We start from the raw sequence: 72089 nt of genomic DNA on the forward strand, positions 1-72089 counted from the left end.
AAGGAGATTCCACCACCTCCCTAGGTAACATTTTCCAGTGCTTCACCACCCTCCTAGTGAAGAAATTTTTCCTAATATCCAACCTAAACCTCCCCCACTGCAACTTGAGACCATTACTCCTTGTTCTGTCATCTGCTACCACTGAGAACAGTCTAGATCCATCCTCTTTGGAACCCCCTTTCAGGTACTTGAAAGCAGCTATCAAATCCCCCCTCATTCTTCTCTTCCACAGACTAAACAATCCCAGTTCCCTCAGCCTCTCCTCATAAGTCATGTGTTCCAGTCCCCTAATCATTTGTGTTGCCCTCTGCTGGACGTTTTCCACTTTTTTCACATCCTTCTTGTAGTGTGGGGCCCAAAACTGGACACAGTACTCCAGATGAGGCCTCACCAATGTCGAATAGAGGGGAACGATCACGTCCCTCGATCTGCTGGCAATGCCCCTACTTATACATCCCAAAATGCCATTGGCCTTCTTGGCAACAAGGGCACACTGTTGACTCAGATCCAGCTTCTCGTCCACTGTCACCCCTAGGTCCTTTTCCGCAGAACTGCTGCCTAGCCATTCGGTCCCTAGTCTGTAGCGATGCATTGGATTCTTCCGTCCTAAGTGGAGGACCCTGCACTTATCCTTGTTGAACCTCATCAGATTTCTTTTGGCCCAATCCTCCAATTTGTCTAGGTCCCTCTGTATCCTATCCCTACCTGCCACCGTATCTACCACTCCTTCTAGTTTAGTATCATCCGCAAATTTGCTGAGAGTGCAATCCACACCATCCTCCAGATCATTTATGAAGATATTGAACAAAACTGGCCCCAGGACCGACCGCTTGATGCTGCATTTTACTTTATTTTTGCAGTTTCATGGCAACCAAAAGAACCATCTTGATTCTTTTCTGGATTTCCCCTCCTCCCACTGTCCTGTCTACACTGTAGAGTCTCTTGCTGCTGCACTCCAGTTAGTTGGCACTAGAAGAACTGCTGCCTTTCTAAAAGATGTAACAGCGGATGACTAGCCATTACAGAACATGCTGGCAGGACAGCAAGTTGGGTGATGTCTGAACCAGCATAAATCGTAGGGTCTTGATGCAAGCTATGCAGAATATTAGTATCTCCCCATTATCATGTGGTGGCAGAATAGAGCCCTCAGAGCTTGGATGCTGAGATATTCATAATAAACTCTGTTAGCCCGGGCTCCCCTTGTCTGATGTATCCACATGTTGTCTCATTGTATACCTAGATTGTATGCTCTTAGAAGCAGCATTTGTGTGCGTACAGTGCCTAATAGAATAAAAATAAACAGTTTTTTTCCCATCAACACACCTCAAAGCACTTTACCAAGGAGGTCAGTAGAATTATCTCCATCTTACAGATGGGGAAACTGAGGCACACAGCAGGGACATGACTTACCTACGGTTATCCAGCAGGCTAACGGTAGGGCTGGGAATAGAACCCAGGTCTCCTGAGTACTAGCCCAATATGCTACCCACTAGGCAACACTGTCTTCATAGTGGGTTTGGGTATTCCCAATAGTATTGATCTGAATTTTCCATATGCGGCAGAAGTGCTCAGAACCCAGAGCTCACTTTGTTAAGACCATTGGGAGCTCTAGGTGAAAACAGGCCACACTTCAATTGAAGAAGAGGGGGGAATCGGAACTCAAGTCCCAAGCTCCCTGGAACAGAGCGGCTGGGAGTGCTGCAAAAACTGCTCCACGGGAAAGGGAAGAAAAGGTGCACAGCAAGCGCTTCAGAACCAGCCCCTGTCAAAGCTAAGGTTACCTTCTGAATGCCGTCCCTTTTACTGATGCCAACAGCTTGCATGTGCACAGTGAAGTGCTGTTTGAACTTCCTCCACTGGCCTTCCACATTTCCAGAGAGTTTCAACTCTGGGGGAGAATTTAACTGCTCTATTGTGGCACCCAGGGTATTTTCTTAATTGCTTCTTACCCTTGATACCATGTGGTATTCAGTGATCACTCAGGCCTAGCGCCTCAAAGGTATTTGAGCTCCTAACTCCCCTGAAACCTAAAGGAAGTTAGGTGCCTAAATACCTTGGAGGATCTGGGCCTTACTGCTTAAGTGATCTCTTTATTTTGTGTCTAGTTCCACCTGGCTGCACAGGACAGCCAAAGCTTCTGTGGGCCGGTGGAGTCTCACCAGCCCCAGGGAGATTGGTAGATGATCCCTGAGGTGACATGGTCTTCTGGCTAAACCCCATATCCCACAGTTTCAAATGTCCCCACAGAAAGTGGGGCGGGGGAGGGGAGAAAGGACTCCAGAAAGAATGCAGGAATACTGACAAAAGGGATGTATCCATATTTAGCTTATCATAATCTACACCCAGAATCTTTAGGTCCATTCTGCAATAAGTTCTCTTAGCTCTCAGGCAAGAGCAAAATTTGGTAGGAAGACAGGTCCCAGTTGGAGGCCAAGTGTTCCCAAACTCAGTACCTTTTTCCCCATCAAAATGATCCCCTCTTCTCCAGCCTCTTTCTGGAGCTGCTTTTTCTCCTTAGCACTCCTTTGGCTTCCCAGTCTTCGCAGTCATTACCTCTCATCTTTCTGGAATGAGCTGGTTCTGACTTGTATAGACCCCAGGCTCCTTCCACTCCCAGCAGCCTCAGAGCACACTGGCTAATTGGAATCAGATGCTTGTTGTTTCCCCCATCCTCATTGTTGTAACTTCATAGGGCTCCTCCAAGTCTCTCTGTCTGGGAAGTTCAGCCCTTAAAGGGACAGCCCTTAATACCACAGTTCCTTTGCCATAAACTCAGCTGACTAGTTTCTCAACAGGGGTAAATCAACATGGCTCCACTGATTTCATTTACACCAGATGAAAATCTATCCCAAAGACTGCAGTTGGAAATGCAGTGTCTGATACCTGATTAGATTTACAAATAACTGCAGCTGATGAGTCCTATTTTCACCCACTTTACAATAATTAAAGTTCTAATCAAAGGTGCTGCATTCCTTCTGTGGGCATCTGCTTTTAAGCACTCAAGGATACCCGGGGGCACGACCAGAAATTCAGTCTGAAATCCCGCAGAAATAGATTACAGCATCAAGTTGAATGATTCAGCACCTCTGATGCTAATGATTTACAGTACTGATTCTCAACTTTTAACTGCCACAGAGCCACTTGCTCATTGAAAAGAGTTGCAGGGAGCAGCGAAGTGAATGAGATAATATCTTTAGCATGTAAAAATGCAATCACCCACACAACAAAATAGAGGGCATAATATGAACAAAAGTATTAAGGTAGAAGTTTCCACTAACCTTTATTGGCTACTAACACAAACACAGAGCTAACACACCTGTATGTCAATGTGTTTGTGTCTTTCTTTATGTATATTTAGATCGTAATGTAATAAGAATACATATTCATATACTTAATTTATATCTTTGAGGATAAGACTTTTTTAGACAACAGGACACATGTAATATTTTATCATGAGCTCTCCAAGAAAAGAAATCTACATGTTCGGCTATGAAAAGCTACACACAGCATTTTCAATACCTGAACCCATGTCTGACTCACCAACACCCAAACACTTGAATCTCTCAGCATCTGAATCCCCACAAACCTAACCCACAGTTCAGCCCCTATCTGAGTTTTTAAACACCCAAACACCATGCAGGACATGTGAAAGCCAAACATCTAAATCTGAACCTGAGTCTGCAATACCGTGACTCTCCAGCAGGGGTGTGCACAGGAATTTAAATGTCATTGCTTTCGGAGGGGCACGGCCTGTGACCCCACCCAGGCCCAAGGATCACTGTGCTGCCAATTATTTGGGAGACCCATGCTCCTGGTTGCCCCACCTTGTGCACACCCCTGCTCTCCTGTGACCAAGTCTGATGTGAATCTCCAACAGCTAACGTGAAACCTTGGTCTCCAGCCTCTGAAACTCACAACTCTCTTCAGAGTCCCAGATCTGATGACTTTGCATCAGAAATGTTCCTTGAGTCATTTGAATGCAATCTCATTCTTTTACACCTAAGGGATCAGAATGTATAAGGCCATCCCCCTATCCCTTTCAATACCAATCTGGCTTTGTTAAAATAAAATAAATGTTTCCTTTGTTCAGCTGTAGCTAGACTTGATCCCTGACCCTTGCCATAAAATCTCTAGCATGTCCCCGATTCCAAGGTTCTTTTGTTCCCTGTTCTCTGTCAGCACCACTCTCCCTGATTTAACTGATGAGATTTGAGAGGGATGTTCCAGCAGCCCACATCCCAGAGTCTCTTTGACCTGAAACATCCCAGGCCACCATCAAGGTGGAAACCATGAACTGATGCAGCCAGCAGCCAATTCCCCTGGAAGGTTCAGAGAGCCAAGTCATCTGCACCTTATGCAGAAAAAAAAAAAAAAAAAGAGAGCAAGAGAGGGGCAGGTATCTTCTCAACAAAAGAGAAATTCTTTTGCAAGGGAGAGAAAGAGCAAGGCAGAAAAAAAAACAAAAGGGTTCCAGAGAGAGATGAACTCTGCCACTTGGCTCCCGTCTGCAGGTGATAAGATTGATGGCCCTGTAGAGAAAAGCGGGCTGAGTGATAGATAATTTCAGATCAGCAGTAAACATTGCTTGGGACTCATTGCTTTTCTAACAAGTGTGACACTGGTGCAGAGGAGAGATGCTGTATAGATTAGGCAACAGATACAGGAAACAGGCCTTTGCACAGAGAAATTTTGAAATATATGTATGTATGATTAGGGAACTTGAAAGCAAAGCTTGTCAAAAGGGAACTGGAGGTGTTGGAGAGGGCTGAGGGAGGGGGGTGGATACTAGTCCGTTGTCAGATCACATTCAGAGATTCATTTCCTTCTCCCTTTCACCTCCTCATTTCTATTCCTGATTTTCTGGTACCTTGAGCACTGGAGGCCAGTGTGGCATTTTCAAAAGCCCCTTGGTAATTTAGGGCCATGAGTCCCCTTGACTTTCTGTGTAGTCCAAAATCATTTAGGCACTTTCCCAGATTCCTACTTGCTCTGTGGCCCCTTTGGGACAATTAGTCAGCAGGCAAAGGGACCACAGAGTAGGTGTAAGCCCTCCCCCCTGGGGACACCCCACAATGCTTAGGGCTTCTAGGACAGGCCCAGAGCCAGATCTGCTAGCTCTGCCTACCCAGAAGCCCTTGCTGGAGGGCATGCCGATGTCCTGACATGGGTGTGGGGTGGAGCATGCCAGGGAAGGGAGAAGGCATGGTGAGGGTGGTCTCTCAAGGGCTGTGGCAGTAGGGAGTGCAAGTTACATCAGCCTTCAGTATGCCCTAGTCTGTGCCAGGGGCCAAAACAGTCCATATAGCCCTGGCACAACTTTCCTCCCTCCAGCCCCTGTATCAGGCCCTGCACTGGCCCATGGATGAAATTGTGGAGCAGAGAGTGTGTGGGAGAGGTGTACAATAATCCCAAATCAAAGACTAGCTGCAGGGCTTCTTCTCTTGAGGTGTTGGAGGGAAGGGACATACCTTTCACCCATACCTTGCCCCAAGTTACTGCCCTGGTGACCATGCCATGACCTGGAACCTGATGCTTTATTAGTCCAGCCCACAGTGCTGGGGCAGCAGCAGTAATGGGTAAGCAAGCGAGAGGCCGTTTGTCCTCAGCGATGTGTACAGGCAAACATGGAACTCCTTAGTCTTTCACAAGCACAGGCTCCTGCTCCTTCACTTTGACCTGCTGACCCACCCTCAGACCTTGGAAAGCCAAATGGGCAAGGAGGAAAAAGAACAGAGAGAAGGAGAGATGGGGCAAGCAAGGATGGGCTTCTCCTCAGACTGCTCTCCCTCAGTATGGGACAAAGACTAGGGAGATTGTAGGTATGGGGATGACCGCTGCATCTCAGGGTGGAGCTGAGGGAGCTCTGGGGGGTGTCACAGGACAGATACACCCCACTGTAGGGTGTTAGGTCAAGGCGGACAATTAAAGGGGTAGTTGCAGCTCAAGTGGCAAGAGACACTAGGGTGTCCCCTATCTTCAGGGCCACATGGCCTAGCGGCCCAAGCGAAGGTGGCAGCCCTTGCCTTCAGGGCCTTGGGGAACCAATACTCCCGCATTCAGGTTCAGTCTCTCACTGCAACAGTCCTGTTCCCTGGGTCACTTCCTACCCTCATGTCCAGTGGCAGTAGTCTCCCAGCATCAGCAATCTCTTCTTTGCTGTCCTCGGAAGTCGACTGGGTGTCCGCAGGGGTCTCGGGGTGGCTGGCCCCTGCAGTCTGGGGCTCCAGTAGCTTCCTGACAGGAGCCTGCAACACACAACTGCTCTCCTCCTCAGTCAGCCCAGCCTGAGCTGAGCTGCGCTACTTCCTCTTACACTCTGTCTCCAGTCGGAGCACGCCCAGCAAGGGGGCATGGCCTCTTCAGCCAACAGGTTGTGGTTAACCCTACCTGGGCCAGTGCGGGATAGATACACCTTGTCACAGGGGGCAAGAGTTATGAAGAGAACTCCTCCTCTGTAGAGTGGAAAGGGCCCTGGGGGTTGGAGGTGTGGAGTCAGAATGCAGTTACCTGAGCTGGGGTTTAGCCAAGTTGTTGCTCTCGCAGAACATGCCCCGGGATCTTTTTAATAACCACGAGTGAGATTTTCTAGAGCACTCAGCATTGGCCTAACTCTGTTCCCACTGAAGTCAGCACGAACGCACCCATCCTCTTTGATGGCAGCACAGTTAAGCCAATGCCGAGCCCCTTTTGGAAATCTGCACCCTCTCCATGAATGCTGAGCCCTCTATTTGATGTTCCATCTGAAAGAAGAAAGCAGATCCCCTACAAGTCCATAATTCTCCATCGTCTGGGACCTAAACATGGGAACAAGGCCCCAAACAAGACACATAACAAAAGCAAAGAGGCCCAGAGTAAATAGTTATTTCCTTTAACACAGTTGTTCTCAATCTTCAGGGTACAGCCTTTGAGGCTGTCCCCAATGCTCATCTAGGGGACATGATTTTAAGTGTGCGGGCCTGTCATTGTCTTGTGACGGGATCCTATTAGTTCATAACAAGATCTTAGTGCTGGTTTAACTCCATCTCCAGTGGGGTTGTTGCCTCCTTTGAGGGAAGAGTTTTGGGGACCAGGGGAAGAGTAGCTGGGTACCAAGGTACAATCATGCGCATTAGCCACTGGGGTAGCGATGCCTGATTGCAGCATTGTCTGGGCCAGATCCAGAGGCGAGTCTCAGTAAATCATAGGAGTCTAAGCCACCATCACTCGCATTTTCTTTTGTCCCCTGGACACATAGGCAATTGTAACGTAGACGTACATACAGATGGAAATAAGCGTATGTGCATTTCAGAGGAAGAATGGTGGCACAGTGATTTGCCTAAGGTCATGCTGGAGGCTGGTAATAGAGTGGAGAACTGAATCCTCATTTTCTGAATGCCAGCCTAGTACCTTGCCCACAAGCCCATCCTTCCTCTACCAGTGGAGGCTGCTACCTATTTATCTGGGTATGCTTCGCCTAGCTCATAGTGATTGTCGGGGGCTTAATTAGTGTGGGTTACACACTCAGTTCATCATCATTATGTTTTATAGTGGGGAGAAAACTGTGACGCTAAATAAATGAACAAATAAAACCAGAAGAAAAAATATAAATAAGCTTACAATGGCTAAAACAGGGGTGAACTTCTGATAAAAAAAAAACCAACATTCAAAACTTTGGAAAGTTCCCCTCTCTTCTCTCCAGGCCCCCGCTTCCCCCCCATTCAACAGGGCTTTCCATTATAGCCCAAGATTAATTACCTGCCTCACAGCCTTTTGGGCTTTCCCCATCTGATAAAGTGTGAATAAGGCTGACAGAACCTGCTAAGGGTTTCACAGCTCCTCTGGTTCCCTGCCTCAGAGGGACGGAATGGCTTTCAAGTGGCACCTTTGCTTGACTTATTACCTCTTCCATGTGCCCCAGTCTGAGGCCTGCTGTCAGTTACCACAGCAACCAGCCTCGGCCTAAGTTTCTTCCTAAAAGGGAAAAAAAATACTACCACCCATTCTTGGACCTGGGTTAAAAAAAAACTTCCCCAAAGCCCAATTATGACTCACCTAGGATGGGCCTGGGTTATTAACCCTTGGCTAAAGCTGAATTGGGCCAGTGCCTTGACACAAGACTTAGACCATTGACATTGTACTGGCTACTAGAGCAATCAAAGTTTGGTGTGTGGGGAGGTGTGTGTGCATTTATATCTGCAGCAGTTAAAATGTGCACCTGCTATGGTGGTCGGTGTGCTCAGTTGCAAGTCTACCTGCCCAGGTTCCCTTACCTACCATAAATAGACGGGTGATTTACTTGTTGGTGCCAACTCACTACATCTGTTCTTGCCTACCATAGGCTCTTTTTAACTGCTCCTTTGGTTGTGTCATGATGGACATGCACACAGGCTGGAGAGCCAGTGGAGATGTCTTGAGGCCCTCTGGCTCACTTTCTTGTTCTGCCATTGTTAGCCAGTCCCAATGGCAGATGTTCTCTGCAGCCACCCCCAGGATCTTTGCTTCTTTCATATGTGCATTGTGCAAAATGGGCCAGATCCCAAGGCTGTTCCTATCCTTTATTCCTACTTAACCTCTGGGCCAAATCCTAAAGTCATCACTCATTTTTATCCTGTCCTTATGCAAAAACTCCCCAAAAATTCAATGGGACTTGAGTAAGTTCTGGGCAGGCACCATTGGGTCTTCAGAATTTGGCCCAATGAGGGTTGCAGCCTCTCAAAATTTGGCCTATATAGTGTAGCCCTTTGCATCTTCAAAGAAGATTATGAGCATTAATTAGTTAATGATTCCAGTGGGGTGCACTAGAGGGGTGATCCTGTGCCCATTAAAGTCAATGGCAAAATTCCCTCTGAGTTGCATGGCTCAGGATCAGGCCCTAAAAGAGCTGATCCCCAAAGGAGCACCAGAGAGGCTGAAGGTCCAAAGGAAGTGCAGAGGATGCGAACATGGGTCCTTTACCTGGTGAAAGAGCAGTGGACTGGAGTGCTGGGACTTTAAACCCTGGCATTGTGGCACATTTGCAAAGCTCTGCTACAGGATCCTCAGTCCCTGCTTCAACCAGTCTGATGGGCCATGCAAATCCACTGCAGGCTGGCTGCCGGCCAACACCCCGGGGATTTGGGGAGCTGGAGCTAGAAGTGTCTAGTCATGTCTGCAATGCTCTTCCAAGAGTGAGGTGGCCGGAGGCTCGGGACAGCGTCTGAGCTGCTATCCCCAACCGAGAGAGGAACAGCCTGGCATCCAATGGCACGCCACACACCTGCTTTCAAAATGCACCAGGAGGTCCAGGACCTGAAGAAAGAGCGTGAGAGAGAAAATGAAACAGAAAGGCGGGACAGAGAAGAGAATATTTCCCTCCTGTTTTTTTCTCTCTTGGCTCCAGCTGCTGTGCCCTTCACGCGTCCTTGACCCCTTTGCAGGGGGGTCAGTATCTCATCTGTATTGCTCACCACAGAAAGCAAGTGACGGCTCCTCATGCATCAGCCCAGCAGTCACGCTGGAGCTCGCATGTCATTTCAATTCATCTTTCTCCAAACACGCCTTGTCACAGGCAGCACCACAGACTGGAGGAGGGAGCGGGAGGCAGAGGCACACGGAGCCAGTCAGTCAGGAGGAGATGGACAAACTATAGAGGGGAGAGATGGAAGGAGGGATAGGGAGCCATTTAGGCTGTTTATTTACTAAGTGGCATCTCTTCCCTCTACCCCTAGCCCTGACCCCCCCCAACTGTATGGCTGCTCTCTGGTTTCAGGAGCATGTCCCAGCTGCGTCCCTCTGTGAGACGACAGAGCCTTCACATTCCCTTTGTGCCTTAGTATTTAATAGAAAACATTAAATCTACACGGGAAAACACACCCAAGGATGAGCGCACCAGCTGCCTGTGTAACTCTGGCCAGGTAAAGGCAACCAGGGACCAAGCCTTTCCAAAGGCTCAGAGGAAAGTCTCATTGTTGTACCCTGCAAGGCTAAAGGCAAGCTTCCATCCTAATGGGTGTAGGGATGACTGGAAAGGGTGCCGTGAGGAGCAAGTGGCTGGTCAGAGATGAAGCACATCAGAGAATCAAAGTGAGGCTGCCCCCATAGTTGAAGAACAAGGCGCCATCTCTTTACGCAACACTAATACGATAACAGATTGGGCTAGACTCCTGCACTTGGCCCACCACTCCCATCCTCCAGCTTGTTACAACTTGGGTGGGTTTTGCCTCGAGACCCAGGACCAAAGCAAGGAGCAGGGTAGGCAGTGTTGTCTAGCAGATAGATCGGGCCCTCACCTGGGAGTAAGGAGAGCAGAGTTCTACTCCCAGCTTTGTGACCTTGGCTAAGGCTCCACCTCACAGCACGTGTTCCCCTCCCACCCTTTCCCTAGAATAGAAGCTCTTGAAGGCGGGGACCTTTTCTTACTCTGGGTTTGTATTATGCCTAGCACCATGAGGCCCTGATCTCAGCTGGAGCGTCTCAGTATTATCACAATACAAATTAATAATAATAAAAAAATCAGTGTTCCAAAACTCGGACACATTCCTGCTCCTTATCAGGTCCTAACGAAGATATCACATGCTCAGGAGACTGGCTGGAACACAAGAATTCTGTTTCATGAAAAATGTGAGGTTTTAATTTTTTTTTCTTCGTTCTGCATTGGAATGAAAATGGGATCGTTCAAAAGTTTTCATAGAAAACCATGATGGAGACTGTGTCCCCTCCATCCAGAATAGCCAATAGCGCCATGGTTAGGGATGTGAGCTGGGATGTGGAAGGGGCAGGCTGAAACCCTTGCTCTGACCTGGGCAACACAGGGATTTGATCCTGGGTTTCCCTAATCCCAGAGAAGTGCTGTAACCACTGAACTATTGAATATTCTAGACTGGGTCTTTCTATTTCTAGGACCAGAAATTCCATTCTGGACCTGAGCAACTTCCCCAACAACAGTTTCATTGAAACGGATACAGTGGCATTTTCTAACGAAAACTCATTACATTGAAATATTCCCAATGAGCGCTAGCTCCATCTCCTGACAAAGCAGTTTCGCTAGGGTGGATGGGGTCCTCTCTTACTTGTTAGTGAATTAAGACGCACAACACAGAGGCAGGTCAATGTTATTATCCCTGTTTTACAGATGGGGAAACTGAGGCACACAGCGAGGCAGGCCAAATGCTTCAAGAGTGGCCTCTGATTTTGGTTGCCTCCTGGTTTTGAAGACACCGTGGCTTGATTTTTAGAAAATGCTGAGCACCCTGCCCTCCAGATGAAGCCAGTGGGTGCTCAGCACCTCTGAAAAGCAGGCCCAAGGGGTCTCAAGTTGGAAGCCCAAAATGAGTGTGTTGGGATCTACAGGCCCCACACTGAACCAGAGTGGGGAACAGAGCAATACTGGGCTAGGGAGGCCCTGCTGCTCAGCAGGTGGAAGGTACGTTTCCTGTGGAAGGATAGCTTAAAAGGACACTGGAAGGCCAGGATAAGGGGGTGGGAACGACCTGTACATGGCACCAGGAAGCCAGGCTGAGGCTGAGAGCTGTGCAGGGAGTAGTCACAGTTCTGAGAAGGCCACTCTAGCAGCAGGGGCTTGGGCTCCCCCTCTTTGGAAGTTGAAAACCCCAAGAGAATGACTCACTGAATTAGACGCTGAGAAACTGAGAAGAGTCTGCTCAACCCATGCCCATGCTCCACACTGAGGCGTTCCAGACTGGTAGGATGTGGCTCAGGGGGTAATGTAATTTGGAGTAGCTTGGTAGCTGGGCTGAACACTTTGAGCGAGCCTTAGGGCCCAAGGTTGGGACCTGGAGGAATGAGTGGATCTGGGTCTGTCTCTTCCCTCTCCCCCTGCTCCTTTGTAGCCATGAGCTCTGACGGAAGCAATCAGAGCATGAGAGGAAGATTGAGGCCACCTCCCTCAGGGATGACTCTCCCAGAAGAACCTGTAAGGCCAGGAGCTGATCACGAGGTCGGCTGATCACCAGACCTTCCCGCTACATGGAGGCACCCTGAATCCTTAGGTACTTTTGAAAACTGACAGTGTGGGCCTTGCCAAGGTCAAAAGAAAGTCAGTGGCAGCAGGAAATGAAACCCAGTTCTTCGTGGCTCTCGCTCCTGTGCCTGGACCCAGACAATGCTGCCTCCCTGAAGACAGAGAATGGATTGCCCTCTGCCAACACTTGAATGCAATTCATACAGCAGGAACATTTTGGGTGGGAGGAAGAGGGCTCTGTCATAAGCCCCATTCAACCACACTAGATTGGATTCACTTTAGAAACTGGTAGCGTTGTTTGCTACAAAGAAGGGGCCATTATCGGGTTTCTCTTACCGAAACTTGGCAAGTCCCCTCACAGCAGGAGGGGATGGGCTAGCCCCTGTGTCTCTGAGCTGGGCATGTTGGCAGAATCCCTTGTGCAATTTGTCTCTTTTGTCCCCACTGTACAAGTGTCCTGTGGTGAAAGAAAAATTTAATCTTCTGGTTTTCAACTCCATTTACTCTTTGCGGTCCTGGCCTCTGTTCAACGGGATGCTTTGCCATGGCAAAGGCATCTCTGGGTCATGTTTGTTTGTTTTGTTTCCATGTACCCTTTCTAGAAAAAACAACAACCACCCAAACCCCGAGGTTTAGCATCTGCTAAAATAAAAATGAACCAACGACTTCAGAGCCTAAAGCTAATTAGTTTCTTGCTATTTCATGGGGACAACATTCTATGCAGTGATGTATCAGCATTACAAAGGTATTGAGTCTTAGTCTTTGAGTCGGCTCCGCTCAGAAAAAGAAATGGCAAAAGGAAAAAAACCAAAAACCAAAACCCCCACCCCCAACCAACCAAAATAAACAAACTAACAGCAGTAAAGGAGCATGTACACCAAAGGGAAAAAACAAACCAAACCATCAAGTTACTTGTACCGGAGAAAAGTCTTAGGGAATAAAGGAAAAAAACGTGTGTCTGTGAAAATGCAGCATTAGAAAGCAACCATCTGAAGGTGGGAAGGTGCTGAGCCATCACAGTGATGAGTGCAGTATAAATGCATAGAAAGAAAAAGAAAGAAAACACTAGATAGATGAAGGGAGGGAGGGAGAGAAGTGCTCAGATACACAATGATAGGTGCAGTATATATGCATAGTTAGAGAAAAAAAAAAGAAAAGAGAGAAAGCTGTTTGCAGCACGCTTTTGGAAGGGAAACTAACTTCCCTCTAAAAGAAAAGGAGTACTTGTGGCACCTTAGAGACTAACCAATTTATTTGAGCATGAGCTTTCGTGAGCTACAGCTCACTTCATCGGATGAAGTGAGCTGTAGCTCACGAAAGCTCATGCTCAAATAAATTGGTTAGTCTCTAAGGTGCCACAAGTACTCCTTTTCTTTTTGCGGCTGTTACTCTGAAACCTAACTTCCGTCTGATTCAATGGGAAGCCCCCTGCTCTCTGGCACCAGTAGGAATGCAGGCTGTAGGTCATTGTGAGGGACAGAGGGATTTGCATGGCTGGCTGACACTCCGATATTCACCTTGACATTTTGTTTTTGCTGGTGGGGGCAGCCTTCTATGGCTGGTTGAGTGGATTAGAAAGCACACAGCTCACACCCACTCTGCCCAACCTTTGGTCAGTACAGGACATTTCAATGGGCTTGTATTCCAAAATCCTGTCTTCAGAACTTTGGCTAAAGCTGCTGGGGCCTTCTTATTTGTGTTTCACCCTATTGGATGTGGTGGGGGTGGGGGTGTCACAAAATAGCCTCCAGGGTCCTTCTTGGCCTTGTTTTGTCTTCCACGAACACTGAATTGTTAGCCCACATGCCAAGGCATCTCTTCTTCCTCTTCTCTTCCCACTCCCCTGTCCAGGTTTGTTTGTTTGTTTCCATAGGGCCAAGTCCTGAGGCCTTTACTGAATCTTTTTGATTCAGTGGAAGGTTTATCAGAGAAACATTTGGCTCTGGTGATGTCAACACTAGGTCTTCTCAGGGATGGGCGCATGGGTCCGTCTTCACCATGTCTGGCTCTCAGAGACATCACCCATCTATCTCCTCTTTGGTGGTGTCGCCATTTTTCTTCTGACTTGGTGCCTCCAGGAAAATGGGAAGTAGCAAGCTCTATAGCCTCAGGTCAGGGTTATTGTGAACCCAAACGTGACACCCCATCTGAATCATCCAGCTGAGGTCTTCTGGCCTGAGAGACAAGCAGCAGGAGTGGGAATCGTTTCACAGACAAGAACAGAATCGACTATTCGCTGCAAACTTGAAATGACACTTATGTTTAGAGCTGGTCAAAAATGTTTTCTTCTCCCCAGAAAACTGGACAAAAATTGATTTTATTTGGTTTTGACTGAAAAATTTCTTGGATTTTTTGTTTTGTTTTTGGCAACTGGAAACTAAAAATGTTTAGTTTTTGGATGCCAAGACCCATTGGGTTTTGACGTTTTACTTGAATTTTTTTTTTAAAAAAAGGTGAAATTGTTTTAATAAAAATGTTAATCTCATTGAAAAAAAAATTCACCAATAAACCCCAACTGAAACAACAATATTTCAATGGACAGTTTCTAACTAGCTCTACTGGTGGTTCAGAAATGTTAACTTCCCTTCTTCCTGATTCCATAGGAAAGTGGGTGCCCTCAGTAATGGGACGGGTTATTATTCCATAACTGCCTACTGCAAATTTTCTTGCACTTTTCTCTGAAGCAGCTAGAACTTGCCAGTTCTGAAGGCAGATTTCTGGATGAGATGGACCACTAGTCTGAACCAATCTGTGTTCAGCATAGCCATCATTTTGATAAACAGCCACATTCTTGGTGTTGATCTGAACTGATCCATGTTGATCCTTCTGAGGTTACTCCACCACTAACCCCTAGAGCTGATCAGAGGATGATAATTCTGTTTCATGAGAACTTTCCAGGTTTCGAGATTTGTTTTCTTTCCACATTGGAACAAAAATGAAACCCATCCACATACTTTTGTTTCAAAAATATATTTGAAAACATCTGTTATTGGATCGACAAGTTTAGGTTTCCAACTTGTGTCTATGGGCTTATCTACATGGTGCAACGCTGTGAACCAGTGGGGTATGAATTCTAATGTGCCCCATGTAGACCTGGCTGGTGCACACTATAAGTTTCCTAGTGTGCATTAATGTACTACTGTTTACACCCCTCTGGTGTGCATTGCTGTACTGTGTAGACAAACTTTATGTCTCTCTCTCTCTGGTCATAAATGTAAACTTTGTTGAAATTGATACATCTACGCAAAATGTTTTGGCTTCAATGAAACAACATATTTCGACCCACTTTTCTAACAACCACCCCAGATGCACCAAAACCCGGATTCACAGTTGCCGTAGCTCAGTAGTCGTCACCACACAACAATCTGCCCACTGATTTTTTTCTGATCATGGTGCTAATTCTAAACCCCTGGACATTTTGGTTCCTGGACATTTCAGTTCCTCCCATCTTTAAACGGAGTTCAGGCAAAGAATCCTTCCTGCTGGGCAATACCACACCCCATCTGCCAAATTATAAATAAATAATCTGCAATCTCAACATATTTTCACCCCACAGGGCTGGGGTAGTGATGAATACACCAGCCATGCTATTGTTCCACCACTAGATAATAACAAATCTTCGATTTCTGGCTGGCCATTACAGCTTTCGCTGACACTGGGCTATATTTAGACCTGTTAAGAATGTCCCTCTTGAAAGCCTCATGGTGCACTGGAGCGGAAGAATGAAGCTGCCCCGTGCATTCTGATGCCATGAACAGGAGCCGTCAGCCCCCTTAGCTAAGTTGTCAATATCACTGATCAGCTCCAGCATTGATTTTTCTCTCTCTCTCCCTATTTTTCTTTTTCTTGGCTGGGCAAAAGAAATACTGTCTTTATTTGCTGAAAGGGCTGCATGGCCCAGATTTTGCCCTGGGTAAAATTTCCACGTGTGCTCTTTCTGGATTGCCTTGCGACCCTTTATTCTGCAGCCAGCACTTGCCGCAACACATCCATGGTGATGTGTGCTGGGAGAGGCTGGGACGGGGTGGCTCCCACAGTCAGTGCTCCTGCACTGTTACCGACACAGTCTGCAGCTAGCATTGGATCTGGGAGCTCCCATGCTGCTAGAGCTCCCATCTACATAATTTCTCCTAGTGATTCTGGCTGGGAAAAGCTGGGGCCATAATACGTGAGCTCACCCAGCCCAGCCATTGATCTTGTGCTATTCCCTACAGGGTCTCCTGCTGGAGGAACCTAAGAGCAGTGTAGCTGGGAGTCCACCGCAGTCACAGCTGGTTCGCGGCTGATCTAATCTCAGCTGTTTCCAAGTGGAGCTAGTGTAGGGAGCAATGCAGGAGCAGTAGCTATAATGGAGCTCACTGACACTTCTCCCAGCAACAATCACTGTAGGAAATGATGTAGGCATTCAGGCCACCCAAATCTGTTACAAACAGCCATCTCCGCAAGTGATGATGCAGGAGTGTTGGCTGTGGGAGAACTCAGGGCGACCCCAGGTCCATCCTATCCCAGCAGGAATCACTGTGGGGAATATTGGAGGAGCACTGGTTGAGGCATAAAGCAATTCACAGAAAACACACAATGAAATTTTGCCCACAGTGAAATCTGGGATAGATTGGGACCAGAATAGCTGACTAGGCCTTGTATATTATCCCCTGTAGAGCCTTCTGCTGGCATAGACTGGGACTGAGATAGCTAATCCGTTCTTGCACAATACCTCATAGCAATTCCAATCAGATATGGACTGAACTGAACCACTGAGTCCAAACCCTTCCTCTGAGCTACAGATTGGGATCCAAACTCCCTATCTCTCTGAGGGGATTAACTAAAACCCTGGACTTGACACTTCAAAACTTGAGTGCTGGCGCCCCCCCTGCACCACCACCACCACAAAAAAAAGTTACTTCCAAATTTGGGGGCTGTTTGGAAGGGATATTTGGATCTGGTCCTTTATAAAGATCTGAAGATGGGTTTTAGTTGAAGTCTCTCTCTTTCATTGCAGCTCAAGGAGCTGTGATCCCCCTAGGGTGGCTGTGGAAAAGATAAGGCTGAAGAGGAGAAGACGTGTTTAAATTTTGGAAATGTTACCTGCGTATACTCTTTCAGCATCATCCTTCCCCCCACCCACCCCCAGTGTGAAATCCAGCTTGAATATTCAGCTGGTACAAAGGAAAAACAACCAAGAAACAAAACCCTGCTGTAAGGAAACCTCAAGTGAGTAATCTCTCCTTCATATGTATCCCAGCATCCTCCTGCCACGAACATTCCTGCTAGCCACCACTTGAATTAGCACCAAAGGATTATGGGACCCACGGTCATTAATCTAGGTGACAAACAGGACTCAGAAGGAATATTTGCACCCCGAAATTGAAAAGATTAGGCCATATTTGTCAAGGATTGGTAGGCTTTATCGCCTCCAGAGCAGATGCTGTTAAATATTCATGAGCTGCATAAGTGGGAGAAGACCTAGCTGGGCCTGATGACTTTCAGCTGTGGAGGGAGAGGAGGAAAGGAGGGGGCGGGGGAGGGCTGGCAGTGGTGGTAGGGGGGAGAGATTTATCTAAACTCTGCAAAGGATGAAAGGTACATGGCAAATGTACCTCTCTCCTGGGGAAGAGATGTTCAGGGAAGGGGAGGGATAGTGGAGTGGGTTAATCCAGGAATACTCTCCCCCATGGGCTGACCTGATTGAACTGTGGGGGCTGGCCTGGGAGAACGACATCCCCCTACCCCCCAGGCTGGAAAATTCATTATCCTCCCCTCACTGCGACCTAGAGCTGGGGCTGGGCTTTGAGGGGGGCCTGATCCCCCCAGACTGGGATGTTCATTACCCTTTCCTAATGCCTGAGGCAGGGATCTGGGACTGTGAGAGGGACTACACACGTGCCCTGGGAAGTTCATTACAATTCCCCCCACAGCCCCCATCCACACAGTGTTCTTGGCTGAGCTCTCCTCAGTACAGCTGAGGTGTAGGAGGGCAAAGGTGGCTCTGAGTCCCCCTTTGTGGCTCCTCTGACCTTGGTGGGGGTTGGTTTGGACTCCTCTAACTTGCTCCAGCTGCAACAGGCTCTCAGCTAAACAAACGGGCCAGGATCTGGCCCTGGGTTTTTGGTCTCCTCCTTAGCCCTTCTCCCCTACAAAGAGCTGAAGGAGTGAGTGCCTCCTGCTGCAGAGAGCCCTTGGGCATGGCCAACAGGGTCTCGCCCTTGCCTGACCACCGGAAGTGTCAGCCATGGAGAATGAAGACCGGCAGCATCAGGCCTCTCTCTGGTGCAGAGTTCTCCAGGGCATCACCTCAACGCTGGATGGTTGCAATGCTCTTAGCCTGAAGACCACATTAGTGTGTGAGGCAGGCGGGATTTGTCTGTGCATTCCGGGAACATGCACATAGTTTTGAAATCCAAATAAAAGATACCCACCCCCTCCCATAAAAATAGATCAGGGTCGCTCATGGCTGAACCTGGGCAGTGGCCCCCCATTCTCTCCTCCGAGATTCTCTTTTTTTCCCACAGAGAAGCAAAGAAAGAGAAAACAACAGCAGAAAAAAAAGAGGAAGAAAACTGATTGGAAAGCATCTTCTATGCAAGACATACTGTGCGCAAGGGTAGGTTTCTTTTAGATGGTCCCTGTTGGCAGGGGTGGGCACTGGAATGCCATACAGGCTCCTTTTCTCTTGGGAGACAAAGTCTTACCCTGATGTAGGCTTTGGAACCCTTTGTGCCTGGGGAAGATACCACATTGGCTTGTCATGCCTTACTGAAATAAGTTCCTAGTCCATCACTGGTTATTTCATCTCTCTCAGTAGCCACAAGGTCTAAAATGGACTTTGAGGGGAAGCAAAGGCAGAGGGTGAAATCCTGATGGCACTGAGGTCAGAAGGAGTTTGTCATTGCCTTTGTTTAGGGTGACCAGATGTCCCAATTTTATAGGGACAGTCCTGATATTTGGGGCTTTTTCTTATATAGGTGCCAATAACCTCCCACCCCCAGTCCCGATTTTTCACACTTACTATCTGGTCACCCTAACTTTGTTAGGCTAGGATTTCACCCTGAATTTAAAAATGGGGTAGAGGAAGAAGTCAAGGTGTCATTCCCCTCTGCTGTGATATTTCCAGGCCAGAGAGCTCTGTGATATCAATTGATCTATTTCTCTTGGCAGTGATTTCAACAACAGAAATCCATCATTTCCTCAGTGGAGAGGGTTGTGTTATTATTAAAGGTTATGGATAGCAAGCTCTACATTCTCTCCTTTTGCATGAATACCTCAGGAAAGAAGATTCCTCTCAGATCATGCAGCTGAGCAGGGAGATCTCTATTCAGATGGAGAAACTCTTGGATATTAGAAAGGAAGATCTTTGTATATAGCGGGGAGACAGATAGGTGGTGGGTAGGAACTGAAGTGAGAAAGAGGGAGAATGGGGAGAGGAAAAGGGAAAAGAAGGTGGAAAAAAGGTAGATGGAAAAATTATGAGGGATAGGAAAACAAAGAGAAGAGGCAGATGGTTGAAGGGATGGGCAGAAAGGAGAAAAAATGAAGAAGAGGGAGAGAGAAAAAATGATGAATAGAATAAAGTAGAGAAGAGAAAATATTGAAGGGATAGGAAAAATGGATAAAGGGAAAGTGAGGCAGAAAGAGGAATGGGTGGAGTGAAGAAAAAGAAAGAAGTAGTGAAGGATACAGAGAGGGAAGGAAGAGCAAAAAGAGGACAGGAATGAAAAGAACAGGGAGGAGATATTCGTGGCAACTCTCTGTGGTGTCACAAAGTTCTGGCTCCTGGTAAGACCAAGCAGGAGAAAGAAAGGCCCTATTCTTGCCAATATCCCTCATGAAAAGGGAAACAGGAACTGTGATGAGTCAGCAAGACTGAGTCTAACCAGGGCTTGCTTACGAGCAGAGTGTCACTGCGTTCACTTAAGGCAAGATTTCAAATTGTATTTGATAAACCAGTGTAGATGACTGTGTGGACCCCCACCCCCGTGCCTTTTTAAGCCAAATCAGAGTGTCCACACAGGGGTTTATTTAATTCCCAGTGCCAATTTGTCTATTGATAAAGCTTCCACCTGCCATTTTACTTTGACACTGGTAGATTTTCTCAAGTGGGCATGGTTTTAGCTGCAAACTGGGATTGTTCTCTGGGGTGTTTTCTGACCCATCCTCCAGAAGCTCCACTGAGGGGCATCCCCCCAGTGCCATGCCACTGAGAAGGGGGAAAGACAAGGCTGGCTTTAGGGGCAGTCTACAAACAAGCTGCAATGGCAGCAAGAGGGTGCCAATGGGGGCCAGATTTCTCCCATCAAGAGTTGAAGGCACTCAGAACCTAGGAATATCAAACCTTAAGGGGCTAATCGGAAAAGGTGCAGGGTAGAATGGGGCAAAATTTTTCAAACTTTTTTCTTTTTTGGCCAGAAATGCAGATTCAGGGCCACTGAAACATTTTGAGAGTTTGTGTCGATTTTGCCAAATTGTCGTGTCCCCCCCCCAATTTTGTATTTAAAAAACCCCAAAATATTCCAGTTAAATGCTTTTGAAATGAAAAGTTTCCATTTTTCAGCTGAAAAGGACTTTTAAAAAAATCCTTTTATTGAATTAAAACAAAACTGAACCATGTTTCAACACTGTGGAAATCAAAACGTTTCAGTTTTGAACAAATGAAACACAGAATTCTGCCAGAAACATTTTTTTTTTCAACTTTTTGATTCTTCAGAAATGTCCATTTCTGGGCTGGCCCAAAAGAATAGTTTTCCCTGACTTTTCAAAATTGCCAACAGACTGAAAAATCCATTCTTTGCCCAGCTCTAGTGTAGTCAATCTGTAACTGCCATTAAAGTCAATGGGCCTGATTCTCCACTGCCCTTGGGTTTGTGCAGCTGTTCACACCAATGCACAGTGGGTGAGAGTCATTTCTGGTCTGGTGTAAATCTCTGGGATAAATAACTGTGCCGGGGGAGTATAAAGGAGACTCAGTGCCTAGCACCATTCAGTAGCCGGCCTCATGGGCGCAGATCCAAAGAAGTGCTGAGGATCCAACCCTGAATATATCCATTCCAAGTGATATCAGAAACAAGAGCCCAAAAGGTGCCACACAATCAGCTCTGAAATTCTGCCCTTACGCCAACCTGTGAGAGCTGCTTAAAGTTCTGGCTTAAATCTCCATAGCAGGCCTGGGCTTTCTGGCTCGCCTCCCTCCCTCCTGCTTTTCCGCTCTCTCTTTCCCTTGTTCCCCAGACCCCCGTCAGCCTCAGCACAATTTAACATCTTACAGATCTGTCCCTATTTGACAAACAGGTGATTTTGCTAATGAGGAATAAATGAGATCCACAGGATGAGAGAAGGGGAACAGCAGCTGTCGTGAGTGCGGGATGTGCCGGCTTTATTAAAATAATATATGGCCACATGCTTGGTATTAGGAGGCGCAGTTTGAAAACTCCTCTCCCTTCCCATTCTCTCCCCTGACATGTCCTCGACCTGCCACCTCCCTCCTCTCTTTCCATTTCCCCTCTCTGGAACATTTTCCAATCAGCAAATTACTGGCTGGAGAGTCCAGGAACATCCCAGGCCATGCATACGAAATGCATCCCCTTGCACGGTGCTGTGGCTGGCGCTGGGAAAGGGCTGTGGCAGAGAGGTGGGGAGGGCAAGGCTCTCACTTGATGGGAGCTGGTGGATAATGTGGGAGGATGTTGGGTAGGGCCTGTGAACAATTTGGGGGAGGAGCTAGGGCTGGTGGATAATTCAAGCGGGGCGGGGGAGGGAAGGGCTGGTGGATAATTCTGGAGGGTGTTGGGTAGGTTCAGTGGATAATTTGGGGGGAGGTGGGGTTAGGGCAGGTGGGTAATTCTCAGGAGATTGGGTACGTCAAGTGGCTAATTCCAGGAAAGCGTGTGTGTGGGGAGGGGGGAGTTAAGTCAGGTGGATAATTCTGGAAGGAGGGAATGTGAGGGAAGGGACAAAGGAGAAAGAAATAGAGGGAGAAAGAAAGAAAAGATGACAGCCAGACACGAGGGGATGACTGAGAAACGCGCGGAGAGAGAGGGAGGAAGCGGGAGAGACCGGCGCAGTGGGAAAGAGAAATAAAGCGGCGGGAGGGAGCGCGAGGCTCTGATGACAGGGCTGACACACACTGCACTTCATTCTCCCAATGAGGTGAATGAAATGAAAATGTAATGTTGACTTCCCATCTGACAGCTTCTCAGTGCCAATAAGACCTGCCTTATCAGTGCTTGTCAATGTTTACTTCCCGCTGCAGCCGCTCCTCTCCGTGAGCTGCCAGCAGCCTGCCTGGGAAGGAGCCGGTGGTGGGGTGGGCAGAGCAGGAGCATCGGGAAGCAGGGGAGAGGTGTACATGGGGTGGAAGCTGTGGGGGAATTGAAGGCAGGGGACAGGTGTCCGTGGGGGAGGGGGCGGGGGAAGCAGGCATGAGCTGGTGCATGAGGGGAGGAGGAGTATGGGCAAGTGGGGACAGGTGGTGGGAGCGTGCAGGGCCAGGCAGGAGAGATGGTGGGAGGCGAGGGCACAGGGAGGCCTATGTTGGGGGGCAAGGCAGGAGGAGTGGGATTAGGAGGGGGGGACAGTGGCATAAGAGAATTGGGGGGTGTGTGGAGAGTATCTGTGGGAGCGAGATAGGATTCACAAGGTGCTGCTGAAGGTGGGAGATAATGAAATTGAAACTCAGCCAATAAATCTTAAAAGGGGCCGAATTTTTCCAGCCATGGGCCCTGGGGGAAGATCGGTGCGACCCAGAAAGCACGAGGGTTAAAATGGTCTAAATGCCTTAATCCTCTTTATCTGTTCCCTCTGCCGGAGAGAGTCAACATTCCAGGGCCCCATCCAATCAGGAACCAGAACCAACACCATGTGACTTAAGGGACCAATCACTCCTAGCCAACACAGCTCAAATTTTGAATAGTGAGCACTGACTACTCGGGGATTGTGGTTAATTCTCATGGAGGTAAAACCACCATCACAGAAGACAAATTTGGGGTCAGATTGCCAAGCGCTCAGTATCTAGCAACTGGAGCCAATTTTTCAGAAGAGCTCAGCTCCCATTTAGGCCCTGAAACAAAAAGTCCTCAGCACCCAACACGCTGAGCTGTTTGGAAACCCTGGCCCTTGTTTAGTAAACATGAATAATAAATAAACGTGAGGAAATCATGCTGAGTGAAAGAAGTTACATTTGTGGGGTAAATTCTGAGATATGAATTATTATTAATAATCATAATAGCACTCTTATACAAATCAGAAGCATCCGACCTCAGTTCATGCAAATATAGGCACCGATCCTGAACACTCTTAAGCACGTGCATAACTCCTGAGTAGTCCAGGACGACTTGCAAGAGTCAAGTTATACGCAGGCTTAAGTATTTGCAGGTTCAGGATTATACTTAGTAATGCTAATGATCATAGAGACTAGATATAGAAAAACAACCCCCTTCTGCATTCCACCTAATCCATTTCCTGGCCAATGCAGGATGATTCCCTATTGCACATTTTCTACTATCTGCTCTAGCTTTAAACATGCCATGAGATGGTGCCTCAGCCGCTCTCCTTGGGGGTTCATTTCCAGGCAAATATTCATTGTCAAGATATTTTTCTTGATGTTTAGCCAAAATTTCATTTTCTAGGAAGGTTTTGTGCCCTTTTGTTGCTTTTTTATGATGGTTAAAGAAGTGCTGGAGGCTTCTTTTTTTTTTAAACTCTTTTTTCAGTACATACTTTACACATTGTCTTGCTTACAAGTGCTTTGCCTGAAACACTTTATGGGTGGCTGGAGAAATGGTAGGCATAGGACATCCCAGATATTATGCAAAATATGATAGAGAAGAAGTGGGTTATATTCATACTGTTTAAACCTTGTTTTTTGTTAACTGCTATTCAGCTCAATTACCCAACAAACAGTTGAAAGACAAGTTCTTTTTGTTATAGATTTAACATCCTCTCACTTTCAACCAAAGATCAAGGCCAGGTTTACACTAGAAACTTTGCAGGAATAATAATGTCAGTCAGGGATATGAGTTTTTTTATGGCATTTCTATACCAGCAAAACCCCTAGTGTAGGTGCTGGTGGATAATTCTGAGGAGATTGGGTGCGCCCAGTGGCTAATTCTGGAAAAATGGGGTTGGGGGGGCAGGTTAAGTCTGGTGGATAATTCTGGAAGGAGGGAATGTGAGGGAGAGAAGAGGGAATCACGATAAATAGAGGGAGAAAGAAAGAAAAAAGATCACAAACAGAAACAAGGGGAAGAATGAGAAACATGAGTTGAGCTCTGTCAATAAAGCTTATTAGCTACACCAGTATGGCTATATACTGACAAATCATTTTCAGTAGAGACTAGGTCTGAGAGAACTCCTAAACTACCCTTTTTTCATCCTGCACCTAAAACAGGGAAGACTAGATTTCACATTCCTGATAAGGTGAAAAAGAAGTAAGCAAAAAAATATATTTTCAGGCCTTTCACAAATTCTAGGCCAGAACGGACCACTGTGATCATCTAGTCTGACCTCCTGTGTAACACAGGCCAGGGAACTGCCCCACAACAATTCCTAGAGCAGAGCTTTTAGAAAAGCATCCACACTTGATTGTAAAATTGTCAATGATGGAGAATCCACTAGGACCCTTGGTAAATGGTTCCAGTGGTTTATTACTCTCATAGTTAAAAATTTACCCCTTATCTCGGCTCTAAATTTGTCTTGCTTCAACTTCCAGCCATTGGATCTTGTTACACCTTTATCTGCTACATTGAACTCCATTATCAAATATTCGTTCCCTATGTATGTGTAACACTGACAGACCTGGGTCCTCGGGATCGAACCTGGGTCCCTTGGAGCGCATGAGTCTCTACCGCATGAGCAAAAAGCCAACTGGTTGTTTGAGTCTGCTCTACAGCCTTAGCTATCTCTTTATCTAAGATGTCTCAGTGCCACTAGCGAGGACAGAGCACCCCACCCAGGACGTGTATGGTTTCCTATGTACAAACTGTGATCAAGTTCTCCCCTTCTCTTTGTTAAACTAAAGAGATTGAGCTCCTTGAGTCTATCACTACAAGGCAGGTTTTCCTCTCATGGCTCTTCTCTGAACCTTTTCCAATTTATCAACTTCCTTCTTGAACTGGGTGCACCAGAACTGGACAGAGTGTCCCAGCCATGGTCACAACAGCGTCAACCTCTCTTCTACTCGAGATTCCCCTCTTTATACGTTCTAGGATGGCATGAGCTCAGGTCAGGGGGTGTTTTGCTGGAGCTAGAGGCAGGGCAGCTGCATATTAGTTAATTTGTAAAGGCCATGGGTGTATTGAACTGCTGTAACATGCCAGGGGCCAGTGACCCTGGTAAGATTCAGCATAAGTAAAGCACAAAGCTAGCATAAAGACCCCTCTATTTCCCTTCTCCCCCTGTCTTGGGCAGAGCTCAGCTCCAGAGCCGGGATGAATTTAGCCCTTAGGCCCAGGTTTAGGGAAGCACTTAACTTTAACCAAAGGCTAAAGTCCCATTGAAATCAATGAGATTTAAGCTTGCTTAAACACATGGTTAAGTATGTGTCTGAATAGGATTTAAGCACATGCTTTCCTGAATCAGGGCCTTAGTGTCTGTGCTTAACAGCCAGTGTTTAGTCCTTTCTGCTGCAGGCATCCGCCTGGTGGAGATGGGCTCGCCTAGGGTTACATTACAGTAAAAGGTTGATTCACTGGCCAGGATTGGAGAGAGATTCACATTTTCTCCACTGCCTTCAACTGGAGGAAATAATCTCCAGCCCTCAGGGATGCTGACCGGGAATGCATTTCAAAACTAGGTGGGTAGAGAGAAGAGGGAATGACGGGGAAAGCAGATGATAAAAGTTAATGTAATGAATGTGGCATTCTAACGCGCAGCCTTGTTATTATGAATCTCGTGCAGAGCATGGCTTTGATTGGCTGCAGCTCACACCTAGCCTCTGGTGCTCTTCACTTGCCATGGCGAACTCCCCCTCACTTTTTTACTGCTCTGGAGCTGTCTGCCTTTCAGTCTTTTGAGATGTCAAGGCTCCATCTCCTTCTCTTTCCCTTTTTCTTTTTCTGTCACTTCCTTCATCCCTCTCTCTGTATGTCTTGATCTTTTACACACAAATCACAATTTCTTGATCTTCATTTCTCTCCTCCCCTCAGTCTTTGAATACCTTGAGAACAGACTCTGTAGCACCTACCTATAGCGTAAGACATGTACATCTTCCAGGGACCACTGTGATCATCTAGTCTGTGTCACCAAACTGGTCTTCTTTCCCTCCTCTGTGATCCTTCCAGTCCAAACTGGGAAGCCAAAGGATCTGTCTGTGTACAACCCGATCTATTGCTGTCCGAAACAGACAAAAGTTTTAAAGAAAGGACTGTGTGGCCAACAGTATTATCAACTATATGTGATAAAATAGAAACGTAAAATGTTAACAAGATGCAGAAATGAAGGAAACATTAAGGACCATTCCCCTCACCCGCAGTGGTATTGTTAAATATGGCTAGCAGTTCGACGTGGAGCCATGAAATGGCACTACAGAAGCCTTTCCAGTACTATTGTGTACCTCAGAGCATATACTTTGGTTTGAAGACCCATACTCAGTCTCAGGAGGAGCCCACAGCTAGCGGTCCAACTCTAAATCTGAACTGGTACCCTCTTCTGGAATATCCGCATTATGGCATTTACCTAGTATGTTCATGCTAGATTGTAGCTTTCCACATTCCTGGTTAAATTATTCAAGTAACTGCAATTCTATCCCTCCAGTCTATCCAGTGCATCCATCTCTTTGTAGCTGAGTGCTGTTGTTTCTGTTCCCTGCCCTCTCAGAATGTTACTCCTTTTACTGGTGCAATTGCACTGATGGTAATTACATCCAGGCCTCAGTTTGTGTTCTTCTTTGCGACTTTCATTTTTCCTTATTATCCTTAGATTGCTCAGGTGAGGATACAGAACCACATCCTTAAAATGAGTCAGGGCAGTGTCTGATTTCCTTTCACACTGCAGCCTCCCTTCAGGAATTCCTTTCACCTAGACCTTCAGGGATTAAGAGAGGTAACCTGGTTCATTGTCCCAGAGACTATCACCTCGACATCTAGGCTGGGTTACCATTTTTTGTAACCTAATTGGAATTCTTTCACTCTTTTGTGACCTGTCACGTCCAAGTAAGCAAGCCAAAGCGTCCATTTGTTTATTCACTTTTGCCAGCAGATGTATGAATCATAGATAATAAATGGTCAAATTGAAAACGGTACATTTTAATGAGAATGCAACAATGAACACTACCCACCCCCCACTAACTTTATATATTAAACCTGACTGTGGGTTCAATTCACATTCATTCCCTGTCCAGTTATTTGCTGGAGAGCTAACTTTGTTCTCTATCCATTTTAGGCCTGACTCTTTCCCATTTACTCTAGTGTAAATCAGGAGTGACTCCACTGAAGTGAATGGAACTAGTCATGTAAATCAGGTGTGAGAGAAGACCCCATCTTTCCTTTCTATGTTACGACCTTAAATTTCAAGGCCCCCATTCTGTGTTGCCCTCTCAGGAGGTTAGGACTGCAAGTTTGAACATGCCAAATTCTGACAGTGAAAGGAAAGCGAAGGTTCTTACAGCAATAGTAATTTGCCACATTGCACATTGTGGATATATTAAAGTATGTGTTGAATGGCATAGCTAGTAATCAAAAATCCTGGACATGTGCAATGTGCTGAATTATGGGTGTGCTTGTAAATGTGTATGTGATGATTGAGCGTGAGCCTGCACGTGAGTGCACATAAGCATGTGAGTGCTAGGATCGTCTGGGCATATATCTCCCGATCAATTCCCTGCCAGTTCAGGGGTCTCAGACATTGGTGCACCTCAGTTCCTCCTATTCTATGCCTGTGTCACACAAGATTAGTCTCCTGAGGGCTCAGATCAGGGGTAATTGGGAGGAGTTTAGTGGCCTGTGATGTGCAGGAGGTCAGATGAGCTGATCTGGTGGTCCCTTCTGGCCTTAAACTCTATGAGCGTGTTTGCTCACATGGCTTTGCATTATAGAATTGTAAGGTTAGAAGGGACCACCAGGGTCATCTAGTCTAACCCCCTGCCAAGATGCAGGGTTTGCTGTGTCTAAACCATCCAAGACAGATGGCTCCAGCCCCCTTTTGAAAACCTCCAGAGAAGGAGCTTCCTCAACCTCCCTAGGCAGGCTGTTCCATTGTCCCACTGTTCTTGCAGTGAGAAAGTTTTTCCTGAGATTTAATGTAAATCAGCTATGCTGCAGTTTGACCCCACTGCCTCTTGTCCTGTCCTGCCCTGCCCGCTGTGGCAAGAGGAAACAACTTTTCCTCCATTTTTTTATGGCAGCCTTTCACGTATTTGAAGACTGTGGTCATGTCCCCCCTTAATCTCCTCTTTTCCAAACCAAATTTACTCAGTTCCTTCAGCTATTGACTACGGTCAATCCAGTGCAAGGTCTCTGCCTTGCTATTCAAATCCCTCCAGCAGACTGGCCTTGGCTGCTTGAAAGACACCTCCCTATTAGTGACCACAGCTTCCCATGACAGCTAGCTACGTAGATGGACAGATGGACGCACATGCCTGCAAGTCTATGAAGATGTGTGCATGATTGTCTGTGTGTGCAAATGGTTCATTTGTATGAATGTATGTAGTATTGTATGAATGTATTGTATGTTTGTATTTGTATGAATGTATTCATAGACTTCCTTTTCTAAAGAACATGCCCATGGTGGTTGTACAGGCAGCAGCAGCAACTAACTCACATGATGGAAGGGGAGAAAGAGAGGGAGGTAATTAGAAGCTGTGTGATATCACACACCTTCCTGCCGACACCCAGGGAGAGCGATCGCACACACACATTCTCCACAGACAAGTGTTAACATCCTTCCCAATTTTTTTTCTTTTTTGAGAGAGAGGCCTTCTCTTCGCTGCTAAGAAAAGGTGTGTTTTTACCTCAGGGCAATGCACGAGCTTACCTGTTGTAAAAACGCAGTGGAGATAAGGCACAGTGGTTTTAGTGTGAGCTAAATTTGGCAAGGTCAGTAGCGCTGACTGACCTTGGTTTACCTTGTGGTAAAACTTAAGTGCCTCGTCTCCACTGTGTTTTTACAACAGGAGAGTTCAGGCGCATTAGTAACGCTGAGGTAAAAACCACACCTTTTCTCTTAGCAATGAGGACAAGGCCAAAGAGAGACAGAAATAGGGAGGCTTACCCTTTCTCACTCTGGACCTCACACCTCTCGTCAGTCCGCCCCACTGAACTCCTTCCCAGCCCATCTTGGAATCATCACAGGCACCTTTGACTCAGCCATACTCATCTATTTTCTTATGGGGAATAATCCAAGTCAGTAATCAGCTCCCTTGACTTTAAGAGGGCAGAGGAGGACACATTCCAGCCCCTTGGAAGCCAGCTACTCTGAAGGGATGGCTGGAACCTCTCTCTGCTCCGAGATGTGAGGACCAGCTCCTGCCATGCCTATTAGCCTTGGGGAAGTCAGCAGTCCTCTCTCTGCAGCACAGCCTGCCCCTGAAGTGCTGGCCAGCCTCTGAGAAGACAGGTGGCTTCCACTTCTCTCCAGTTTGTGGATGGGAAGTTACATACCAGCCTGTCCTGGCAGAGCCAGCAAGCCTTGGCGAATCTGGCTGGATTTTCCTTCAGCCAGCTGGCATTAGGGAAGCTCTTTCCTGCATCTGGGTAAACCAGAGGGCTGTGCAGAGGAAGGCATGATCCAGATGCCTTCACTATCCCTCAAGCCTTTCACTTTACTGGGGTTTGGTTAAGCAGGGGTGTGCATTGTGGTATTTGGAAGATGCAGTAGAAATTCAGGGCTGTCTCCACAGCTGGTGTACACTGGTGTAGCTCTAGTACAGTTCAATGGAACTGCACTGACTTACAGCGGGTGAGGAGACCGTTACTGCTATATCTCACTGATAAGCATAGTGCTTGACTGACATGAAAGGAGACAAAGTTCCTGCCCTGAGGAACTCACAAGCTCAGTTAGATCTTGGGAAATGACCACAGATCTTATGAGGTGGGGAAGGGAACAGGCTACAAAGAAACAGCCCTTGGAAGACCAGCCCCAGCAGAGAGCTCAGATTGTGAATTTTGTTTCTACTTCCAGCAAAGCTGGCTGGGAAATTTTATTTCATGTGGCAATTTTTGATGAAAACAACTTTGTTTTTTGTTTTTGCTAAAAGTATTTTGGGTTTTCCAAAAAAGGACATTTTGGAAGGTTTCAGCAACTGAAAATGCATTTCTTGGGTTTTAGCAACTGAACAATTTTGGTTTAAAAAAATTCACAAGACAGAACTATTTTTTGGGGGGGAGGGGAGAGGTGTGTCAATAAAAACCCACACGTTTTTGATTAAAACAGGTTTTCCCCCAACCATTTCCATTTTGTCAAAAAGCTATTTATGCACTGAAAGAAAAAAAAACATTCTGGTGGAAAAATTGTGATCAGCTCTAGTCTTGTGCTTTTCTGGTGGCTTTTAGACCATGCTTCATGCCTGCGGTATCCCCCAGTGTTCTCTATAATCGGGGTTGGATAGTGGCAGGGCTGAGTTTCTGTAAGGTGCGGGGACTGTCAGCAGAGCCAACCTAACTAGTGAGCCACATCTCCCACCTGGAGAGCTGTGTGTGTCCAGCACATTCCTGCTTTCCAGACTCAAACTGGGGCCCTTCAGACAGGTGATGCCCCCCACACTACAAGAAAGATGTGGAAAAATTGGAAAGAGTCCAGCGGAGGGCAACAAAAATGATTAGGGGGCTGGAGCACATGACTTATGAGGAGAGGCTGAGGGAACTGGGATTATTTAGTCTGCAGAAGAGAAGAATGAGGGGGGATTTGATAGCTGCTTTCAACTACCTGAAAGGGGGTTCTAAAGAGGATGGATCTAGACTGTTCTCAGTGGTAGCAGATGACAGAACGAGGAGTAATGATCTCAAGTTGCAGTGGGGGAGCTTTAGGTTGGATATTAGGAAAAACGTTTTCACTAAGAGGGTGGTGAAGCACTGGAATGGGTTACCTAGGGAGGTGGCGGACTCTCCTTCCTTAGAGGTTTTTAAGGTCAGGTTTGACAAAGCCCTCGCTGGGATGATTTAGTTGGGGATTGGTCCTGCTTTGAGCAGGGGGTTGGACTAGATGACCTTCTGAGGTCCCTTCCAACCCTGAGATTCTGTGATCCCAAAAGGATCATGTATCTGAATGTGCAACAATGGAGCTATATAAACAGCTCTATCCACGGCCCGTTAAATTCAGTGGCTGTTTGGCTGGGTCTTATAACCTTGGAACTGAACTTCCCTGACTGCTGATAATGTTCCGGCTGGGTTCCTTTCTTTGTCCTGGGACAAACCAAAAGCCTGGATCCAAACACCCCAACCTCCAGAAAATCTGGAGCAGTTTCTAAACTTTGTAGCTGAAGTCAGAGGAACATCACCTTCACCTGCTGGAACAGCTGTTCCCCCAATCCTGGCAGTCCTCAACTGAGCACCGGCCATAACAACATGCAGGCCACATAGCTGGTTGAATAAGTTAAACAACCTCTTTGTAAATAACTTACCAGTGAGCCACAGAAAAACTGCCATGGAACAATGGGCTGGGCAAATGTTCTTTGACCATCTCTAGAACTGATTGATTAGTACAAAGAAACCCCCCTCAGTTTGGAATCATTTACTCAACAAAAGATGCTACACTTCAGATAAACAACAACAAGTCAGTTGGATGGCTCTGCAGGGTTCACATTCCCAGCAAGCCCGACTCCCTCTGGATGGGTGATGCTTCTAACTAGTTCCATCAGTTCTAGCACGAGGTCACCAGCTGGTAACCCAACCGCCCTGCTTAACTCATTATGTTTTAAGACAGTGGTTCTGAACCTTTCCAAACTACTGTACCCCTTTTCAGGCATCTGATTTGTCTTGCGCACCCTCACGTTTCACCTCACTTAAAAACAACTTGCCTACAAAATCAGATATAAAACCACAAAAGTGTCCCAGCACACTATTACTGAAAAAATTGCTGACTCTCTCATTTTTACCACATAATTATAAAACAAATAAATTGGACTATAAATGTTATACTTACATTTCAGTGTGATACTTGAGCTTGTTTTTCACTTGTGAGCCTTGTCTGAAGCCCGAGCCCCAGGCTGAAGCATGTAACTTAGCTTTACAGGCCTCCTGTGGCATGGGGCCCTGGGCAATTGCCCTGTTTGTTACCCTGATGTTGGCCAGGCACTTCTGATCCCCTTAAACTCATCCCGTGACCCCCCAGGGGCTGCCTCCAGGTTGCAAAACACTGATCTGGTGGAGTTGAGTACCCCCTGGAAGACCTCTGCGTACCCCCAGGGAAACGTGTGCCCTTGGTTGAGAACCACTGTTTTAAGGTGCTTTTAGATATCGCTGGTATGAAGGGCCTTGGGTTTGCTCTTTTTCCAGCCTGCTGGAATAAACTCACCTGCATTCACCTGGGCGGACCTTGGGCAGTCTTTAAGGACATCTGTTCTAGTATTAGTGAAAAGAGAGTCAGGCAACATTCCTGGGTGATTTACTTCATTGCTCCAGGAATCAGGAGTTCATGAATTGCAAATCACATCTGGCTCTCTGGAGGGGGTAGCATGACTGCTCTTATCAGGGTGAAACCCATTTAACAGCTCAGTTATGAAAGCATTACATGGTGTTAAATGAGACTGGTTTGGTATTTCTGTGCCAAGCCATATAAGGGCCATGTTTCAGGTATAGCCAGATGGGAGCAGTGTAACCTTTCTAGGTAAGCTTGTGACACCCGCTTTGCTACCTGCCAGTACAACCTTCTCAGGATTGTGGTGGCCACAGGCTCCCATATGAATAAGCCTCAGTGCCTGGGGCTGGCCCTGCTTCTCTGTGCAAGAGGCAGCTGGAGGGCATGGGCCCAAGCAGGGAGGTAATGGAGACTCCCCAGCAGCTCAGGTGTCTTAGGGTTGGAACAAAAGCTGGAGAAACATGCAGAGCCACCCCTGCAGACTCTATTGACTCCGGCTCTGGAATGCATAGCAGCAGGGGTCCCCACAGCCAAACTCCTCTCCCCAGGTAATTCAGTAGGGCACGGGGAGCTCCCTGGAGGAAGCCTCCCTCCTACTCCTCATCTATCATCCTAGCTTAAAGGCTGTAGCAGTCTCCATGATTCTAGTGCTCTCCCTCGGGGGGGGGGGGGGGGGCACAAACAACTTCCCCCATCCTGACCCTATATGGTTTCTTCTGCAAGAGGCATCTCTGTTCTGAGGTGGTGATGGCAAGAACTGCCTTTTATGGCAGGTGAGATTAATCAACACCTCCCCCCCATTTAAAAGGTAAACCTGGCTGCTGGGCTAGTGTAACTTTGCTATAGGACTCAGCTGTGCCCCACTGAAATCAATGCAGGTTTGATTGCATTGGCAGCGGGATTGGGCCTTGGTGCTGTCTCTTCCATCATCTCCCTGTGCAGATATGGCAAGCAAGCCCCCAGGAATCAGAAGGTGTGGTTCCTGTCCCTGAACATGGCAAAGCCGCCATAGGGATTAATCCTGCCAGGTCCTGCATACCACCTGTAAAGGTGCTGTCTACCCTCACTCCACCTTGACTTCAGGGGGAGCTGAAGGCAAGCAGGATCGGCCTTTGACTTCCCTGTATTTTAGCTCATCTGTCTATTAAATGGTGTGTCTGCATAGGCAGGGGAGAGGGAGAGGGTGATAGCAATTTGCTGCTGTTACAGGTCAGGAGTAAATGACTTTCCTCCAGGTGCAAGGGGAGGAGCTGTGACTTGCAGAGGTGGCTTTGAGTCTGAAGAGATGTCTGCCCTTCAGGCTGGAGACAGTATTGCCAACCCCAAGGGTTCAAACATCACGAGTCAGGCTCACCAACTGAGATTTGCTTTAAAAATCATGAGATTATGTACAAATAATAGATTTGCTCCTCTTTTTATTTGCCTTTTGCTTTTTGAGCCATCAGGGTGCCCAGGGGTTATATTTGGAAGCTTTCTCCACAGCCCCAAGGGCCAGAAATGTACATTTTCTTTAAGAAAGAAGCCTAAAATCATCACACTTCCACTTGACTCCAGGAGCTGGGGCTTTTAGGAAAACAATAATTATCCTGAGATGCATGACAAGCTCATGAGAGTTGGCACTGCACTGGAGGTGTACACTACAGCTCTGGAAGACATACTGCCTGAGCTCTGATCAAGCTAATGAGCTAAAAATAGTACGTAGCCATGGCAGCAGGAGGGAGTAATTGTCATGACTATCATCCCATCCAAGATGCTAGGTACACATTCAGGGCAGCTGGCCACACCCATTGTGCATGCTACCATGGCAACACTATTTTTAGTGTGTTAGCTCAATTAGAGTTGACATGGATATGGCTCCTGGAGCTGGAATTTTACGCCTCCTGCTCAAGGGTAGACTCACCTGCAATGCCTCCTAATGCTCCAGCTGGGATGATGGAGCTGACGTACCATCCCTCACTCAGGGCTGTGCCTAAACCAAGAATATAACTCTTTAAACCAACCTATGCCTCAGTTTCCCCATCAGTACCATGGGGCTGCAGCTGCTCGTTCACCTTGGCCAATGGCTGTGCACTTTCTGGGCACTGCTATTAGCTGGACATGGAATGATTTAGACCACCCATGGAAGCTCCCTGCTGCAACAAGAGACCAGAAAAAGATAGTTGATGGGGAATGAAAAGAAATGAAACAATGAAAAGCTTAAGGGGTTTTATTTAATTCTGGTTTTTGTTGTTGTTTTTTTTAAAGCCAGAACTTCATAAAAGTTGGATTCAGCAGGTGGAAGTTTTAACTCCTGTGGAACTGAAATTAAAAACAAAAATTCCTTTCAATCACCAGCTCGTAGGGGTCGGCCCACCTCTCCTGGCTGTCTCTGCTCAACAGCCACTCTGTTCCATTAACATTCAGTCAAGCAATTAAATGGAGTATTATCTTATTTATTTTGGCTTGCCTCCTTGCCAGTTCCCTGCTGTAAAGTAAATGATTGCTGGGTTAGATTAACAGAAAGCATATGTGGAAATTACCTTTTAATTTCTTAATTACATCGCACTCACCTGCAGCTCAACCTGCCTATATGAGGCAAATGTGCTGTTAATTTCCATTGCTGTATTTTCTGCATTCTCATAAATTAGGATCCCATGAAAGAGGAGGCATGTAAATAATTCCTTTTTCCTACTCCCACCCATCTTGTGGGATACAGAGTGGGGCTATTCTTATCTTTGTTAGCAGCAGGGATTCATATTCGACTGGGATATTCAAAGGAGTTAGAGTTGGGTGCCTAAATCCCAATGGAATTCAATGGGAGTTGGGTACTATTTAGGCTTCTTTGATAATCCTATTCATGCCAAAGTTAGAATGTGTTCTTGCGTGTTCTGCAGTCTCAGTGAGGTTAAGGGATAATAACCCCAGAAAGTCTCCTACTGTTTTTAATGAGAGCATTGGTGGTGAAATAAACCATGAAGTATTTGACCAGAAGAAGATCTTAGAGGGGTCTGTGGCTAGAAGAGAGACAGGAATGGGACAATCTTTAGCCAAAGAGCACGCACATGTACGCACACAAAATCTGTGCAACCGCTCTTGTTTGGTTTTCTGCAACTGCAGTGCTACGTTTCTAGGAGTCTGCTGCCTGTTGCCATTTTGCAAGGAGGAGTTAATGCAGGATGTTACCGAGGTGCTGCACATTGTGCTCTCTCTTGGAGACTTTGCTTCTGTTTTCTTATTTAGTCACTTCCCGTAATGTGGGAAGTAACTCATTCAGGCTGAAATTATACAGTTGTTGTGTGTGTCTAGAGAAGTGGAAAGGTTGCAGGCTGAACTCGACCCACTTGGCATTTTCAAACAGGCTGCGAATACATGCATGTCATGGAAGGTGGCTGGGACTAAGTTGATGGCTTTTGAAAAGGTCGTGGTGAGCATCGTCAAGCCCTCCTTCCTGCAAGGTGTGGTATATTAGGCGGCAGTACCATACTCTGCATCTGATCGCTAATGTAGATTAGTTTAAAACCTAACACAACATTATTTTGCAGAAGAAATACACCGCAAGTATTTTTTGTTGGCTCTTGGTTCTAATGTTACATAATTACTACAGCCCAGATGACTCAATTTGTGTATTCAGGCTTCCATTTTAGAACATTTAGGATGATCTCACAATCTTTTACTCCTACAAGCAGTTCCACTGCCTTGAATGGGATTAACTGTATGAGCAAGAAGAACTGCTTGCCAGATCATATCCCTTTATGTTGCCCAACCCTATAAGGAAATCATGTGTTTTTTTAAGTGGCATGAATCATGAAGTACTTTTTGTTGAACCCGTCCTCTCCCCATAAAATACAAATCTAAACCTGAAATTTCATAGGTCCATCCATGCTCCATGCCTCTACAATATATCTGCATTTGATCCACACCAGATTACACAAAACTCCTTATTCTCCAGAATGGGGTCACGTTCCATGATATCTATTAATGACTCTAAAGATTCCCTTGATTATCTGAAACCACGATTATCTCAACTTATTCAGTGTCTCCTGTGACATTTGGTTAATCGAGGTTGTTCTATATTATTATTATTATTTTTCAAGTGGGGTAATTATTGTACATTAAGCCATTAGCATTCATTACTCCTACAATGTGTAATTAGAACAATGGTGGATAGATTGCTACTGACTCTAATGACGTTTTTATAATTGTAATTTATTGTCATCAAATTACCTTTCTTAAAAATGAATCCTAATATTAGACCCTTAGTTCTGGGGAAGGGGGTGGCAATTATTTCTAATTGATGTTTCTTGTTTGCTCTCTCACGTGGGGAACTGCTGATCCAATCCCATGCCATGTCTTGGCAAGGAAGTTAACCAAGAGTAGCAAAGGCATTCCTGCAATGAGACCATTCATCATGTGCATCTTGCTGCCCCTTCATCTTCTTCATTCCCATCCCTTCTTTTATCCCTCTGAACCTGGGATGTGTGAAAGAGTCAACACAACTTTCTGGGGTCATGAAGGAGAGGCTGTGGCAGAAATTATTTGGGCTGATTTGCTGCTAAGTCACAGATGAGTTTTGGGTCAGATCCTCAGTCGCACCAAAGTCATGCTTGATGCAACCGAGCAGTGGGAGGAAGAGGAGAATGATTTTACACCAGCTTTCCACCTCTCTTGATTCTGGAACCACAGGGGGCTTAAAGGGCGGCCACTATAACCTAGAACAGCCTATGGGCAGAGCGAATCATTGTGGGCCCCAGATCCAACCCTCCTGCCCCAGGCCTGTCTCCTCCCCACGTCCCCATGCCTCCCAGCTTGCAGCCTGTATCAGGGTAATCCTTGCCCATTTCTTGTTAGACGTGGCTAGAGGCACAAAGGGACCTTAATAAGCACTGAGCACTTGGGCGTGGATGCACAAAAGGACTTAGGCGTTGTGATGCTGAGCATCACAGCATGTAACTTTCAGGTTCCTGGAAAAATCATTTGTGATTCACAAAGCCTGAGTGGCTGGGGGAGAGATGGGTGCCTGAGACTGCCATTCACAAAAGCCAGAAGGCTAGGCAGGGAGCCGCCTAAGCTAGCCAGTGGGAGATGCCACGACAGGGGTGTGTGCTAAGCCCTGCCCCTCCCATGGAGATAAACACCAGGCTGCAGGGAGGTGCCAGTTTCTGTGTGTGATCCTCAACCAGGAACTCTTTGGGGCAAGGCACCTATGCTGCTTTTGCAAGAAGCCGGGGGGCAGGGGGTAGGAGGACAGACACCCCTCATAACATTTAATCCAGTGGTTAGGGTACTCCCCTGGGATGTGGGATGCCTCCCCCTCATGGGAACAGGGATCTGCCACCTCTCAGGTAAGCATCCTACCTACTGAGCTATGGGCTATTCCACTGTAGGGCTCCCTCAGTCTCTCCTGTTGCATTTAAGTAACCGAGGAGTCGTTGGAGCAGGCGGACTGGATCCTGGGGCTCCCAGGTGAGTGCTCCAACTGCCAATCTATAGAGACAGCATCTCTCTCCCTCTTCCTGCCCCCCATGACTAAGAGAGTGAGCACAAGCATGAGACTGATGCTGCAGCCTAGTGGTTAGAGCACTCACCTAGGAAATGAGACCTCCCCCCTCCCCCCGCAGAATCTGATCCTCCTGCTCCAATGACTAATCATTTATCCCCAGTGCAACAGCTTCAATGGGAGAGCCTGAGGGAGCCCCACCTCAGAATAGCCCCTAGGCCAATGGTTAGAACACACCCCTAAGAGGCAGCAGCTCCCTCTGCAAATCCCTTCCTCCCTTCAGCTGTGGAGGGGACTTGAACCAGGGCTATCCCACATCCATTGGGCTAAAAGTTTGAGGGTACTTCCCCTACCCCCTCACCAGCTGTTCTGTGGGAACTCACCTGAGGGCGCTGATTCAGTCCGCAGGCTCAGAGGGCACCTATGGGATCAGGCCCCACATACAACTTAGGTGGCTGAATGCCAATCTTCCCCTGGCTTGTGGATCAGTCTGGGCTTAGGCATCCAGCCACCTGGAGGGAGGCTGCAGTGATCATGCCCCAAAGGCAGAGGAATGGGGATTTGGGAATTTTTATTGCAAACACTTAGGCACGGAGCAAGTTTGGGCACCTACAGAGTTCAGCAGCAGCCAAGCGGGCAATTTGTGCATTTCAGGGGAGCCTAACACAGCGATTTAGGTGCTAATTTTTTGTGTGCAGCCAGGCCTTGATATTTACATGGACGATGTCACCATTGCCATCTAAGCTAAGAGACAGGTTCATGCCAGGAGCTGTAATTTGTTCTCCCCATGCCTGGCTGTCAGTGAGTAAACCTGGGAACCAGTCTGAGCCCTAGTGGGTGGGGGGAATCCCTCGGGGAGGGCAGTCAGTATAACAACTCTTGCATTCCCAGAATATCCACCACAGGAGCCTCCTGCCAGAGGCTGCTATGGAATTACCCTGAGCTAGCACATCCTACTGCAGCTTTGGGCACACCCCTGCCCTGGGCACCGCTGCCTTTTTTTTCTGCCCACACCGTGTCCCCTGACCAAAGGGAAGTTGTAGCCACTTTCCACTGCTGCCGCTTCCTCTCCCAACAGCCCTGTTCCAAGGTCTATGCCAGCAGAAGCCAGTGTCGCTCACGGGATGAGCTCAGCCCTATGTCCAAATGGCCTCACTGGGCACTGCTCTCCTCCCCTGCCAGCCTCAGCATCCGTATGTGCAGCCAGACACATGGTGGTGAGTTTGCGCCCTGTGGATGTGGCAGGCTGTGCATTACTGAAAGGATGGTAGAATCCTGCCTACTTCGAAAGGCACGGAGTATGTCAGCGGTTTGCTCCTTCCACATGTGCTCAAGGTCTCCCATCCAAGTTTGTTCAACACTAAGACAAAGTCAGACGGCCGAGAGGCGACCTGTTTCCACCAATCTCTTGAAACAGGTTTTTCTCTATAGATAGATGAAAGCTCATCAGCACCCAGGCAGGGCTTGCTTATCAGGCACTGATTTAATGTTCATTCTCCTGCATTTTTCCCATTTCCCCGCTCTCCTTTGCTCCCATCTCCTTTATGTTCCCCAGCATAGCTCATGCTCTAGGGCACTGGCCATGGTGCTGAATGGCAGCCTGGCAATAGCAGCCCAAGCCTGAGCAGTAACTGTGGGGGATGATGCTAAAACTCCAGGTTTAATACTTTTCTCAGTGGTCCAGGCATTGCTGGTGCCCAGTAAGGTCATGGTGCTATGTAACATTTCATGGGTAACTCATGACAGCTCCATCCCTCAGGTCAACCATGGACAGACCATGTCCCTTCTCTCCTAACCCATTTGTGTCTTTAGAATCCATTGTGGTACCTGTACAGTGCTTGGAACCAGCTCCCATTGAATTCAAGTCTACCTTATCATGGTTCTTAAATCACAGCCATCTCCATGGCGTCTGAGTCAATGTGAGGTGCGCTATTCAATTCAACAGGAGAAAGGTTGGATTTGAAATACAGGGAATAAAATCATGTGTAGAATGGTTGGGAACTCTCCAAGATACCACAGCTGCTCTTAGGCCCAGATGCTCAACAGGTAGGTAGGTGCATAACTGCCATTGATTTTAGTGAGACAAGGTGGGGGAGGTCACCTCTTTCTTTGGACCAACTTCCATTGGTGAGAGAGACCAGCTTTCCAAGGCTTTTCTCTCTCACCAACAGAAGTTGGTCCAAAGAAAGATATGACCTCCCCCACCATGTCCCTCTAATATCCTGGGACTGACACAGCTACATCTACACTGCACACGTGGATTTGAGTGGAAGTTAGGTGCCTATTTGCCTTGGAGGATCTGGGTCTCCTTGACCATAGCTAGTCAATGGCCTCCAAGATGGTACTGTGTAAAATCTTGGATATGTAGGGGGAGGGGAGTGGGTTGCTAAACAAGTTAGCCTCGTCTGTAATTCCAGTTACATGATGAGAGCGGTAATCAGTGTGCTGTTTAATTATTATTTTTCTGATTACTGTGAATTAAAAATAAATAGTGCCGTTCACTCCCAGCAGGGAGCAGAGTCTTGCCTTAACTGCCTCTGTTTGAATCAATTTAGGTGCAATTATCCCTCTTTCTTCAGCGCACACACCTCAATTACACCTATCTGTTTGAAGCAGGCACAATAACCCCCTGGAGCTCCGCAGAGAGCGGGCAGAATAGAGCTGCTCTAGCGCTCTTCTTAGAGTGGGAGTGTCCAACTCATTTCCTCTGGTCGTGCAGCTCCGATATCCTGCCACAGAGCACAGGCCACAACCAGACAAAGTTGCTAAACTAGAATTACATAAAGATGGGCCATGTTGGGGATTACTTATATTTATTTTAGACTTAGTGACTGCTATTGCTGCTCCCTGATACCTGGCATCTCTTAGGGCACTGCAGAGTGTTTAAGGGCGCTTTCTCCTCACCCAGACATGTGCCAGCTATTGCCCCTTCTGCGTCTCTTAAATGGGACCAAGCAGTTCTACACCTGTACATGGGGTTTTGCCGGATTGCTGCTCCGGAGTCTGGAATACAGGGATGGGATTTGTAGGGGGGAACCAATGTGCTGTGCCTTAACTCTGCCAGGTGGACCCTGCTGGCATGCACCAAATGTTCCCTAGTTTGCATTGATGTAGTCCTCTTTCAAACAAGACTACGTCAGTGCACACTAGCAGGATCTACCTGTGGGAATTAAAGTGCAACACACTGATGTGCTCTACAAATCATGCCCCTGTGGAGTGGGTTTTCGGATGATGTAGACAAGATTGAAGATTCATGGGAAGTCTGCTGGCTGTATTACACTGGCCATACGTTTGACACCCCTGACTCAGAGGGTGCAGCATGCACTCCTGGTGGTGTGTGGCCAGCCCTGGTCTCTCTTCACCCCTTCAGAGAAAGGCCCGTACCAATGGCAGTCCTAGTCTTGACTGTTACTGTGTTTGGTCCCTGTGTGAGGGTGTCAGGGAGGCTTTATGAATGGAGACTCCATCAGGGCTCTGCTCCCTTGTGCATCCAAGCAGAAGTATGTGCAGTCTTGCCCAGTCTAGACCGTGCCTCTATCAGCCTCAGGAGGTCAGGGACATTCACAGCCCTGCAAATGAGAGCAAAGCTCTACCTTTCTGATTGGGTAGCATTTCACCCGCACTTTGCACTGGTGGAAATGATGACGCAAAGCACAAATAAGTGGAGAATCAGGTCCTTAGAATAACTCGTTGGCTCTTGCACCTACGAGGCTGAAGAGCCAACTTCCATCCCATGTTCATGCTGCAACGTGTGGGTTTTTGGGGCAGGTGCCTATGTATAGTGCCTGCCAGAACTTGGCCCCATGTCTCTCACTTATTCACCACTGAAATGCAGCTGACTGTGGGGTAAAACACACCAGCTGATTAACAGCACAGCACAACACTACTGGCTAGCTCAAGTGAAGAAGAATACAGAAGGAGTCCCATTGGCTAGTTGCACCAAACAAGCCCTAACTGAGCAATCCTGCTGCAGTACGAGATTCACCACCATCTGAAACCGTGTGTCTAGCTCTCCCCACTCACAATGGAGACGTTTTATTGCATTTCATAGAATCATAGAATCATAGAATATCAGGGTTGGAAGGGACCCCAGAAGGTCATCTAGTCCAACCCCCTGCTCAAAGCAGGACCAAGTCCCAGTTAAATCATCCCAGCCAGGGCTTTGTCAAGCCTGACCTTAAAAACCTCTAAGGAAGGAGATTCTACCACCTCCCTAGGTAACGCATTCCAGTGTTTCACCACCCTCCTAGTGAAAAAGTTTTTCCTAATATCCAATCTAAACCTCCCCCATTGCAACTTGAGACCATTACTCCTCGTTCTGTCATCTGCTACCATTGAGAACAGTCTAGAGCCATCCTCTTTGGAACCCCCTTTCAGGTAGTTGAAAGCAGCTATCAAATCCCCCCTCATTCTTCTCTTCTGCAGACTAAACAATCCCAGCTCCCTCAGCCTCTCCTCATAAGTCATGTGCTCTAGACCCCTAATCATTTTTGTTGCCCTTCGCTGGACTCTTTCCAATTTATCCACATCCTTCTTGTAGTGTGGGGCCCAAAACTGGACACAGTACTCCAGATGAGGCCTCACCAGTGTCGAATAGAGGGGAACGATCACGTCCCTCGATCTGCTCGCTATGCCCCTACTTATACATCCCAAAATGCCATTGGCCTTCTTGGCAACAAGGGCACACTGCTGACTCATATCCAGCTTCTCGTCCACTGTCACCCCTAGGTCCTTTTCCGCAGAACTGCTGCCTAGCCATTCGGTCCCTAGTCTGTAGCGGTGCATTGGATTCTTCCATCCTAAGTGCAGGACCCTGCACTTATCCTTATTGAACCTCATCAGATTTCTTTTGGCCCAATCCTCCAATTTGTCTAGGTCCTTCTGTATCCTATCCCTCCCCTCCAGCGTATCTACCACTCCTCCCAGTTTAGTATCATTTCATGAAGGATGGGCAAATCTATACAGATGAAACTAGAAATGAAACACTTTGCCCCCAGATCTGAACCACGTATATTTTGAGGGTCAGACAAGTTTTGTTAAGATAGTTCAATGTCATTATTAAATTGTTTTCACTAGAACTGGTTAAAAATGGATCCGTTTTCATGCAGTTTTAATTTTTTGACAACATCTGAAATTTCACTGAAATTTTAAAAAAATTCCTAATGTAGAGAGATTCTGACCTTGCCAGGACCAGAGATTCACCTGAAACTAAGCCTCAGATTCAAATATATCAGTAATTTGGATCAGGGACTCTGTCAGCATTCCCAATTATTAGAGATGATTGGAAAAAAAACAAGATATTTTTCATTGATATTTTCCAATAGAAAATTTTGACTTTTCACCTGTCTTTTTTGGATTTCAGCAACCAAATACCAAACATGTCTATCCCCAAACTGCCAAATATATGGAAAAAATTGGTGTAGGACTGAAAATTTCCAATTTTCCAGTTTCCTGATGAAAACATTGAAAATTTGAGGAAAGTGGACATTCTCTCCAAAAAAACAAAGCAATGCATCACATTTAGTCCAAACTCCAATTTGTTTTACACACACACACACGCACACACTCTCTCTCTCTCTCTCTCTCTCTCAATGGAAATATTTTGACCAGCCCTACTGATTATGCTCTCAGGACTCAGCTAGTGACCTATGAAACACCAAACGTAGCAGGAACATTTTCTCCTCTTAACTACAGGGAGTGATGGGGAGAGAGGATCCCTTCCCAAGTGGGCCAGAAAAAGTCTTGAGGGAAGTAGATTCTTCCTGGTAGCCTGCCATGACTCTTCCCCACCATCCATCCAACTCTCAGTTATCTTGAGTAAGAGTAGAGAGGTTATGTAACCTCTGTATTTGGCATTGGTGTGACCATTGCTGAAATACTGCATCCACTTCTGGTGCATCCACTTCTGGTGCACACTGTTCAAGAGGGGTGTTGATAAATTGGAGAGGGTCCGGAGAAAAGCCACAAGAACAATTGGAAAACATGCCTTGTAGTGATAGACTTAAGGTGCTCCATCTATTTACCTTAATGAAGAGAAGGTTAAAGGGAGACTTGATTACAGCCTATAAGTACCTACACGGGGAACAAATATTTAATAATGAGCTCTCCAATCTAGCAGAGACAGATATAACATGGTCCAGTGGCTCACAGTTGAAGCTAGACAGATTCAGGCTGGAAGTTACACTCATTTTAAAAAATGGTCTAATTAACTCTTGGAACAACTTACCAAGTGTCATGGTGGCTTCTCCATCACTGACAATTTTACAATCAAGATTAGATGTTTTTCTAAAAGCTTTGCTCTAGGAATTATTGTGGGGCAACTTTTCTGGCCTGTGTTATGCAGGGGGTCAGATTAGATGATCACAAGAGTCCCTTCTGAACTTGGAATCTGTTACAGAAACTACCATGGAGAGGGAAAGATGAGGAGTGATTTGCTGCTGCACCCCACCCCACACCCGAGGTGTCCAGGATAGCAATCATACTCATGCATTGTGGCTCAATGGCTAGGACTCATGAGAGCTGGGTTCTGTTCCCCTCAGTGCCACTAGCCTGCTGGGTGAATTGGGGAAGTTACATCCCCTTTCTGTGCCTCTGTTTCCCATCTCATCCTTTGTGTTAGCTATTTAAACTGGAAGTGCTTCAGGGCAGGGACTGCCTCTCACTGTGTGCGTGTGTACAGGGCCTAGCACTGGGGGGGTTCAGATCTTAGTTGTGGGGGTCTCTAGACACTTGTCATGCTACTGATCAAAACCAAAAGGTGGGCGAGTATCACTATGCCTATTTCAGTGAGGGGCAAACCGAGACAAAGAGGGGAAGCGACTCACATTCCATCATCTTGGCAGCAACTGAGCAGTGGGGATCTCCAGAGCTAAAAGCTTGAGCTACTGCAGCCACGGCTCCCCAGCTACAGCGGCACCTCCTCCGCAACTCAGGCCCAGAGCAAGCCCTGTACCAGCCGCTCACCAGTGGGTCACACACACAATAAATCAGTGCCAATGGCAGGAATACTTAGCATTACTTAGCTTGCAAGGTCTCTGGATCATCTCTTTGTGCTGCACCTGGCCCAACAGGGTTCTGGTCCCTGACTAGGACTCTTAGCAGTTCCCACAATACCAGTACATAAAATAGAAGCCGGGTCTTCTGGTTCCCAGTCCATTGGCTCACCCATCTCCTCAGGCTGCCTCCTTACGACGTCATCCTACTCTCGGAGGAAGATGCAGCGCTCAGTGAGGGGAAGTGGGTCATGGTGGTATGTCAGCAATCATCATCGCCAAGCAAAGGTTTGATCTGGACTGGGCCAAAGGTTTGCAGTTGGGGAGGGGTCTCATTTGAGCAGAACAAGGTCATCCCATAGCTATCCGGCCCTCTCCACTATGAGCATCCCAGCGCTCCTCTGAAGCCTGGTTTACAAGAGCGCCCCTTTGGCAACTTGGACTGCAGCAGAAAATGGCCGATGTCCCCTTCTCTAAAGCAAAACAAACAGCTCCCCTGACCCAAGCCTTGAAAGCAGGCCCAGCCAACCCCCACTCCTCACACACTCCCCTGGCCCTTGCACAAAGGCTGCTGAGTAGAAGACGGCGCAGCGCTGATTAGATCGCTGTCGCGGGGGAACACGGAGGTTAATTGCCATTCTCTTTGTGTGCCACTCGGAGAGGAGACCGATTTCAGCTCAGTAGCAACAAAGTGCTGCCTGGTTTCCGTGGGTGGGGGCAAGGAAGGCAAGCTGGAGTGGAGTGGGGGGTGGGGAATTGAGCCTGGACTTTGAGCAGAGCTGTGTCGTGCCTGGGCCAGCAAAAGAGACATGCTTAACAAGTATTAAGAGACACAAATAATTCTCCTTTTCTCCCCTGGCCCATTCTTTTCTCTCTCTTTGCTTGTAAATCCTGCTTATTGCATCTGAATAGCAGAATGGTTTCACACCGGACCTTTAATCAGGCCCCTCGTAGCCCCGGGAGGGGCAAAGTGGCTGAGGATTACCTTTTATTTTATTTTTTTTAGCTCCCCCCTCCCAGCATTCCCCCACCCCTTCCCTCGTGTTTTTCTTGCTCTGCATTTGTTCTTGAAGTAGTAAGGAGCAGAGGCTTAAAAGGGAGGGAGGGTGAGGGTTTTTTCCTACAAATTTAAGGAGATCTAGGCCTATTCAAGCTGACTTGTCCATAGCCTCGCTGCTTTTGTTCGCCTGCCATTCTTCAGCTGATTTCTTCACTAGTCAAAGCACTTTAATTCTTTTTTTAGATACTGAGAATCTGTCCTCCCCCTAGCCCCCCCCCCACCACCCCACACACCCTCTTTCACTTTCTCAGACTCTTTATCCAGTGTCCTCCTAACCACCAACAAAGCACCAAGATCATCTCAAAGTATTTCTTTCAGAGAAAGAGAACAAGAGAGAAGCCAGGGGAGATGGAGCTGATGGGAGGTGGAGGGTGTGTGCACTGTTGGCCTGTACTAATGCCTCCAGGTACACAGTACATTGCAAGGCGCTTTGTATATTCTGCCCAGCAAGGGAGGTAGATTTAAAGGGTCTCTATGTGGCTGGTATTTGATTGGGTTCAGGATATGTAAGGTGTGCGCGCGCACGCGCACACACACACACACACACACACACACACACACACCCATCACTGTGGTTTGCTCTGCCAGTATGGCTCCAGGTAGCTTGGAATGCAACATTGGGAATGGTTTTGCCACCCAGATGTTTCTCCTGTCACAAGGCCCCATGGCAAGTTCAGCTCTGTTGATGTTTGTATTAGCCCGAGTTAATTTACTTTGTTCTAGCATTGAGTCTAATTTTGAACCAAATGCTCGTCTGCAGCTGATTGGTATGTTGGTTTGGAAGAACACCTAAATCTTTGGATGCTTAACCCAACAACCTGGTTCATAAGCACAGGCTTAGCAAAAAGATGATCACTTTCCACCTATGTGAGATGTGTCCTGGAAATCAGGGGATTTTGACAGTAACCAGCAACAGTACATGAAAAGGATCTGTGACTGAACGTTTGGAGCCTCAGAAAGACTTCAGTGTGAGTTTGGGTGGAGGAGGGAGGAGTTCTAGGACTGTCCTTGCTCCATCTAAACTGGTTTACCCCACCCTTGCTAGCAAGTTCCCTGGAGAAGCCTCCATCTCAGGGTCCTTATCTGCTCCTTGCTCAAGCAATCTCCAGTTAAGTCAATGAGAATCAGTCTGAATAAGAACTGGGGAAGGACTTTGAGCCAATGGGAGTTAGCTTCCCAGCACCTCTCAGCATTTGCTCTGTTGACATTAATAAAAAAGTTTTGCCTGAATGAGCACCTCAGAGTTTGTCTCTTGGAGCTTCAGTTTGGCCTAGCTAAATTTGGAGAGGCATCTATGCTTTCATGCACTTCCCTCATCCACAAATCATAGTTACAGCTAGTGATGGGCCGAAGCAGCTGAATGGCACTACCTTTCCTCTTGGCTGCTTCTCCTCCCTGTGCAGGTTGATGCCTTCAGTACAGTTCCCTAATGCTAACACCAGAGAGGAGGTCTTTGCCAACAGCCATCTAAAATAGGAGGGTGGCTTGAAGGCAAGGAATAGTGTTAATGGGCATTCACAAAGCAAATACACTGGGTCACTCCCCAAAAAAATATCCAAACAAATCATGAATGACTGCTAGCAATTTTTGTGGAACTTGCTAAGCAGAGAAACAGCAAACCTGTCTGTATCCTTTTACAGATGAAAATTGGCTCCCTGCTACCTCTCCAGCAGATGTTTGGACCTCTTCGAGGGTGTGGGTGTCAGAAAGTGGCTTTATGGGTAAGGGAAAAAAAGAAGAGATGCTATGGCAGTGTAATTCAGTGGTGTGAGCACAGGGCTGAGAGCCAGGCATTCCTGAGTTCTAATCCCAGTTCTGACACAGATTTACTGCATGACCTTCAGGAAGTTGCACAGGGCAAGATTTTGAAGTGTACAGCACCCACCATTTGAGCCAAATTTTCAGCTCAGCACCCTTTAGCTACTTAAATGAGGGCCAGATCTGCAAAAGTGTTCCATTTCCATTGGGACGACTCTGGTCAGATTTTCCAAAGCACTCAGCACACTAGGTGCTCAACTTTTTGAAGATCCAGCCTCCTGGGACTCCCTTTCCTTAGCTATAAGAAGATAATATTTAACCTACCATTAATATTTTCATAACGAAAACATGCAGTGTTCAGGTTGCCCTGATTCAGGTGATCACGTTACTTTCTATTTGGGCCTATTCACACCACAGCTGGGTATTTGCCAAAGTGCTCACAAATCCCCAAAGTTTCACAAATTTTAGCAGAAATGATGATTCACCTGGAAACGTGCACCAGGAAGTGCCGTATTTGTGCACGGTTAGTCCGTGTTCTCTTGTTTCAGTTGTCTGATCAGCAACACCATGTGGCATGAACAAAGACTAGACTAGAGAACAGTTTGCAAACTGCCCATGGTCGGAACACTGTCCAAACTATTTGACAAATGGCACAAATAATAAATCTTTTAAAAAGAAAAATATTAGGGTCAGTTGATGAATGACTTGGCCAAGTGATCCTGCAACTGGATCTGTGTGAGGAGACACCTAAGTCTGGTCAGAGTCCCCTTGGATCCAGTGGCACTCTGCAAAGGTGCATTTGACCAACGACGCTGACTGAGTTTTGGGATCAGGGCCCATGGTTATAACTGACCCTGTTCTCACTTACATGGGTGTAAATCAGGATTAACTGTCCAGGGGTCAATGGAGTGACACTAGTGTGAGTGAGAGGACAATCTGATCAGTTACCTGCAGTAAATGGTTTAGCAACCTCTCTTAATACAAGTGACCACTCCAGATTCATTGTCCATGCCCAAAGAAGAGCAAATCAAAGTAACGCTATGATCAGCGGCAACAACGCTCGATTTTTACAATTCCTTGCTCCTCTCCCAATCTCAGGTATCAGTAACACAGCTAAGGGCACTGGACCAGGTCCCCAGCTGGTGTAAATCAGCATTGCTCCACTAAGTCCCTGGAGCGCTGCTGATTTACATCAGTGGAGGATACGATTTATTTCTTGAGAATGACTAATTTTGGCTTCTGATCCCCCTCCCATCAGGACTGCAAGTCTTCTTAGGGGAATCTGTGGCACGGCTCCTTCTGAGCCCTGAAAGCCCTGGTACGACTGCTACAAAAAGCAGTGATGCTGCTGACATAGGCATGGGGATACTGCTTTTACAGATGGCTGGATTTCTCCTGAAGCCACCATGGTGGTGTTGGATTAAACTGCAGGCCACACACATGAGCAGTTTAATAATGAACGATGCAGGCGTCGGCAGCGACCTGTAATTCACGCAGTGGCATTTACAGCACAGCTGCTGTGTAAGCACCCCGCCTTCGAAGGGTGAATGAGCATTAAGACTGTTCCATAAAGCCAGCCCAATGGTTGGAGATGCTTGATGAAGGGAGGCTGGACCTATCATTCTGCAGCAGTTGACAGTAACATGAGAAGATTTGGAATGTATGATAAACTGGCCTGGCAGGAGTGCCAGGGGTCAGGACTGAGGGTATTGGCAAAACAGTGAGGGTTCAGGCTTGGAAGACAGCATAGAATTTCAGCAGGAGTTTCCAGGAGTTTCAACTCATCTTCAGCTGTTCCAAAGTCCTGGTCCAGGAGTATGGAAGGGATGTCCCCAGGTCATTACCAACCTTACCCTCTTGCTCCCATTGTCCACTGCTCCACAGTGACGTAGTCAGACACTGAATATGGAATATCACCCGAGCGACTTCCAGCCAAGTCGAGCTCTGCATAGCTCAGGGTGGTGGAAGGATGCGCCGGTTGACTCACCTGTCTAAGCAGCTATTTACAGACCACAAGAGTCTGTGATTTGGGCCCCCAGACAGGAGATTCTGTTAACTGGCTGAGACCATGTTAGTGTCTGGCCATGTATTGATGAATGAAACACTGTACTTTCTCTAGGGAGAGAGACAGCGGTTCTCTGTATAGAACCGTAGGAGATCCTGGACCAATTTCCCACGTGCAGCCATTTTAGAAACTTCGGGTCAAATTCTCTGGTGGTGTAAATTGGTGCAGCTCCATTGAAGTCAGTGGAGCTATGCCAATTTACACCAGCTGAGGATCTGCCCCTTAATAACCAAGGCTGCCTTGTAACAATAAATAACACTACCTGGCACAGCTGTAGTGCATTTGTGCTGGAGGATTCCACACGCACCCAAACTAAGCTTCCCAGCACCCCTCCCCCATCCACAAAGATGGGCATTATTGACTTTTTTTTTAAAAAAAAAACCACACAGGGGGTAAACTTGGGCTGAGAGGTTCTTGCCCAAGGTCACACTGCTCTAAAGGCAGAACCCAAGAGTGCTAATTCCCAGGCCTCCTGTGTTTACCACTAGACAACGCTGTCTGTCCCTGACCATCTGAGGCGTAGCGCTATCTCAGCGGGAAATTGCACTCTTTCCTGTTTCCTTCCTCCAGCTCTTCCTAGAGGAATTTTGTCCCACCTCATCTTGGGATGTCTTGCCCAACCTCCTCTAATTGGAGTAGGAAATAGAGGAAGGGGGGAAAGGGGAGAAAGAAAAGGGTGGGGGGATGATATTTGCCAGCAAATAAGAGACTGTGTTTAAATATTGTTCCACAGCCTGTCCCCACCCGGCTGTGTTTGCTCAGCAAACAGCACTAATTCATCAGCTTCCCTTGGTTTGATTCAGTCTGCAAAAGCAAACCTTGTCTTCCACATTCCCAGTGTCTGCCCCTCCCTCTGCACTCAGCCTTGTCACTCATGCCTACCCCATTTCTGAACCTCCTGTTCTTCTAGGGTGACCAGGCATCCTGATACTATCAGGACCGTCCTGATATTAGGGGCTTTGTCCTCTATACACAACTGTACCCCATGCATTTGGGGGGAAAAATGTGTGCCGATTTTTCACACTTGCTATCTGGTCACCCTAGGTCTTTCCTGCTCCTGAGGCATCACCTGATGTGCCACAGGTTTGCAAGACAGTGATAAATCATTATTTAAATGAAATGAGAGAGTGGTCGTGGGTGGTGGATAGCACAAGGTCTTGGTCACATCCCCCTTGAACCATGGTTTGTTTTAATGTGTTGTCAGCCCACAAGAAGGGGAAGGGTTTAGATTCTTAGGTTGTAGTGTTTTCCTGGGATGTTGGCAATACTTGGTAACAACCACAGGCCAGCTGATACCCCCATAATCAAAGCCCCCAGACTGTCACACTAACAATTAGGTTCTGATGGGTGGCACTAGCCCAGTGGTTTGTGCCGGGGGAAAAGAAATCAAACTTCTTTTGCTCTTGAATGGTTGTTCTAAGCCATTACTCCACTCCTGACTCAGGGAGTGTCTTCACTGCAGAGTTAACTTTGGCTTTTACCCAGGTGTTTCCCCTAACCCCCTCCTGTCCACACTTGTAACCCTCTCACCCGAGTGTGATGGTGCTTTCAGTCCAGGCTAGGGCGGTGAGGTAGGGCCCAGGTGCTGCTTTCACTTGGGCTGGAAACCCACCCACTTTGCAGTGAGGACACAGGCTACATCACTCAAGTACCGATAGTCCTCCAATGCCTTCCCACAATCCCTCCACCCCCAAATGCCCAGCAGGACAGACAAGTTCTCCCACAATTCACAGGGAGAGAATCATAGAGTTACTCAACTCCTTGCAGCACAAAGAAGCATGGGTTGTGACCCCTGAAGTCCTAGCAACACACACGCAGGGGAGCACACTATCAGGGAGGACACCATAACTCACAATATTCTCTTCATTTTATACACAGAGAAATGGGAAGTGATTTGCCAATGATCACACATTAGAATGAGTTACTAGCAGAACCAGGATTAAAATTCAGGTCTGCCTGACTCTAAGCCTGGGCTCAGACTAGAAAGGGCTCTCATTCCTGGTTGGGGTCTGTATATTTCATAGGAACTATATTTTCTTGGTCTTCTCCAAAAGCTACGTAACCACTATGTGACCTTCCACCCAACCTACGGACTTGTGTGACTTGTCCTCTCCAGACTTCCCTAGCTTGTATGGATATTAGATCACCTTTCCAAAATCATCTGCATAGCTACTTTCACCTTCTACTCAGCCTAGCCCCTCTCAATCCACACCTTTGGAGATAAGCATCTGCAGACATTAGCTCAGTAAGCCAGGTGAGCTTCCCTGCAATTTATTCATGTAGGGACAAACCCAGAGGTCCTTTCAGTTTTTATTCAGCCCTTGTGCAGGCAAATTCCCATGGACTCCAAAGACATTTTGCCCAAGTTGGAACTGAGTTAAAACCAAAGACTTCTGATTTTGCCCAGTGGACATTGCATAAAGGTTCAGAAATGTCATACCCATTGCTAGGGTCATGTATCCAGATGTAGATAGCCAGCATTGGGTGGGGAAGGCAGTGGTAGGGGGCTATGCATGATGGTAACCCCTGAGCTGGCAGCTCCACCGGGTGACATCATTGCAAGCCTCCATCAGAAGGGGTCACGGTCTTCTAGCTCATCGCTGGTTAGAGCCCAATAATCACAGCCCAGCCATTTCAATGAGGAGAGATGGTGGGGAGGGGGAATCCTGGGCAGAACAGGGGGTATCACAAAGAAACAGAACTGATTCAATAAGAACTGACCCAGAACTGGGACCAAACCCAAACTAAACCTTCCCCGAGCTTCAAAGGACTACAGTTATTTTGCATTGTGAATCTCTTCATGCACACCTGTCATGAGAGCAGGGGTTCTCAACATTTGCCCACAGCAGGATCCCCCACCCACCCGCCCACCCACTCTCATTAAACCGGGACCTCCTTTCTATTTAGTCATATAGGCAGCTCTGTCCCCGCAACTGCTCATGACTGCTGCCCCCTCAGGTTGAAAACCCACATGCTAGAGTAAACAACCCAGGGGATCCCCAAACATCTCATTTGCACCAGCTTCTGGAGTGGATGGGGGAGGGGGTTGGCATGGGAGAGCCATCCTGCAGTGCTTGGGCCCTGCGTGACAAGAGAAAGCACCCCTCCTCCCCAAGACACCACAGCCTCGGTGCTTGTGCAGCCGCATAGGTTCGTTCCCCCTCCCTCCCTTCCCTTCATTGCGAGTCTTCACAGGAGGCCCATTAAACACTTAGCTGACCTTGGACCTCTGCCTGTGACAGCTGCACGTGACAGAGAAGGGAGCCGCACGCTTCCATTGGAGAGCGTCTCCGAGAGCTGTCAGAAAGGTGATTTACCGAGCGCTCTTCCCCCACTCGCCTGCTCCATTGCCAGCTGAACAGAAAGACCGGGGGACGCAGCGCTGCCACAGATGGGAAGAGACTCAGGCAAAGAATGAGGAAGGGGGTGGAATGGTGTAGCAGTGCCCATGAGGGGAGGAGGGCAGAGAGCAGCCATAGAAGGCCTATGCTATATGGCCTGGTCTCTCAGAAGCACCATACCTCATTGCCCCAACCCACAGGCTCAAACCTGCCTCTCTTATGCTTCTATCTGACCGCACTTGTGGATTCCAGCAGGGACAGACTGGAAGATACAGCACTAATGTAGGAACAGCACAGCTGCGCTGGCTGCATTTCAGGGCCTACATGTATTTCCGGTGACAACACTGGAGACCAGCGTCTCCATTGATCCACAGACCAGGTCCAATATAGGTAACCGCTGGGCAAGCTTCTCCCCAGCTGTCTCGCCAGTGTATCTCAATCCCAAGCTGGAGTGAGAAGAGGATAGCTCAATTTCCATTGCCAATCCAAGCCATGCACCCTCTGGCAAGGCTACAGGGATGCCACTTGCGATGGATTTGCCATCTGTACACTAGGAATTGGACTGAGACCTCCCAACTCATTTAGTGGAGAATCCCCAAAAACCCAAAGCCAGCAATTGTCCTTTGGTCATTACAGGGAGGTCTTCTCCACAGCTGTAGCCTACGATCCTATGGAATGATACTGAGCTGTTAATGTGTGATGGTCCCTTTGATAACACTCTCTTCGGTGCCCCAAGGAGATTCTGGATCTTCTTTCTTTCAGGACACCCATGTTTTTGTCTAACCAAGGGAAGGATTTGCAATTCTTCCTTGTGGTCCTTATTTCAGCCTTTCGTCACCAGACTCAATAGCTCGTTCCTCTGCCTGTCTCCCTCCCATCTCCTCTAACCCTCCCAGATGGTCTAAGCCCCACAGTAATGGAATCCCAGAAACTAAGGACAGAGAAGAGTCCTTCTCCTTGCTAATGAAGAATTGATCCTCCTAGTATTTTGTGGTGTCCTGGTCAATTCCTTCCCTTCCAATCCATGTGCGATTCCTGGAGAAAAGACAGTAGAAAAATGAACGGCCTTGACACAGGTTAGATGGAAATAGCTGTAGCAGAGAGAAGGAATGATCCACAAGATCCAGGACAGGGAGAGAGACACGGGTTTGGAATTGCACTGTAAGGTACTACCTTCGACCCAGCAGCGGAGTAAGAGAATGATGGGCTGCCAGGATATAGCCCTCACTCATAGAATCATAGAATATCAGGGTTGGTAGGGACCTCAGGAGGTCATCTAGTCCAACCCCCTGCTCAAAGCAGGACCAATCCCCAATTAAATAATCCCAGCCAGGGCTTTGTCAAGCCTGACTTTAAAAACTTCTAAGGAAGGAGATTCTACCATCTCCCTAGGTAACGCATTCCAGTGTTTCACCACCCTCCTAGTGAAAAAGTTTTTCCTAATATCCAACCTAAACCTCCCCCACTGCAACTTGAAACCATTACTCCTTGTCCTGTCATCTTCTATCACTGAGAATAGTCTAGAACCATCCTCTTTGGAACCACCTCTCAGGTAGTTGAAAGCAGCTATCAAATCCCCCCTTATTCTTCTCTTCTGCAGACTAAACAATCCCAGTTCCCTCAGCCTCTCCTCATAAGTCATGTGTTCCAGACCTCTAATCATTTTTGTTGCCCTTAGCTGGACTCTCTCCAATTTTTCTACATCCTTCTTGTAGTGTGGGGCCCAAAACTGGACACAGTACTCCAGATGAGGCCTCACCAATGTCGATCTGCTGGCAATGCCCCTACTTCTACATCCCAAAATGCCATTGGCCTTCTTGGCAACAAGGGCACACTGTTGACTCATATCCAGCTTCTCGTCCACTGTCACCCCTAGGTCCTTTTCTGCAGAACGGCTGCCGAGCCATTCGGTCCCTAGTCTGTAGCGGTGCATTGGATTCTTCCGTCCTAAGTGCAGGACCCTGCACTTATCCTTGTTGAACCTCATCAGATTTCTTTTGGCCCAATCCTCCAATTTGTCTAGGTCCCTCTGTATCCTATCCCTACCTGCCACCATATCTACCACTCCTCCTAGTTTAGTATCATCTGCAAATTTGCTGAGAGTGCAATCCACACCATCCTCCAGATCATTTATGAAGATATTGAACAAAACCGGCCCCAGGACCGACCCTTGGGGCACTCCACTTGATACCGGCTGCCATCTAGACATGGAGCCATTGATCAGTACCTGTTGAGCCCAACAATCTAGCCAACTTTCTACCCACCTTATAGTGCATTCATCCAGCCCATACTTCTTTAACTTGCTGACAAGAATACTGTGGGAGACCGTGTCAAAAGCTTTGCTAAAGTCAAGAAACAATACATCCACTGCTTTCCCTTCATCTACAGAACCAGTAATCTTATCATAGAAGGTGATTAGATTAGTCAGGCATGACCTTCCCTTGGTGTATCCATGCTGACTGTTCCTGATCACTTTCCTCTCGTGTAAGTGCTTCAGGATTGATTCCTTGAGGACCTGCTCCATGATTTTTCCGGGGACTGAGGTGAGGCTGACTGGCCTGTAGTTCCCAGGATCCTCCTTCTTCCCTTTTTTAAAGATGGGCACTACATTAGCCTTTTTTCCAGTCGTCCGGGACTTCCCCCGATTGCCATGAGTTTTCAAAGATAATGGCCAATGGCTCTGCAATCACATCCGCCAACTCCTTTAGCACTCTCGGATGCAGCGCATCCAGCTCCATGGACTTGTGCTTGTCCAGCTTTTCTAAATAGTCCCTAATCACTTTTTTCTTCACAGAGGGCTGGTCACCTCCTCCCCATGCTGTGCTGCCCAGTGCAGCAGTCTGGGAGCTGACCTTGTTCATGAAGACAGAGGCAAAAAAAAAGCATTGAGTACATTAGCTTTTTCACATCCTCTGTCACTAGGTTGCCTCCCTCATTCAGTAAGAGGCCCACACTTTCCTTGGCTTTCTTCTTGTTGCTAACATACCTGAAGAAACCCTTCTTGTTACTCTTGACATCTCTTGCTAGCTGCAGCTCCAGGTGCGATTTGGCCCTCCTGATTTCATTCCTACATGCCCAAGCAACATTTTTATACTCTTCCCTGGTCATTTGTCCAATCTTCCACTTCTTGTAAGCTTCTTTTTTATGTTTAAGATCCGCAAGGATTTCACTGTTAAGCCAAGCTGATCGCCTGCCATATTTACTATTCTTTCGACACATCGGGATGGTTTGTCCCTGTAACCTCAATAGGGATTCTTTGAAATACAGCCAGCTCTCCTGGACTCCTTTCCCCCTCATGTTATTCCCCCAGGGGATCCTACCCATCAGTTCCCTGAGGGAGTCGAAGTCTGCTTTCCTGAAGTCCAGGATCCGTATTCTGCTGCTTACCTTTCTTCCCTGTGTCAGGATCCTAAACTCGACCAACTCATGGTCATTGCCTCCCAGATTCCCATCCACTTTTGCTTCCCCTACTGATTCTTCCCGCTTTGTGAGCAGCAGGTCAAGAAAAGCTCTCCCCCTAGTTGGCTCCTCCAGCACTTGCACCAGGAAATTGTCCCCTACGCTTTCCAAAAACTTCCTGGATTGTCTGTGCACTGCTGTAGTGCTCTCCCAGCAGATATCAGGATGATTAAAGTCGCCCATGAGAACCAGGGCGTGCGATCTAGTAGCTTCTGCGAGTTGCCGGAAGAAAGCCTCATCCACCTCATCCCCCTGGTCCGGTGGTCTATAGCAGACTCCCACCACTACATCACTCTTGTTGCTCACACTTCTAAAGTTAATCCAGAGACACTCAGGTTTTTCTGCAGTTTCATACCTGAGCTCTGAGCAGTCATACTGCTCCCTTACATACAGTGCTACTCCCCCACCTTTTCTGCCCTGCCTGTCCTTCCTGAACAGTTTATAACCATCCATGACAGTACTCCAGTCATGTGAGTTATCCCACCAAGTCTCTGTTATTCCAATCACGTCATAATTCCTTGCCTTCACCAGGACCTCCAGTTCTCCCTGCTTGTTTCCAAGGCTTTGTGCATTTGTATATAGGCACTTGAGATAACCTGCTGATCGCCCCTCATTCTCAGTATGAGGTAGGAGCCCTCCCCTCACAGACGTTCCTGCCTGTGCTTCCTCCTGGTAACCTGCTTGCCCACTTACCTCAGGGCTTTGGTCTCCTTCCCCCAGTTAACCTAGTTTAAAGCCCTCCTCACTAGGTTAGCCAGCCTGCTCGCAAAGATGCTCTTCCCTCTCTTCGTTAGGTGGAGCCCGTCTCTGCCCAGCACTCCTCCTTCATGGAACACCATCCCATGGTCAAAGAATCCAAAGCCTTCCCTCCGACACCACCTGCATAGTCATTCGTTGACTTCCACAATTCAACGGTCCCTACCCCGGCCTTTTCCTTCCACGGGGAGGATGGACGAGAACACCACTTGCACCTCAAACTCCTTTATCCTTCTTCCCAGAGCCACGTAGTCCGCAGTGATCCGCTCAAGGTCATTCTTGGCAGTATCATTGGTGCCCACGTGGAGAAGCAGGAAGGGGTAGCGATCCGAGGGCTTGATGAGTCTCGGCAGTCTCTCCGTCACATCACGAATCTTAGCCCCTGGCAAGCAGCAGACTTCTCTGTTTTCCCGGTCAGGGCAGCAGATAGATGACTCAGTCCCCCTGAGGAGAGAGTCCCCGACCACCACCACCCGCCTCCTTCTCTTGGGAGTGGTGGTCGTGGAACCCCCAACCTCAGGACATCGCATCTCATGCCTTCCAACCAGTGGAGTCTCCTTCTGCTTTCTCCCCCCAGACGTATCATCTGGTCCACTCTCAGCAATGGTACCCGTGGAGAGAACATGAAAACGGTTACTTACCTGTGTCTGCGTTGCTGGTACCCGGACATTCCCCCTTCTTCTTCTGGAGGTCACATGTTGCCAAGCTTCTTCACTGGCCTCTTGGCTCCGCAGTGCAACCTGCTCTAAATCTTTAGAGCTTTGTGCCCGTAGAAGCATATCCTGACTTTTGTCCAGGAAATCCTCAGATTCTTGTATGCAACGCAGGGTCGATATCTTCTCTTCCAATATGGATACTAGCTTGCACTTTGTACAGACAAAGTCGCTTCTGTCCTGTGGAAGAAAGACAAACATGGCACATCCAGTGCAGGTCACAATAGCTGAACACCCCCCCTCCATATCACCTTCCTACTATGAGCTTCCTCAGAGAAGCTGGCAAGATGTAAGCCTCACTGGGCTCACCCCAGGTGAACTCCCAGGCAAACTCCTGCTGTGTGCTGCTCTGCTGTTCCCCGCTGCTCAGCTGGTCCGCCATCGCTCAGCTGGTCCGCCGCTGCTCCAGATTCTTTGTCTTGTGAGAATTCACAGGAAAAGGTCATTGGAAAGGATCTGGTACATGTCACCACATTAGGTCTCTAAGTTCAAAGGAGAAAGAGACCCAGTAGGCCCTAGTTCATCCCAGCCTCTGTTGCAGCATATTCGATTGATCATATGTGATGGGTTCCAAAAATAAAGCAAGGAAACTCCACTGCTCTCTATTGCAAGGCATATTGATCATCTATATGTAAACAAAAGCAGGGAAAGAACAAAAGATCTCCATCACTGGAGAGATGCAAGGCTCAACTGCATGTTAAAGGCCAAATTTTCAGAAGAGCCCAGCAACTACCATGCACCCACTGTACAGAGCTTGTTTTAAAAATCTAGCTCCAAACTCTTTGTAACAGGCCAGCCTCCTTTCAAGCACCCCCTCATGGTCTGCGATTGCTACGCAGCAGCCTGCCTCAGTGTCCCCTTCCCTTGTGGCTCCTCAAAAACTCCACACAATCCAGAGGCATAAACAAAATTCCCTTTGTGGGGATCTAATTTATTAAGGTTTTATACCATTTCTGTTGGCCCTCCAGTTCCAGAGCCTTCCCCTTGGTCAAAGGGATACCAAAGCCTTCCCTCTAAAGGTGGGGCCAACTTCAAGCCAGCTTCTTCCAGCAGGCCCCTTTATAGTCCCCTAATCCAGTTTCCCCAAGATAGGCAACAAAGTTTTTTCAACACAAAATAAACTCAAACATTCCTCACCTGGCCTCTAGCCAGGCACAGCTGTCCTCCCTTAAAGTTTGTCTTTCCACTCTCCAAGCAGCAACTCTCTATTTTCTCTCTACAGGCCCCTTCTTACTCACTGCAATTTCTGCAACCCCTTTGTTCCTACCCAGGCCTCTTCCTTATGTACCCAGAGGCCTGAGTGGGTCTGATGACCCACCAATCACATGACTTTGGCTTGTTCTCCCCACCTGGGGAGCAGAGTTGGCTGTGTCACAGGTGGAACTGCTGGGCCCATCACTCCTTAAAGGAGCCAGCCACCTGCGATGCCATTAAAGAGCATTTAGGCACAGCAAAGTGGCCTTTAGGCAAAGTGATACATGAAGATGCCAGTGGATGGACTTGTGGGCCCCTCCATCCCAAATGTTTCTGCACAGACCGTGCGCCATACTGTGGCAAAGCGCTTACATCAACCTGGGTATGGGAAGGGCCTTCTCAGCTGAGTAGAGGTCAGATATTTGCTTTTATAAGAACCCAAAAGTCAAGATTCACAGAAGTGGCTAGTGATTTTGGGTGCCTCTGTTTTAGCATGTCCCACTCAAGACACCTCAGGGAGGCCTAATTTTCTGAAGGCGAAGGCTCAGCACTTTCTGAATACCAGCCCCCTTTAAGGCATTGCAAGTTGGAAACCACGAACGGAGGACCTAAAATCTCTAGTTACTTTTGAACATTTTGACCTGGATTCTTATTTGAATCTCTCAGGCATACAGAGCTGGGAAGGAATTCAGACCTCACTGAGGAAATTTTGACAGGTTTTAGAGTAGCAGCCGTGTTAGTCTGTATCCGCAGAAAGAAAAGGAGGACTTGTGGCACCTTAGAGACTAACAAATTTATTTGAGCATAAGCTTTCGTGAGCTACAGCTCACTTCATCGGATGAATTCAGTGGAAAAAACAGTGGGGAGATTTATATACATAGAGAACACGAAACAATGGGTGTTACCATACACACTGTCACCAGAGTGATCACTTAAGGTGGACTATTACCAGCAGGAGAGCGGGCAGCTGGGGGGGACCTTTTGTAGTGATAATCAAGGTGGGCCATTTCCAACAGTTGACAAGAATGTCTGAGGAACAGTGGGCGGGGGGCGGTGTCGGGGAATAAACATGGGGAAATAGTTTTACTTTGTGTAATGACCCATCCACTCCCAGTCTTTATTCAAGCCTAAGTTAATTGTATCCAGTTTGCAAATTAATTCCAATTCAGCAGTCTCTTGTTGGAGTCTGTTTTTAAAGTTTTTTTCTTGAAGAATTGCCACTTTTAGGTCTGTAATCGAGTGACCAAAGAGATTGAAGTGTTCTCCGACTCGTTTTTGAATGTTATAATTCTTGACGTCTGATTTGTGTCCATTTATTCTTTTACGTAGAGATTGTCCAGTTTGACCAATGTACATGGCAGAGGGGCATTGCTGGCACATGATGGCATATATCACTTTGGTAGATGTGCAGGTGAACAAGCCTCTGATAGTGTGACTGATGTGATTAGGCCTTATGATGGTGTCCCCTGAATAGATATGTGGGCACAGTTGGCAACGGGCTTTGTTGCAAGGATAGGTTCCTGGGTTAGTGGTTCTGTTGTGTGGTGTGTGGTTGCTGGTGAGTATTTGCTTCAGGTTGGGGGGCTGTCTATAAGCAAGGACTGGCCTGTCTCCCAAGATCTGTGAGAGTGATGGGTCATCCTTCAAGATAGGTTGTAGATCTTTGATGATGTGTTGGAGAGGTTTTAGTTGGGGGCTGAAGGTGATGGCTAGTGGCGTTCTGTTATTTTCTTTGTTGGGCTTGTCCTGTAGTAGGTAATTTCTGGGTACTCTTCTGGCTGTGTCAGTCTGTTTCTTCACTTCAGCAGGTGGGTATTGTAGTTGTAAGAATGCTTGATAGAGACCTTGTAGGTGTTTGTCTCTGTCTGAGGGGTTGGAGCAAATGCGGTTGTATCGTAGAGCTTGGCTGTAGACTGGATCGTGTGGTGTGGTCTGGATGAGAGGTGGAGGCATGTAGGTAGGCATAGCGGTCAGTAGGTTTCCGGTATAGGGTGGCGTTTATGTGACCATCGCTTATTAGCACAGTAGTGTCCAGGAAGTGGATCTCTTGTGTGGACTGGTCCAGGCTGAGGTTGATGGACTCCAACAAGACTCCAACAGACTCCAACAAGAGACTGCTGAATTGAAATTAATTTGCAAACTGGATACAATTAACTTAGGCTTGAATAAAGACGGGGAGTGGATGGGTCATTACACAAAGTAAAACTATTTCCCCATGTTTATTCTCCGACACCCCGCCCACTGTTCCTCAGACGTTCTTGTCAACTGCTGGAAATGGCCCACCTTGATTATCACTACAAAAGGTACCCCCTCACCCCCGCTCTCCTGCTGGTAATAACTCACCTTACCTGATCACTCTCGTTACAGTGTCTATGGTAACACCCATTGTTTCATGTTCTCTGTGTATATAAATCTCCCCACTGTATTTTCCACTGAATGCATCCGATGAAGTGACCTGTAGCTCACGAAAGCTTATGCTCAAATAAATTTGTTAGTCTCTAAGGTGCCACAAGTCCTCCTTTTCTTTTTGAGGAAATTTTGTACTTCTTGGGGTGGGGAACTTGCAAATGCAGAAGAACATGGAAATAATAAACAGCGAAGATAATGTTGTCTGAGTTTTCTGCCAACACGGTGCTGCCATTGTGGGGCTCGGATTTTGTAACATGGATGGCTATGCACTAGAAGCTGGACCAAGACCCACCCGTTTATTTCACCCGTCAGGCATCAGATACTAATGACTTTTTGTTGGGGTTCCTAATGATCGTTTTGGAAAGGAAAATCCCCAAACCCAAATCTTGTTATTTTTGCATAAAAGTGTTTGAGGGATATTTGGATTTGCAAAGTTCCATTTCCAGACTAGACCTGTAATAACAGGGGTGACAAATCCAGTATTATATATACCTGGGCATCAGTACAGTGGTGTATAGCATGGCCACTGAGCAGTAACTGAGACCCCTCACTAAGCAATACCCCCTCTGTTGCTAAGACAGAGGACACTGCACTCATGCAGTAATGGCTGAGCATCAGGGCCAAAGAATCATAGAATCATAGAATATCAGGGTTGGAAGGGACCTCAGGAGGTCACCTAGTCCAACCCCCTGCTCAAAGCAGGACCAATCCCCAACTAAATCATCCCAGCCAGGGCGTTGTCAAGCCTGATCTTAAAAACTTCTAAGAAAGGAGATTCCACCACCTCCCTAGGTAAGAATATTGGCACTTCCCTGAGCAGCACCAGGGAGGAGTATCTTTTGTGGAGGAGAAAATGGCAGATGGGTGCCACCCAGCCGCATATGCCCACTGCTCTAAAGCCGAAATGACCAGCTAGTTCATCATCTCTTCTTCCTCTAGTCTCAGGATACCACTGTGAGATGGATCAGGGAAGAAGCTGGGTATAGTGACCTTTAACAATCCCTGCATTAAATGCCATTGAGGTCAATGGTAATCTGTCTGTTGACTTCCCTGGGCCTTGGATCAGGGTCTGGGTGCTTTCCCCAGGGCGGGTGAGACTAAGCAGAAAGCAAGATCACCCATCTCCTCCTACTCGAGAGGCACAGGGACGGAGAGGGTAAGAAAAATTCTGGTGCCCATCCCGCATCCCCTGCCCCTCCTGCCCTCTCTGTATCTTCAAAGAAAATACACCAGCCCTGCAGAAGGGCAATAGGATTCTCTTCCCCCCCGCCCCCACCTTTCTTTAAATTCATCTCCCTCAGCCATCCGGGGCTGTCCCTGCTGGAAAATTACTCTCACAAAACCTCCCTCAGCAGTAATTACCTAACTGGGGGGAGGGAAGGGGAGATCTATTTAGAATCCACTTCAGCGCAGGATTAGCTAATTAATTAACGGTTTCACTGACAACTCAAAGGGGAAGAGTGTGTTAAATAGGAATGCTACGGCGCTTGATTTATGTGATCTGACATCCCCGCCCCCGCCTTCCCTCTCCAACCCTGCCATGAAAGACCCATTCTCGTGCCGTATCTCCGGAGACCCGGGGAGGGCTGTTCCTTACTCAACGGAAGGACCGCAATGAACTGACAGAAGGACGGTGTGGGGGAAGACAATGACGAGGTAATGAGAATGAGAGGGTTATTAAGTGGCAGATGAAGCCGGTTGCAGAATGGGCTACGGCCCACCAAGCTGTTTGGCTAGCAGGGCCACCCATCTGCCCAGCTTTGCCACGTGCTCACAAAGGCCATGGGAAGAGAAAAAACCAACAACCACCCACTGTGGGCATGGCTGGTGATTACTGCAGGAGTGGAGTGCTTAGAGGAAAAGGCAGATTCAAGCTTTATCCCAACAAATTCACCAGCATAGGTCTAAACATCCATTCACCCCGTGTGCACTCCTCCCCTCGCACCAATGCCTGTGTCCCATTGCCTGGCCTCAGGACAGCATACACGAGTGGTTTGAGATATCTGCATTCTCAGTGTCCATGCTGCAGGTTCAGATTTAGAGGATACAGGTCTTCACTCTGATGCTCTGAGACACCTTGGAGAAATGGATGCTGTCTGGGAGTCCTCTGCTGCATGTCCCCTTCTGGTTCCCTCATTTTGACCCTGTGATCTGCATCCCCACTCCTGTTTGTTCATTTTTTTGTCCCCAGTGCTTGACTGATATCTAGGTTCTGTGACCCCTCCCTCACCTGCAGGGCAGGCCTTCTTTTGCTATGGTGACCTCCACTCACCAATCCTAGTCATCAAATACACCACCACCTTTCATCAGCACCAAATACAGTTCAGAAGAGAAACTGTCACACTGTTGTGTTTAGAAATAAAAACTGTCAGGAGTTTCCACTGAAATTTTAATCCATTCTAAAGGCTAAAATATAATAATTTTCATCACTTTTTTTTTTTTTTTGCATTATGACTTGAGATGATTCCACTCCTAGAAAAAATTGCAAAGTTTCACGCATTTGCCTTAGGTGAAAATTTGTCAGTTTCACAGAAAAAAACAGCGATTTTTTTTTTTCTTTTGGTGGCAAAATGTCAGTTATGTTTTTCTTTCACTTACATCACCTTTTGTTGGCATGGAAGGAAAAACAGTGATAAAACTGCCGTGAAACCACAAAATGTTTCACTTTTTCCCTGGCATTTCTAGTGAAAAAGTGAAATTTCTTCTCCTTCCCCTCTGCAGGGTAATTAGTTCCCCCTAGAACTCCTTTTATACTCACCCAGTAAACCAGCTGGGATGTTTGCAGTTGAGGCTATTCTGCATGAGATTTTTTTTGTCATTGGTTAAGAGCAATACCTTAACCCAAAACTTTTATCTCATTGTTTCCTTGTGCCCCCGTCTCTCTGTTGTGCTCCACCTGTCGTCTTTTGTCTTGTACCCTGTAAACTGTTTGGGGCAGAGGCCATCTGTGTCTGTACAGTGCCTAGCACAATGTAGTCATGGTTCATGTCTGGAGTTCCCAGGCACTGCGGCAATACAAATGCACTCCCCCTACTAAGTAATTAAGAACGTATTTTTCCATTCAGGGAAATCTCTGCTTGGGACAGGAAGTTGATAAAAAAAATCACTCAAAATCTATCGAATTCATTATCTGTTTAAAAAGAAAAGGCATCGGCTTATGTCATATATACACCTGGGGTACAGAATTCTTCCATTTTAGTTTTTGATAATCCTTATTTTGCTAATGTATGGATTTTCCCCACTGGCCTTCTACAGGTTCTTGAAATTAGGAAGATGAGACAGCTTCATACATGTCTACCATGGGTCGCTGTCCTACCGTGCACACTTAACTTCACTCAATGGGAGTAGCCGCATTGGCACTGATCAGGTGTAATCCATTGCCAGAGCACCTGGCTCCTCTTTGCAAAGGTGTTACCTCTACCTGTACTGATGTGGAAGAATTCTGGATCCCAAGGCAGTAGATGACCCAAGCTGAGGCACTTCTACCTCATGCATTCTACACCACGCAGCATTGCTGTTGGGAACGCCATAGGAGGTTTGACCATTGGATTTAGGAGCACTCACCATATGTAAAGTTCAACGTGTGCCTAAGACTTTGCAGGATCAGGGGTTAGGATGGGTCACAGGAATTGATAATTGGGGTATGGAACCTTCCACCTCTAAACGATGGGTTCATGTTCAGCCTGGATTGGCCATGGCCAGAAGCTGTTACCTAGGTGAAGAACTGGTAAGTCTTAGATGTTAAGTAAACAGGTGTTAGCAAATTGGCAGTAATTGGCCGCTTTGCTGGCAGCATGAACAGAAGAGCCAAGGGCTGAATGGGGAATGAGACAGAGCCCCCCCCTCTGAACTCTGCCAGTGATCCCTCAGGCCAGGTTCGAGTCACACTGATGGGGAGTGCAGGGGAAGCTTGCATTGCTGCTGCCCATGTTGTATCCATTCCTACGGCGAAAAGATTTCAGGCTCCAGGGCTGTCAGTCTGTTCCCTTATGGTATGGGATGTGTGTGTATGTGTGTGTGTGTGGGGGGCAGGGGGGAGTGTTCATTGCTACTACAGACCCAGCCCTTCTCAGCAGGAGCTGCCATAGGGAATGGTATGGGAGACCTCACCACTTCTACACCAGTGCCAGCTTCTCCAAGCAGAAGCTGTCTTAGGGATTGATGGGGAAGACCTTCTACATCAATCCCAGCTTCCATCATCTGGAGATTGGAAGGAGTGGGGCAGGAGCACTGGACCGGGGGAAACCCCCTGCAGCAGCCTGTATGTACAGCACTGGGGCAGGAGGGCTGGCTCTGGGGAAACCCACTGCTGGAGCTTGTCTATACAGTACTGGAGCAGGAGGGCTGGCTATGGGGAAACTCCCCTGCAGCAGCCTGTGTATACAACACAGGGCAGGAGCGCTGGCTCTGGGGACATGCCCTCCAGCAGCCCGTATGTACAACATCGGGCAGGACGGGAAGCTCTCTCTGGCTTTAATCATGTTCCAGTAAATTGCGGAGGGAGAGAGTGGGTTAAAGCAAAATAAATGTTAAAATCCAAAATAAATAAATAATGGGGGTTCCTCTCTCTCCGCCCCCACCCCTCAGCACTTAGATTGCCTTTTCTGATGATTTCTAAATAGACCCAGCTGATCGCATCTGGGAGTGAAATGAAACAGATTTCATTTTTCACACGCGGCACAATGGCTGCGCTGACAAAGGAGGAAGGCTGCCCATTGTTCCTTTCTGCCATCCTCACATCCTACCTCTGTACCGTGAATTAACCCCTTTCACCTCGGCCATTGTCACAACACCACTTCTGAGCGGCTGAACAAAGGCGCAAGAAAGCCCTCTCCATGTACAGAGAGGAAAGCGGGGGGGGGGGGGGGGGGAGCGGGCCAAGACAAGTTTGGGCACAAGGCTGGTGTCTGTCATGTCTCTCTCTCTCCCTGTATGTGGCTGTCTCTCCATGTCTTGCCTGTCAATCAGTAACAAAAGGGCACTCTCTCTCCTCTCAGCCACTGCTCATCCAACTTTGTTTTCCACAAGCAACCTTCTCCCTTTACCTGCTCGGAGTCTCCCCTCCTCTTCTGCCAACCGCGATACAGATACATACGGGGGGTGCAAGCAGGGGAATTGTTTCCCACTGAACCTGATTCCCCACTCTTTACAGCCACCTGACCCCAGGGTAGCCCACTGATGTGAGCGCTGCGACTCCTGATTCACACTGGGACAGAGTGGGGAATGAGCCCCCTCTTTCTCCAGGCAGGGACTGGGTCAAATGGTGACGTCTCTCCAGCTGCACTGCTACTTTTGCATGCAACGATGTGAGAGCACAAAGGCATATTAACAAGCCAGCATCAGGTTGTGCCACCACAGGGATCTCCCCACTCCATGTGCAGAGGGGAAGTTGGCATCATGTCCCCCTTCCATGTCCCCCTCCTGGGCCTGGGGATCTGCTTTGGGAGACTAGGAGGAGTGCTGGGATGAGGACATGCACTGTCCCCACTGCTCCCAGCACAAATACAGAGAGATAAAGAGCAATGTCCCCAAACCACTTTAGGTTACCACTCACCCACGAAAGTTTTATATCACAAGTACAATTACCCTAGACCATTACAGAGGTTATATTTTCACTAAGCCAAAGCAAAATTACCTTGTAACATCATGCTCAGGACAGTCACGTTGTGTCTCTGAGCGCTGGGCCTGTCTATCTGTAGCCACCTGCGTGGAATGTGGAGGGAGGAGCACACGTTGCAGGAGAGAAGAGTTTGGAGGAGGTACTAAGACGCCAGTCTGTGTGCACATGGCTGGCATGCTAGCTGCAGTTGCAGCACTTCCGTAAGTACTCTCATAATAAAGAGCAAGTCAGCCCATGGTATACGGTGGCAGAGGCCAGACTAGTGAGACCCACTGGAAGAACGAGAGTGTTATTGACAGGTAAACAAAAGTGGCACCGGGAAACGGAGCAAACAGGCAACATGGAGGGACTTGGGGTACTGGGAATGCTGGATTTCCAGATAAAAAACCTTGCACAAGCATGGAAGCGAGAACCGAGTCTCCCTACAAAGCAGTCCTCGGGGGATAAAAACAAGAAAGTGAAGATGAAGGGTTTTGTGCCAGTGAGACACTGTTGCCAGGAATAATGCCCAAAATACTGGAACAGCTGGGGAGTGTTTGATGAGTATTGTGACCCCAGACAGAATGAGACTGTGGAGCAGTGGTCTCCAACCTTTTTAAGCACAAGATCACTTTCTGAATTTAAGTGCAACCCAGGACCATCTACCTCAAAGAAAATGTAGAAATACCAGTAATCACACAAACCCAAACACCCTTGCCCCACCCCTTCCCTGAGGCCACGCCCCCGCCCCACTCACACCAGCCCCCCTCCCTCTGTCGCTTGCTCTCCCTCACCCTCACTCCATTTTCACCAGGCTAGGACAGGGGATTGGGTTGCGGGAGGGGTTGCAGGCTCTGGGCTGCAGTCGAAGGGTTCGGAGTGTGGGAGGGGCTCTGGGATGAGCCTGGGGCAGGGGGTTGGGGTGCAGGATGGGGTTCAGGGTGTGGGCTCTGGGAGGGCATTTGGGTGCAGAAGGGGGCTCAGGGTTGGGGGAGGAGGTTGGGGTGTGGGATGGGTTGCGGGGTGCTGGCTCCATGAGGGGGCTGGGGCAGGGGGTGGGATGCAGGAGGGGATGTGGGGTATAGGCTCTTGGAGGGAGTTTGTGCACAGGAGGACTCAGGGATGGGGCAGGGTGTTGGGGTGCAGGCTCCAGCTGGGCACCGCTTACCTCAGGTGGCTCCTGGTTGGCAGCGCAGCATGACTAAGGCAGGCTCCCTGCCTACCCTAGCCCCGTGCCGCTCCCAGAAGTGGCCACCATGCCTGGCAGTGGCTCCAGGTGGGGAGGGGCAGGTGGCTTCACACGCTGCTCCCGTCTGCAGGCACCGCCCCTGCAGCTCCCATTGGCCGGAAATGGGAACTGCTGCCCCTCCCACCCCTGGAGCTGCTGCCAGATATGGCAGCTGCTTCTGGGAGCAGCACGGGGCTAGGGCACACAGAGAGCCTGCCTTAGCCCTGCTGCGCCCCCGGACTGTTAGCGCCAGCGGTCTTACTCCGTTTGGCTGCAGGAGGGTTGGCAACACTATCATGGACGATGGGTCGATTGTGGAGCCTCTGACAATCTCAGTATCAGTGACTGAGATTGAGATCGATGGCCAGAGGCTCCGTGATCGACCAGTAGATTGCGATCGACCGGTTGGTGACCACTGCTCTCAAGAGATACTAATTTTATAACCCAACCCAAGAAGCAAATGATGGAATAGTTACTTGTATTATTAGAGCTGAGAACTCCGGCACCCATGTGTAACTTTGAAGACATAAAGGATTCCCTAATTAGAGACAGGGTTGTTTGTAAGACACATGATTCCAGCTTAGAAGAGAGATTGTTGAGAGAAACAGATTTAGCCCTGGAGAAACTGTCCAGGGAAAGGGTCAAAACAACAGCAGCCAGTAGTGCAGAACAAGTACACTGGCTCAAGCTAAAGGAATCCAGGAAGCAGGACACAGACAGACTAACCAACAATGCAGGCATCATGATCCAGTGTGTGCACTGTAGGAAGCCACACAACAGGCAGAAAGAAAAATGCACAGCCCACGATGCAAGGGGTCTAGGAAACAGACACGTTATGTCTCCATGCTGCAGCTACCTCAGGAAGAAAAAAACAGCGGTAACCTGAGGATTTGCACTGATCCAAAACTGTTGAACAGAGCACTGAAAAAAGAAGTCGTTACCCATTATCAGTGACCGAGAACATACTGCCTACTTTATCTAGGGAAAAAGTGTTCTGTCTGTGATGTCAAGAATGGGCCCATCTGACAGCCTTTGCCACATCTTTTGGCAGGTACCACTGGGTATGACTATCTATGGGTCTCAGCCCGACCCCAGAGATGATCCAGTGGAAACTGAACCAGGAACTAGAGGAACTCCCAGGCATCCAGATGGTAGCGAATGCTATTTTTATTGTAGAAGGAGATGTCAGGGAAGAGGCAATCCTTGACCATGATGCCGAGCTGTGATAACTCCTAAACAAGTATCAGGAGTAGGGTATTAGGCTGAATGCAGACAAGCTGAAGTTGAGGACTGAGGTCCCCTACACCAGACATCTGTTAACTTCTGAGAGGCTCCAGCCAGACCCTGAGAAGCTAAGAGCCATTCAGGAAATGCCTAGACCTATGGATGTGAAGGGAGCCCTGTGATTTATAGGGATGGCCAACGCTCATTCCAGATTCTGTGCACACCTGTCAGAAGCCTGTGAACCCTTGAGACAGTGATGTAGCGTGGGAAAGGTCAGAAACCCAAGAGCAGGCACAGAAAAGAGTCAAGACAATCCTAAGTGTGGCCCTAGTCCTAAAGTATTACAGCCCTGCCGGGCAGCTAGAGCTACATGCAGTCTGATCACAAGCCATTAGAAAGCATCATAGAGAAGCCACCGCTGAGCGCACCCATGCCATTACAACACATGTTATTGAGAGTCCACTGCTGCAATGGGAGGAGAAGGCACCACCTAGGAAAGGCACTGCCCAGATGCAATGAGCCGGGCATACCTTCCAGAGTACCACACAGAGGGCTCCGTGGGACAGGAGGTAGAGTTTATCAACATGCTACAATACCTTCGCCTCTCGGAAGGGAGAGTCCCGGCAAGCCAACAAAGCACCACACAAGGTGGTGCAGGCCAGACTGCAATGAGGAAGTGCCGTAGAAATCTACCCCCTCCGATCTGTGTGCAAGAAAGGCTTTCATTTGGAGGGGACTCAGCAGTAATCCTGGTAGACTGAAGGGCTGATATAATGAGATGGATACATACTCCATACCTGGGGATAGAGACATGCCTGAGACGAGCCAGGGAGTGTATGTCTTGGCCAGGCACAAATGCCCAATTGAGAGTGTACGTGAAACAGTGTGAGATGTGCAAAGGGTGTAATGATCAACAGTAGGCTTACAAGCCTCATGAAATCCCAACCTGATCGGGAAAATGTCAGAGCAGGCCTGTTCACTTTTTACAACAGGAACTACGTGGTCAGAGGAGATTATTGTTCCAATGGCTGGGCAGTGGATGATCTTGAGGATGCTCAGCCAAGAATGGTGCTCAGGAAACTGAAGGCACATTTTGCCAGGTCTGGCATACCTGACATGCTATGGTCAGACAACGTGCCTCAGTGTACTACAGCAGAACCCAGATGATTCAGCACCAAATGGGAATCTGAGCACATGACGTCTTCCCCAGGCTGCCCACAAAGCCATGGGAAGGCAGAGTCAGTAATAGAGACAGCCAAGACTGATGTCAAAGGCAAGACAGGAAGGGGTCCCTACCTGACAATATTGGACCATTGCAGTATCTGTTCAGCACAGAGACTGATGGGCCAGAGAACCAAGACTCTGCTTCCCATGAGGATTATTCTGCTGCAGACCAGCGGAGGAACGGCCAGACAGGATACAGAAGCAGTTTAGTTTACAGGATGCTGTAGCAGTCAGCCGCTACAGCAAGGGAGCCAAGGACCTGAGACCACTACACACAAGTGAGCAGGTCTGGATCCAACCATACCCACAACAGACAATGGCCCAACAGGGGACACAGGGCAAGAAGGACAGGAGTGGAGACTAAACCAAAGACAACTGTGGAGTAACAGCCAGCACTCTCAAACAAATGGTGTCAAGGAGGATTACAAAATGGCACCAGCCATCAGCTGGCCTGATGGAGAAGAGTCAGAAGAAACAAGTTCTATGAATAATACAGAGGACCAAGTGGACACTCCCAACAGAATGAAGGCAGCAACAGGGTGGAATCAAGCCCCCCACCCACAACAACACAAGCAAGAAGGGGGAGACTGGTACAAAGACCAGTACTCTCAAAGAACTATGAGGCCTAACAGGCTGCATTGGGCTGGTGGTAAAGGCCATGTTGGCAACATGGTAGTAGCTTCTGGCCCCAACAAGTCAGCCAGTGCTTAGGGTGCTAGCCTGGGACTTGAGACACCGGAGTTCAATTTCCTGCTCTGACACAGACTCCCTGGGTGACCTTGTCATCTCTGTGCCTCAGTTCCCCATCTCTACAATGGGGATATCAGCCCTGCCTCACGGGGTGTTGTGAGGATAAATATATGAATGATTCTGAGTTGGTCACATGCCACAGGAATAGGGGCCATGAAAGTAGTCCTGCGCACAGAGAGATTGAGAACTGGAGTTGCTCAGAATGTTTCCAGCTAATCCCTTTTTCAATTAAAAATGTTTCTTTACAACCAAAATGATTTTTATGGACATGAAATACAGGAAACCAACCCCCCAAATGTTTTGCTAAGAATTCTCATTTGCTTGATAAAAAAATGGTTTTCAATAAAAAATAATTAGATTTCAGTTAAGATTTTTCAAAAAAATGGGTTTTGATTTCAAAAACT

At 47.7% G+C, this 72089-nt stretch overlaps 1 long non-coding RNA gene across 3 annotated transcripts; it reads right to left on the bottom strand.

The window, feature by feature from the left end:
• Positions 1-3468: 3468 nt before the first annotated feature.
• LOC122463064 lies at positions 3469-34557 on the bottom strand. 3 transcript variants are annotated; one of them, XR_006286042.1, is made up of 5 exons: positions 34338-34381; positions 26112-26257; positions 12275-12395; positions 9426-9601; positions 3469-9267 (listed from the first exon to the last, which is right to left on the bottom strand). It is a non-coding gene; the product is annotated as an uncharacterized LOC122463064 (long non-coding RNA). The 3 variants fall into 3 exon arrangements; XR_006286043.1 differs by lacking the exon at positions 12275-12395 and having other exon boundaries at positions 34338-34557; XR_006286041.1 differs by lacking the exons at positions 12275-12395; positions 34338-34381 and adding an exon at positions 32003-33387.
• Positions 34558-72089: the final 37532 nt, after the last annotated feature.

Source organism: Chelonia mydas, chromosome 15 (genome assembly GCF_015237465.2).
Source record: "Chelonia mydas isolate rCheMyd1 chromosome 15, rCheMyd1.pri.v2, whole genome shotgun sequence".
Classification (NCBI taxonomy): Eukaryota; Metazoa; Chordata; order Testudines; family Cheloniidae; genus Chelonia; species Chelonia mydas.